This window comes from Lactuca saligna, chromosome 5 (genome assembly GCF_052625555.1).
Source record: "Lactuca saligna cultivar CGN05327 chromosome 5, ASM5262555v1, whole genome shotgun sequence".
Taxonomy (NCBI): domain Eukaryota; kingdom Viridiplantae; phylum Streptophyta; class Magnoliopsida; order Asterales; family Asteraceae; genus Lactuca; species Lactuca saligna.
Window position 1 is genome coordinate 150,216,717 of NC_136421.1, and position 72,089 is coordinate 150,288,805.

The window sequence follows — 72,089 nt, forward strand, 5'->3', positions numbered from 1 at the left end:
GAAGGGGAAGATATTGAATGAGAGATTTGGTACTTCGCCTGAAGGCAACGACGACGGGATGACGGTGGTTTAAGCTGGCAGAGATCGGCGATGCAGGTGGGTGTCGTTAGCAGAGTGTGTCGAGCCGTCGGTGTCGACCTCTTCGTTTGATCGGAATCCGGAAAGGGGAATTGATAAAAGAATGGTTTGGCGAAACATGAGTGGTGAAGACGGTAAGCACAAATGTGAAAGAGGTCGTATGGTACGAAAAGATGTCTTTGTGGGTATATCTGGATGAGAAGAAAGGGAAGCAAAACACTTACCACTAATAATAGCAATCACAAAGTGATTGGGCGGAAAAACGGTGGAGATAATACATGAAGAACACGTATCCACAAAGAATGAACAAATTGACATAAATTTCCCAAAAAAGAAAGGAATAGCAACATAAGCAGAATATAACAAAGTTAATATAAAAGGATCAATTTTGCCAAAATGTTGGATGTTCACTATTCCAAAGAGTAGTCTTTGATATATATATATATATATATATATATATATATATATATATATATATATATATATATATATATATATATATATATATATATATATATATATATATATATATATTAAAAAATACAATAGTAAACCAATACAATATTAAAAGATCTTTTTCAATACCTATCTTTTTAACTTTTTGGAAAAGTTAAAAGTTAAAAGTTAGTTTAAAAGCAATCCCAAACACCCTCATATCTATGAGGGTGTTTGGAATTGCTTTTAAAATAACTTTTGAGGGTGTTTGAGATTGCTTTTAAAATAATTTTTGACTTTTAACTTTTCTAAAAAGTTTTTTTTTGAACGACAAAGATGAAAACTACATTAAAGAAAGCCAGCAGGAAGCTGGATAAAACAGTACATACAGAACATTGAATTATAATGGAAATTTGCAATGACCTAAACTAGATAAACTAATGATGAACTAGAGATTTGTGTTGTGAACCAAAACTCATGACTAACTGGAATTCACAAAATGGGAACTACTATGTCTGAGGTATCTTCAACCTTTGAATGAGGCAACACCAATAGGGCGCAACGGGCAAAATATCAGTGCTTCAGTCCATAGGTCTAGAGCCGCCATGAAAGGAACCCCAATCAGCAATAAGCTCTAAGCTACTTCGTACTCGTATGGGAAAATAAGAGGCATCCAATCTTTGGGACATATTCGAGACCGTCTTCAAGAAGATTCTCCAAGTGGGCATATTCGGATATTAATGGGATTTATGCAACATAAACCAAGAAGTATCTAGATGTGAGGCCCTGCGAAAAGAAACATATCGAAAGAGAGAAAAAGACACACGACAACATAAAATTCACCCCCCACCCAAATTTATAACACCAAACACACGAAAGAAAATACGAAAAAAATGCCATAAAATTCACCCCACCCAAATTTATAACACCAAACACACGAAAGAAAACACGAAAAAATACCAAGCACAACTACGTTACTAAAGACATGGCTACCCAAAAGAAAGAAAAACTTTTCTAAAAAGTTAAAAAAAAAAATCCAAAGTATTTTTAATTATTAAAAATGATCTTTTATGACTTTTTATATAGAAAGAAAAAATAATGTTTCTAAAGTCATAAAATACTATTCTTTTTGAGATTTTTTAAAATAAAAATTAACTTTTACAAAAATGAGTTTTAACCTTAAAAAGTTTCCCATAAACCCCTATAAACTCCCCAAGCCTATCCCTAAATTCTCTCAGTCCATTGAAGTCTGACGACAAGGTTCTCACCATAGTCGTCGGCGCTACTGTTTGTGGTTGCTTCTGTTCATATTGTTCGTGATAGTCTCTGCTTTCGCTGTTACTCCGGGCGATATCTCTACCCAGTTAGATTTGTCTCATTTTACTCAGCCTAATCACGAAGGTGAGTAAAATCACCTTTAACTTGTTTTTAATCATTTGCTTGTTATCGCCATCTCCATTGGCTTGGAAAACACACAGTTCCACGAAAAAGCACAAGCAAACAGTTTATTTTGAAGATTAGGTATTCCAAGTAACCATCAGTTGGGGATTGTAGTAGATCGACCCTTGTTTGTGTTCCGTTTTAGGGTTTTATGATGTATTAAAACTCTATCTCTCTTGTAAATACATGAACAAGAGATAATTTGTGTACATTTCTGCATTCTTCCAATTTTGACTAAAAATTTTACAGCACAATGGAGAAGCCTGATGATCTGAAGTTTGAAGTTGGCCAACTTGCTGAATCCAAAACATTTGATGAAGGATTCCGAGGTGCTTGGTTTAGATGCAAGGTATGTGGACGTGATAATATCCATTTTCCAGCAAATATGGTAATAATTTAGATTTCCAAATCTAAACTCTAAAATTCCAATCAGATCAAGGATATAAACTTGAAAAAGAACCAGATTTTACCCGAGTACTTCGACTTTCCAGAGGAAGGTGAGTTGACTAACCTGATATCTATAAATCACTAATCACAATCTTTCATCTGTTCTAAAAATCATCACTTTCAATCAATTTGCAGCTATTGAATGGACAAAGATATACGAATTACCTCATTATGGAAGGAAGTCAAAGCAGATAAAGAAACAATTAATGGTGCGACCTCCATATCCTAAAATGTATCTCAAAAATGAAACGCCACCTGTCAATTCCATTACAGAAGTATGTGTTGTGATTGATGGTGAATGGAAAGTTGGGGATTTGATAGATTGGTGTAAAGATGATTGTTATTGGTCAGCAAGGATCATCAAAACATTAAGTGATGATGAGGTTCAGGTAATGAAATTTTATCATTTTTATTATCAGTTCATTACTTTCATCTCATAAATTATTATTTATTGTTATAAATTTGTAAATTATTATGCGTGTAGATTGAGTTGCCAATGCCTCCAGCTGGACAAGGGGGGATTTATAATGCATTTTGTAAGGATTTACGCCCATCATTAAACTGGACTCCATTAGAAGGCTGGACATTTCCTACCATGGTGCTTTTCTTTTTTCCTATACTTTGATTCATTTTTATCTTTTATTCTGTGTTGTTTAAAATTAATTTAAACTATGAAATTTCACATGCAGAGAGGTCAGGATTCATGTAGGGCACAACTTATTTTCCCATCACATCAAGGTAAAGTAAATTTTAATCTTGTATTACTATTTACATGCCAAATTCAGTACAACCTGTTCAAAAAATGATTTTTTTTTTTGTTCGAATTATAATTTTGATGGATTTTATTATAATTGTAAATCTTTTAGGTATGGATGTTGAGAGTAGGGAGGAAGAAGTTGCTTCACCTCAAAATGCATCTTCCACTTCTCGAATATCAGTAATTTCATTAGCAGCTCCAATTGAAGAAGAAGAAGAAGAAGAAGAAGAAGAAGCGTTGCAGAGTCACGAAGTGAAAATTTATGGTGATGACGTGGAAAAAGTGAGTTCTTCGGATAGTATTTCAACGATGCGTGTGGAGGAAAATAAAATAGATGATGATGATGTTTGGGATGATGTTGATCATAACATGATAGATTTAAATATAATGCATGAGGAGACATTAGAGGCGTCGATTCTTGACCTTGAAGAACTTGCTAATAGAATAAAATGGCTTAGGAGCATTCTTGATAACAGGAGATCAAATTCAGGATCATGGAAGTTTGAAGGAGAAAGTTGATTGTTTTTGAACTTTTGATGTTGTTTGCTGCTAAAGTACAAAGGTGAAGCAAGTTGGGTGTTGTGACTACTATTAGTGTGTGTATGGATTAAAAACTTGTTAATTGAGGGCTTTTGGTAATTAGTGAATGAAATTTCTCATTTTTACTGATGTGGTTTGTTTGATTGTGTCATCCATAAGTAAGGTTAAATAATCATTACGTGCATACAATTTTTTTCTTTCTATTTTTTATTTTTATAAAGCTATTTGATAATTATGCTATCAAAACGGTTTTGTGGTGAATTTAAATGTTCAATGTTATAAGTATTATATTTGATGCATAGAATTAGAATTTGGCGTTATATTATTTTGGTTAGTCGGGTAGTATTTGATGTTTCCAATCTAAACCTAAACTGTCCTAATTTGGTTATTTCTAATAACATAGTTGGGAATTTGGTTAGATTTCTATTTTATTACTAGGTGTGAGATTTGTATATTATATATTTTTATTAAAAATGAAAGTTATATATGAGAGTGTAAACATTATATAATTTTAATGAGATTTGTATATTATATATTTTTATTAAAAATGAAAGTTATATATGAGAGTGTAAACATTATATAATTTTAATGCCTATTTCGTTTTAAAGTTTAACAAAATATATTTTATTATATCTTAATTTTGACAATATAGTTTTATAATATTTTATTATTGTAATTATGTAACAAAAAAATCATAATAAATGTTTTTAGTGGTAGAAAAAAACAAACTATTTATTATTATGTTTATTTTATGGAGAAAAATATATTTACCTTAAATAATAAATGTTTCATTAGTTATAGTTTGATCTATATATTTAATATAATAAATATATATATATATATATATATATATATATATATATATATATATATATATATATATATATATATATAATAAATGTGTTAATTAGTGAAATTGATTAATTTTTTATTAAAAAAATAAAAATACTACATAATAACATGTGAAATTTAAGTAATTAAAAAAAATGACATAATGACATGTGATAAAATTTTTAAGAAAATGACAACCGAAAAAAAAAAAAAACATTTTCATTTATCGGTAAATTAAGTTATAACCCGTGGAAAGCATTGTAGGTATGTTCAGTTTTTTTTATTATATAGACAAAAATAAGATTAAATGTCAACATAGTAAAAAACAATGTATTTCAAATTGTAACTAAAGCCGGATGAATTTGATGAGTGAAAAAGAAAATATTTTAAATTACATTTTGAAACACTTCTTGGTATATATCATTTGATGTTTTATTGGTTAAATTACAATTTTTTTATCTAAAATCAATAACTACAATCATTATATGTTCATTTTTCTGGATAAAACAACATATAACTAACGGTGTGGGAAAATTGGTTCTTGTAAAAAAAATCAACATTTGATATCGATTGACATTGACTTTTATTTATGATCATAACAAAACACACACAAATGAAAATTGTCATCAATTTGAATGGAATTTTGACGTTCAAAGGTGTTAAAAACAATTTATAAAAAGAGTATGTATTATATAAAAGTGTATAGATAAATATATTATAAAGTCATTGTTATTGTATATTATTACTAATCATTTTGTATGTATAAAACTTTTTAAAAACTAAATGTTAATGATGCAACATTAATTTTGTAAACTAAAATTTAACAATAATAATTTATTGTGTTAAAAAAAGTTGTAATCGTATTTGTGATTGAAAGTAAACTAATATAACTTTTGGTATCATTTCTTATATATATATATATATATATATATATATATATATATATATATATATATATATATATATATATATATATATATATAAAAGAAATGAATCTTAGGAATAGTAAGCTTGTCATTTTTTTGGCAACTTTGCTTCTCATTATTTGGTCATTTTGACACTTTTGGTCCTTGCAATCAATAATTTTACACTTTCTAGAAACCTTTTAATATTTAAAATTTGGTCACAAAACTTTAATGGTTTGACAACTTTAACCCCTTTTCGAAAAAAGTGCTAATTCTTACCCCTTTAATTATTTAGCCATTTTGATACTTCTGGTCCTTGCAGTTAAAACTTTTATATTTTTTCATAAAAACATGAAAAAAAAAAATGGTCTGTGGCAAAGCCCAGACTTTTCATCTTTACACTTTCTACGCCTGTCATATTTATCGATTCGGAAACAACATTGAAAGCTTCTGGCATCCACGTAACGGGGGTAACCTTTATAGTTTAAAGATAAAAAAGTAATTACATAGTAAAAGGTTATTGGAAAAAAAAGTTATATGGACTTATGCTAGTACACTAACAAAGTATAGGGACTAAATTCAAACTTTAAATAAAAAGCATGAAATTGGATTAAAGAGATATACAAATTTTTAAATCAAAGATGGTTTACTAGTTACCCAAAAAAAATTGAAAATTTCTTATAGATACTTCTTAATTTTTCGAATATTTATTTTATTAGGATACGATGTTTTTTAAAATTTTAAATGAAAGATTTTTACAATTATCAAAAATATGTAAACTTGAATTTTGAATTTTGAATTCTTTATAAATACTTTCTGGAAAATAAAGATATAATAATAATAATAATAATAATAATAATAATAAAAGTTAGGAATTTCTTAAAATTGGAGTAAATTACATGAATGGTCCCTTTGGTTTGAGGTAATTTGCATGTTTGGTCCTTAACTTATTTTTTAAACTCGGAAAGTCCCCATTGTTTGTTTTTGTTACGCGCTTGGTCCCAACTGTTTGTTTTTTGTTACGCGTTTGGTTCTTATCTTACCTAAAAAGATTATTATTTAAATAGGGAAAAATGATGGGGTAGGTAAGGTAAGGTAAAATGAAGGTTGAGGTTGAGAGTGTGTTTATTTAAACAAATTAAAAAATCAAGGGAAAAATTGTCTTTTTAGGTAAGACAAGGACTAAGCACGTAACAAAAACAAACAGTAAAACCTTCCGTTAAAAAAATAAATTAAAGACCAAACATGCAAATTGTAGATAAGAACCATGTAATTTACTTTAAAAATTGCCTCAATTAGCCTACTTATAAATCCGACACGTGGCACATTTTGTTTATCAGATAAAGCAGTGGCGCTTGTAACACAAAATGAAATCGAGGGTTTTGTTAGAAGTTCTAAATTTCGAGATGGAGACTGGTTCAGAAGGAGAAAGCGATCGGAACATCAATGGTGAATCCGATAGATCTAAGAAACGTGAACGCCAGATGAAGACGCGCTCCCAACGGTATATGCTTGAAAAAACCTACGCCGGTATGTACTAAATCATCCCTTCATAATTCTATTGATATTTTGGTTTCCGATTCCACGTTTCGTGATTTCTGTGCGTATTTCTCTTCTATATTTGATAGATTCCTCGTTAATTTGTTGGGGTTCTGTAATAGATTCAATCGAACCACATATATTTTGTTATAACTTCAAAATTTGAAGCATTATGTTGACTCGCTTGTTGTTTCGATTTTAAGTTTTTGATTACATATATCCTCTGCAGTGGAGATGTATCCATTGAAGGACACAACAAAGAAACTGTCGGGAACTTTAGGGTTAACCGATCGCCAGGTGCAAAGGTGGTTTCACAACCGCCGGCTTAGAGATAATAAACGACGGACTGCAAAAAGGGCTGGACGTGGTGGAGTTGGGAGGAGTCACCATGGTTCATTCTCAGCTCGTCTTCAATGTAAAGACACGAACCAGACAATGGAGAAGCTTGGTGTTCTTAAGTTTGAAGTTGGTCAACTGGCTGAAACCAAAACTTTTGAGAAAGGGTATCGTTCTGCTTGGTTCAAATGCAAGGTATCTCTTCATTCAATTACTTAAATACTGTTGTCATTTTAGTGTAAATAATCTAGATGAAACTATGATTTATGATATATTACTTTTCCCTTCATCAGATTAAGGATATTAGCTTGAAGAAGAACAAGATTTTACCTGAGTACTATGATTTTCCAGATGAAAGTGAGTTGACTAACCTTATGACTTATGACTTATGACTTATGAATGGAAGTATGTTTCTATTTATATAATTAAATCTTTTCTATAAGTTTATCATAGAAGCATGGATTCTACTTCTTGTAATACTTTAATTTCATTTGCAGAGATTAAATGGGCAAATATGTACGAAACTCCTCCTTATGGTAGAAAGTCAAAGAATATTAAAAAACAACTGATGGTTCGACCTCAATATCCTCAAATATATCACAAAAATGAAATGCCACCTGTCAATTCGATTACAGAAGTATGTGTTATCATTGATGGTGTATGGAAGAGTGGGGATTTGGTAGATTGGTTTGAAGATGATTGTTATTGGTCTGCAAGTATTATCAAAATATTGAGTGATGAGAGGGTTAAGGTAATTGTTATAAAAAAAAAAAAGTTATATTTCTTTTTTTAATTATTATTATTATTATAATATGTTTTTCTTGTTTATAATTTTATATCTTGTGTAGATAGAGTTGCCAAAGCCTCCAGCTGGACAAGGGAATGTTTATGTAGCATTTTGTAAGGATCTACGCCCTTCCTTAGATTGGTCTCCAAGTAAAGGCTGGATTGTGCCTACCATGGTACTTTTCCTTTTTCCTATTATAGCAATGTACTTTGATTCATTTTATAAAATTTGAGAGAGATTAGGGTTTATGTTTAAAAGAATAATAATAACCTAATCAATTCAATTTTCAAGTCCCCAAGAATACTAATGATAGAGGTTACAAATCAAGAAAATAAATTCCATATGCCAAAGTAATACAATGTTATATGTAAATTATATATGACTATAATGTTTAAAAATTTTGATTTCATAAAAGAAAGTTGAATCGAATTTGAATTTCATCATTATGCTAAACATATCCTCATTGTTGATAAATTTCACATGCAGAGAGGTCGGACTTCATGTAATGCACAACTTATTTTCCCATCACCAAAAGGTAAAAAAGTAAATTGCATGCCAATAACACTTTCAATTATTTACATATCTCTACTTCATATATTAGTTTCATCCTACAACTTTAAATTGAGAACTTGTAGTGTTTTTACCAATGATGAGGGCATTTACGTCTTTTTTAAAAGACAGACAACAGGCCGAGAGTGAGTGAGTCCTTGTCCCACCTTTTTTAGTGGAACAAGAAACTATAATTTTTGTACCATTCAATACTTATAATTTTTGTTTCACTGACATCAGTCTTTGTCCCACTTTTAATAGTCAATGTCCCACTTTTTTGGGTAATACAAAAAGTTGTACTTTTTTGTCCTATTTGTAATGGTTTTTAAATGAAACCACATCTTTTGTTCTAATAATTAATGCCATATGTCTCGAAATACAAAATAAACATTATAATTTTCATGGATTTTATATTTTTATGGTAAAATGTAACATCTTTTAGGGATGGATATAGAGAGGGAGGAAATTGCTACGCCTCTAAATGCATCTTCAACATCCCGTACATCAGTAATTTCATTAGAGGATCCAATGGAGGATTTACCAAATAGTCAAGAGGTGAAAATAGATTGTGATGATGTGGAAAAGGTGAGTTCTTCAGATAGTATTTCAACTATGCATGTGGAAGAAAGTGAAAAGGAAGATGATATTTGGAAAGATGTAGATTACAACATTCTAGATTTAAATATCATGCATGAAAAGACATTAGAAGCATCGATTCTTGACCTTGAAGAACTTGCTAATAGAATAAAATGGCTTCGGGCCATTTTGGAGAACAATCAATCAGGGTCGGGATCTTGGATGTTTGCAGAACGTTCATCAACCCCAGTAACTTGATACAATTGTTAACTTAAATAATAGTTTTACTTTTGTTTTTGTGGAATTGTTTTTGATGGAAATGCCATATGATTAGTAAATTAGATGCATTGATCAAATTATGATATTTTTCATTTTACAAGAGCGGATTGGGATTTAGAGGATTTTTATCAAAGTGAAATAGTTAAAGGGATAACTTTACTTTGAAAACATTTGTAATAAGAAGCATGGTTACAAAAAAAATGGTTCCTTATTTCATTTTTACAAAGATTATGGATCTTACTTTAGAGAAGGAGATCTCACTCTAAGTCCATAAAACCTAGAAGTTTCAACCTCCAAACATTTTCAACCAACTCAAACACAAACCGAAGAGTCGCATCTTATCACAAAGATCATATTGTTATCGTGAAGTCTAGAAACAAGAACATGGAAAGTACAAACTGAAGAGTCGCATCTTATCACAAAGATCATATTGTTATTGTGAAGTCTAGAAACAAGAACATGGAAAGTGAAGAACCCAACTGTATCACAAAGGGATGAATATGCTGATTTTGATTTGAATGGATAAAAAAATGAGACTTGTTGCAATGATGTGCACATTTCGAGTTGAAGGGATGAAGTTGGAAGCGCTTTTGGCTTCATGCGACGCTTTGTCTTGAATTTTCGAATCTGATTTCTATTTTTTAAGGCGTAGAGTGGCAAACAGCACACTTAAAGTGAAAGTGTAGGATTGGAGGTTCATGTCGTATATCTTACTTCAAATTAGATCTCACTAAGACCATGATTAAAACATAATTTTGGGGTCTTAAGATGTACAATCGAGTCAATAACGATATTCAAACAAAATGGTTTAGATACAAAATTTAGTTTAAAATTTTGGAAAATTAAACATAAATATGGAAGTGGATGCAACACGTGAAAACTTGTAAAAGACGTTTATTGCGGAGAATATTGTCTTTAGAGTGGGTTTGATACGATGAAATGAAATCATAAATGAATGAAATAAATAATGTAATGTTATGACAAAATAATGGAATGATCGTCCCTCATATTTGCGTAACTTGAATTAACAGAATAAATCATTCAAAATTGTTCTTTGATATGTATAATTAAAAAACTAAATAAATTAAACTGAAAACAAAAAACAAGGTTGTAGTTTATAAATGAGTTTTGACTCAAATGACCATCAGACCCTCGATTTTAACTCAATTAAACCATTAAACATTTGAGCATGTTAATTTTTTTTAAACGGCAATTATTAAAAAGGAAGAACAAACAAAAGGCTAGCAAGGAGCTAGCAAAAACCAATTACAAGTTCATAGGGAATTGAAGCCAAACATTCCAATCCCTAGACATTTTACGGTTTCTAACACAATACCAATTAAACGAATACAATTTGACGGTATCAATAAGGGTATCTTTTCGATATTTTTTAGTGCGAAAGACCATCACATTTCTATAACCCCATATGACCCATAACGTAATCATAACAATTGCAAGAATCTTCTCTTTTTGCATCCCTTGCATCGATAAAGCATCCAACCAATCATAAACCTCTTGTAGCGAACCAAACAAAGGCATATGTAAATCCACCCATCCTGCAATTCGACTCCATATTTCTTTCGCTAACTCACATTTAAAAAACACATGATTTGAGTACTCCAAGTCCTTATCACACATAGTACATCTAGTAGAGGGAGTATCAACCCCTCTAATCTCCAAATTAACACGAGTAGATAACCTATCCAAAGCAATCCTCCAAACTAAAACATTCACTTTAATTGGCACAAACCTATTCCATTTATACAACACATGACCAATAGGAAGTAAAACATCATCTAAATGATTACGAAGTGATCCAACAGTAAAATAATCCAAGTTACCTAACTCCCATCTCCAAGCATCCTTGTTATTCGAACATTTTACATCCTGTAAATCCTCCATCAACAATTGTAGTTGTTCCGCCTCAATTCCTCCCCTCGTGTCCCTGCACCATTGCAAGACCCAATCTTCACCATTCCAGTAGTCACTCACCACCCCTTCTTTAGCCAACGAGAGCGCATAAAGTCAATCATATCTGATTTTAAGACTTAAACCATCCCTCCATTTATCCCACTAGAACCGAATATCCATACCATTACCAAGTTGTCTTCTCATCCAAGAATCACTAACATTACCAATACGATGAAGTTTGAAAATAGCATCAGTAATGTTCCTCCAAACTCCCATGCCACGCACCCAACTATCAACTCCAAAAGTCTAAAATTGACTACCATGACAAGCTTTTATAACTCTAACCCATAAAGTGTCAGGATTAGTGCAAAATCTCCATTTCCATCTGTACAAAAGAGCATTATTAAGTGATGCTAAAGAACCCACTCCCAAACCACCATTATCCTTCGAATTTAGAATTAAGTCCCATTTCACCCAACTTATCTTCTTCTCATTGGAATCAGCCCCCCCCCCCCCCCCCCCCCCCCCTTAGAAAAATTTTGCTCTAATTTGTTCCAACATTTTGACAATCTGACCTGGCATTTTAAACAAAGACATGTAATAAATACCCAAACTGCCCAACACAGACTTTAATAACGTTAACCGCCCACCAATTGAAAGCATTCGAAGCTTCCATCTAGACAACCTTTTCATGAACCGATCCACAATTACCCTCCACCCAGCAACTCGATTCATATTCTCACCAATAGGTAACCCTAAGTAAACAAAAGGTAAGGAAGCCGAACTACAACCTGTCAAATTCGATAAAGCCTCAGAAGTTTGGCTCTCAACACCGACCCCCACCAAATATGACTTAGAAAGATTTAATTGTAAACCTGACATCATATAAAAACACTTTATAATGCGAATCAAATTAGTAATATTTTCAGCATCCTACTCTCCCATAAATAAAACATCATCAGCATAAAATAAATGCGATACTTGCATCCCAAGATTACCCAATTTAGCAGCTCTAAACAAATCGCTCGCCACAGCATCTTCCAAAATGACATGCAACCCCTCCATAGCAATGATGAAAAGAAAAGGGGACAAAGGATCACCTTGTCTTAGCCCTCTCTCCAAACTGAACTCTTGTGTGGCTGAACCGTTAATTAAAACAGAAGATCTCGCTGACACCAAACAAGCCCGTATCCAATTACGCCATTTATCCGGAAAACCCAAAAAATACATCACTCGATCAAGGTACTCCCAACTAAGAGAATCGTACGCCTTTTCAAAATCCACTTTAAAAATCATTAACTTCCGCTTTTTCCTCTTATACCAATTGATAATTTCACTTACCATTAAAGGGCCATCAAGGATTTGCCTTCCTTTTATAAAAGCGGATTGTTTGGGACTAACAATTCCATCCACTACCTTTGCTAGCCTAATAGCTAGTAATTTGACAATAATTTTATATCGAACTCCAATAAGACTAATTGGATGATAATCCTTTACTAAAAGTGGATTATCGACCTTTGGAATTAGAGTTATAAAAGTTGAATTGCATCCTATAGGAATGAACCCATTATCGAAAAACTCCTGAACAAATCCAACCACATTGAATTTAATAATTTCCCAATACTTTTTAATAAAGTTGAAAGAAAATCCATCCGGTCCTCGGGCACGATCACTGCCACAGGACCAAACCGCCTCCCGAATCTCCACCTCTGTGACTTGACTTTGAATAAAATTAGCCTCAACATTACTCAACCTATTGTATCTATGACTTCTCTCTATAATCAGAATAATACCAAAAAACTTAAACTTGGTAGCATAGTAATCGAAGAAAATATTTTTGACACTTGATGGTTCATCGATCCAATCCCCATCTGACAACACCCCTCGAATTTGCATATGTTTACGCCTTCTTTTTAACATCCCGTGGAAAATTTTTGAGTTTTCATCACCTTCAATTCCCCATTTGATCTTCGCCTTTTGAACATAATCAAGTCCTTCCACAGTCTATATCGGACATCTTTTTTAGCACCTCCCGTCTTTCAATAAGCAAATCATCATTAACCAACCCATTATCAATCATATTGTCAATACCCTCTAAAGTGGCCGACAAACTCATCTTTATCTCCAAGCGTTCTTCCTTATTTGAGCATGTTAAATTAGACGATAATGTTTCAACTTTTATTTGTTTTGTCTATCCTGACCTCCTGCAACATTTTAGCTGGTTCGGAGCTTACGTGACATCCTATTTAGCTTAAGTAGATGTAAAACGACTTGATTTAGCCAATAAACTTATGATCATACTAAATTACACATTGAACTTTGAATTTATTTATTTATTTATTTATAATAAAACTAAACTCGGTTTTAAGTTTTTATAAGTTTTTTTTTAATTATTATTATTAGTCAAAACTAAACTAAACTTTATTGTAATTTATTTTATTAATTTTTCGGGAAATGTTTTAAAAATTTTAAATTTTATTATTTATTCTTGTTGAGATTAAGTTTGCACCAAAAATAATAATTTATATGTGAATCCCTTTATTATAATGTTATAATAAACAAGTTGTAAAAAAACTGTTGTAGAAAATTTAATGTCATTTAATTTGATATAAAAGAATGTTAATGAATGTGGCGAGTACATTCATTTTTTTAAGAATTTAAAAGTATAAATTGCGGTTATTATCATGGGTAATCATATTTAATATTTCTTTATTTTATATTAAGCGTGCAATTTAACTAAAATTGAGTAAACTAATATTTGAGCCCCCAATATTTTATATTTATAGTTTTCATCCAATTTTTTTTATATTATTATTTTATTTTATAAAGTTATAATTCTGTTTATACTTCAGTCTTTTTTGAAGTTATTATAACGTTTTTTTTTCTTTTCCAAAAAACAATATTTTTTAGCAAAAAAAATGAGAAATAGTAATATTATTTGAATTAAAATAAAAAAACATTAGAAAACCATAAATAACAAATTATAAAAAATAGAAAAACAACTCAAATGCCAAAATTGTAATATACTCTAATATATTCATACACTTTACGCTTTTTAAAAAATGTCAAAAAATTATCAAATTGATGGAAAATAAAACCAAAAAATACAAAAAAAAAAAATACTTAAAATCGAGTTTAGTTTTAATAGAAAAAAATTTAAATTCTAAATTTTTAGAGTTCATAGACTAATTTAGCGTGATCAGAAGTTTAGTAACTAAATCGAGTCATTTTATTGTCACTTAGGCCACGCAGGATGCTACATAAGCACAAGAACTCACTAACCGCGTGCACAAGGTCAGAATGGCCAAACGGAAAAATATTTTGACTTTAGGGGTCTAATTTAACGTAATTAGATGTTTAGTGGCTAAATCGAGTAAAAAAATTGAGAGTTCAATGATAATTTGAGTCAAAACTCATTTATGAAACAATTTCCAATTAAATAAATTGTATTATTTTATAGAAAACAAGCTAGCAAGAAGATAGACTTACATGAGTTTGGTATCAAACTTATGTAATTCTAGCTTATTGCTAGCTTGTTTTCTATAGAATTCTTGTTGTTAAAAAAAAGATTATTGGTGCATTATGGTGTATGTGAATAATAATTCATACTGATCGCGTTTCTTCTAATGATATAACATAGACAAATCTTTGTTAATGGTTCATGTGGTTTTCCTTAATATTAAGTTTAATCCCTTCTTTTGGTCTCATGAAAGGTTTTTGTGGTTTCAGTTTATATCGTTGTTGCTCCATGTTCCATCTAAAAAGACTTTTAAAGCATTTTTATTTTACTTTGTATTTTTTAAAACTAATTTTAACATAAAAAGGAAAAAGAAAATTCAAAACCCTATTAAACCTAACCCTCACCCCGTCTTATTCCCCTACCGATTTCAATCCCTTATGCCATTCCTTTTCATCGTTGGTGACAAGAAACATAATGAGTGGTTCCTGGGGATCAGGAGTACGTGCAATCAGAACTAAAATAGATTCCCTAGTGGGTTTGAAAGTCCTCTAAACTTGTGTGTGTATGCTAGACCTGTTCATCCGACGTTGACGACGATGGGGCGATGGTGATGAACAAGGCATGGTGTAACGATCGTTTCCGAGGTATAAAATTTATTTAATTCTTCAGTTTATTTTGGGCTACAATTGAATTGTTATTGTGAGTGGACCTTTATTTTGGGCCGAAGTGTAAGCAGCCCATAAGTCGTACGCGGAGCGTAACCCCCCTTATACGCTGGGCGTACTGCTTAAATGAATCACGGGGAGGCTGAGCGTACGCGCAGCGTACCTTATGGTACGCCCAGCGTACGCAACCAGGTGACAAACCCTAATTTTAGGGGTTGAGGCGTATTTAAACCCCATTATAGCCTCCCATTTGGCCTCCTCACTTATCATTCACTCCAGAGAAACCCTAGTCTGCCCCCTTTGCTCCTTGTTTGTGTGTGTTTGATCTTTGAGCTTATTTTTGTGAAGAAGGAGAAGAAGAGAAGTGGAAGAAGAAGAACTTGAGCACCTTGAGCTCATAGATCTGGGATCATCCTTTCTTTTCGCATTCAAAAGAGGTATAAAGCTTCCAACTTTCCTCTTGTAAGTTTAGATCTAGGAGTTTTTGGAAGTTTGGACCTTTTAGGTCCAAAGGAAGGACCTTTATCTCGCAACTTCGTTTTTGAGGCTTGGGATTGCTATCCTTGAAGCTCAAGTGTCCCCATAGCAGTAAAGTTTCGATCTTTGTGGCTTATATGGAACCATGCATGAGATCTAGTTAGTTTTATGGAAGTAGAATGTTATTTGTGGAAGTTTGAGCCTTTATGGGACTTGTAAGCCATCAAGTAAGCAACTTTATGGCTTAAGCCATGGAATAAGCTTAGGATCTGGATTTGTAGCTTCTGGATCGGATTATTAAGCACTTAATGAGGTGTTGGCTTAACAGAGCTGTACATTGGGCGTACAAGTAAGTACGTGTCGCGTACAAGCCAGCAACCAGTATGCTTAGCGTACCTTGGTGTACGCCCCTCGTACGCTGCCAGTTTGGGCTTCGAGTGTTGGGCCTCGGTGTGGGCTGGGTTTTAGGCTTAGGGTCCTTGGGCCTTTATGACCCATCAGAATTCAGTTACTAAGGACCAAGGATTTAGTATTGGGCTTGCGTAAGGCCCAATAAAAGGGTTCTAGGCCCAATATAGCAAATTGGGCCATTAGTGGGCCTATAGTGGGGCCATAGATGGACTTAGAAGGAATTGAGGATTTGGTCCATGTTGTGTCCCACACCATAGTAGGGGTAAAATGGTCATTTTACCCATAGAGGAATCCCTATTCTGATTTAGTATTTATTTCCCATGATAGCTGGGAAGCAGCCGGAGCAGCAGTCAGGGATTTCTCATTCAGGAGTTCATCAGTCAGCATCACGAGGTGAGTTTCCTTCCAGTAGGAACGGGTCTAAGGCTACAATGTCGGCCCGTTTAATTAGTAGTAGTTTCCGGACCTCGGTCCGATGCAGTAGTTAGAATGTTTGATGCCTTCGTGGCTCAGACAGTGTTTATGTGTTATGTGTTCCGGGCTACGACCCGATGCAGTATGCAATTTATGTGCTCATGCTAGTTGATATGTTTATGCTATGCTATGTTATGCTCAGATAGTTTCCGGACTTCGGTCCGATGCAGTTAGTCCCGAACTTCGGTTCGATGCAGAGGGCAAGGCCCTGCTTAGTTCCGGACTTCGGTCTGATGCAGTGGGCAAGGCCCAGTATGTGTTATATGTTATTGTATGGTATGTGGTAGTTTGGGGGGAGCTCACTAAGCTTTGTGCTTACAATTTCAGTTTGGTTTCAGGTACTTCCGCAAGTAAAGGGAGGGGCTCGGGTTGATGGCATCGCACACACCACAGCTTCAGTTTGTCTTGGGAGTTGCTTTAGTATTTTATAGATGTGATTTGATACAGTCTTGATACAGTTTTCTCATGATATTTGCTATGGTTTTGAGATATTGACGTATGGATTCTATTTTATGATATTGACATGATGTTTTCAGTAATTATTAAACAAAAATTTTTGGGTTGTATTTTTGGGATATTTCACATGGGTTCGATTTTGTCTGAAAAATGGTAATTTCTGATGGTGATTTGAAACTGTGGTGGTGTTGGAATGGAGGGATAAGGGTGGTCGATGGTTATTCCACACCCCTCAATCGAGTTGCAAGTGTGTAAATTGTAGCCTATCCCCTTCCTTAAACTTGATTTCTAGAAATCTCAAGGAAATTGAGACCCAGGGCAGTGTCTCTCTTTGAAAGATCTCTCTTTGGTTCCAAGTCACCACCCAGGGCGGTGTTCCTGGCGGTACCAAGCATCCCGAGCAGCGACAAACTTCAGTGGTTCCTGGGGTCCCCTTCATAATACTATTTTAAATAGATTTAATGATATTTGTACTAAACTAATGCCGAGAGTACTCAACACTAGTCTTATAATAACCGCATCGTCGATACCTTTCTAATGATATATATATATATATATATATATATATATATATATATATATATATATATATATATATATATATATATAACACTGCCCTGGGTACTCAACATTTGTGTATATATATATATATGTGTGTGTGTGTGTGTGTGTGTGTGTATATATATGATTTATACTTGATTTTAATACATAAATATGCTATTATAATTTGTAACTCGTTCATACGAACTCCATTTTTGACGTTCTTTATATCCATGCGTTGGTGTTTACAAGTACTACAACTTTCATTTAGACGCCGTCAGCTAATTCTCATTCTATCTCAAATTTACAAAACTGTATCGAATTTATTGCGCTCGAAGAGTAGGGACCAAGTTTCGTCCATATCTTTAACATACGAGCTTAACTCTCGACATTCTTTATATCCACGCGTAGGTAAAAACAATATCTAAAACTTTCATTTAGACTATGTTGGCTAATTCTCGACCGATCTTAAATTTAACAGTAGGAGGAGATTATACTGTTAAATATCCGCGTAAAATTCATAACTCTACATACAGACTCTGTTTTCGTCTGTCTTTTTACCGTTGAGTTCCTATTAGTGAGATATTCAACTCTCATTTAGGTCGCGTAGGCCAAAAACCGCTCAAACTAAAATTCGAGTTTCAGGTCGTGCACTGTTATGCCAAATCTTAGAAAATTCATAACTTCCTCATACGAAGTCAGATTTACACGTTCTTTTTTTTTATTTTTTTTTCCGTATGTTCTCGGTTTAATGTGTACTAAAAAATTTGTTTGGATCACTAAGGCTAAAAAGTCCTCTACCATAAATTCACTATTTGCGTCTCCCGGTGTCGTGTCGGTTTTGCCGTAAAACTTCGACGGCCCATAACTTCTTCGTTATAACTCGGATTTTGGCGTTCTTTATATGTGCGAAACCCTTGTAATATATACTACAACTTGGTTAAGATTAATCATTCTAAATAATCTTCCATCAAAAACTCGTTTTTGATGCTCATCGTCTCTAAATTGACTAGCCCGAAGTTGCGGGTGTTACACACGGTGTGGTATGCATGTGACCATGCTGTGGGATTTGTAAATTCATCCATCAATGACTTTTGTTGGCTCGATCCAACAATCCCGTTTCCAGCTCCACATTTTTGCTTTTTTTTTTTTTAATCCCGAAAATGTTTTTGTTGCTACAAACCATAATTTAAACATTATAAGTACCTTTTCTATTTAATTAAGAAAAAATGTAGCTAAAAATACCAAGATATTGCACAAAATATATCTTTAAATATAACAATATCAACTCACAAACTAAAGAAGAGCACAACCAACACTTGCAACACATAGTGGAACTGTTGAGAAAGGAAACGTTGTACGCTAAGTTCTCTAAATGAGATTCATGTATACCCTTCAAAAAAAGAAGCAATCAAGATTTTGGAAATAGCAAAACGCCAACCGAGGTATGCCAAATCTTAGTCCTTGCTGGCAACTACATGAGATTCAGTGAGAAGTCTCCAAGAAAACCAAACCCTTCACAACATTGACACAAGAAGAAACAAAGTTCAACTAAGAAGATAAGCAGGAAGCGATATTCCAGGAGTTGAAAAATATGTTGTGTAGTGCACCGATCCTATCACTTCTTTGAAGGAACTGAAGACCTTGTCGTATACTACGACGCATCTTATCAAGGATCGGGTCGCTTATTAATGCAAAGAGACATGGTGATTGCTTATGCGTCTCAAAAACTCAAGGTGCACAAGAACAACTACACTACCCATGACCTTGAGTTGGGAGCTATAGTTTTTGCCCTAAAAATTTGGAGACACTACTTGTACAATACGGAATGTACTATCTTTACAGATCACAAGAGTCTCCAGAGGCAACAAATATGAGTTGAACTATTGAATGATTACACAAGTGAAATTCTTTATCATCTCGACAAGGAAAATGTTGTAGTTAATTCCTTGAGCTACAATGAACGTGTGAAACCCCGATGGGTACGAGCGTTAACTATGACAATCCATTCCAACCTTACCGCGTAAATCCGAGAAGATCAATTCGAAGCTTTAAAGGAAAAAAACATTGCGAGTGAAGCATAGCGAAGAATGGATAAACAATGCTAAAGGATGAAGAAACACGATAATTCATGAATCGAATTTGGACACCTAAATTCGGTGATGCTAGAAGCTTAGTCGTGGAGGAAAATCACAGATCAAGATATTTCGTTCATCCAGGCTTTGGCAAAATGTACCTAGGCTTTGGCAAAATGTACCTTGATTTAAAGAAGTTGTATTAGTGGCCGAATATGAAAGCATAACTTGTCACTTATGTGAGCAAATGCCTGAATTTCTCTAAAGTCAAGGTTGAGCATCACAAGGCCTCGGGTTTGCTCCGTCAACTATAGGTACCCGAGTGGAAGTGAGAATAATTCATGATGGACTTCATCACTAAACTGCCCAAGACACCAAGTGATTTTGACATTATCTGGGTAGTACTCAACAGACTAATGAAGTTTTACCACTTCCCACCAAAACAAAGAAACAAATAGGGTGTACCGATTTCTATTATCTTTGAAAGAGATAATAGATATACCTCACGATTCTGGCAATCATTATAAAATCCTTGGGAGCTCGCTTGGATATGAGCACAACTTACATCCACAAAACGATGCTCGAAGCGAACGAACCATCCAAAAATTGGAGGATATGCTACGAGCTTGTGTGATAGATTTCAGAAATGTTGGGGATACTCATTTATTGTTAATTGAGTTTTCCTATAATAGTTATCACACCAACATAAACGATGCATTGTTTGAGGCTTTATATGGATGAAAATGTCGATCACCAATATGTTGGTCAGTGGTTGGAGATACTCAACTGGCCAAAAGGCATATAGATACAATGCGCACTGGGTCATAGATACTACATGAAACCGCGCGAAAAGATTGTGCAAATTAATGATCAATTAAAGGCGGCATGTGATCGTCAAAAGAGTTACGTTGACGTGAGATGTAAGCCTCTTTAATTCCAGGATGGAGACCTAGTAATGTTAAAAGTCTCACCCTGGAATTGAGTGATTTGATTTGGTAAATGAGGCAAGCTGAACCCACGACACATAAGACCTTTTGAAACTCTTGATAAAATTGGTCATGTTGCTTATCGACTAAAGCTGCCTCAAGAACTAAACAACGTGCATGATTTTTTCATGTGTCGAACCTTAAAAAGTATCTATCTGATGACATTTATGCCATTCCTCTTGATAAAATCCAAGTGAGTACGAAACTCCACTTTATTGAAGAACCAATGGTGATTATGGATCGAGAGATCAAATGCTTCAAACAAAGTCGTATCCCTATTGTGAAGGTACGTTGGAATTCTCAACGAGGACCATAATTCACCTAGGAATGCGAAAATCAAATGAAACAAAAGTACCCCAACTATATAAGGATCTCCCATCTACAAGTTGAATTTCAGGACGAAATTCTTTTAATAAAGGGAGAATGTAACAAATGGTAAAAATAGGTCAAAGTTCGCCGATCAAACCATTGTGAACCCTATTGTAATAGGATCTGTTGTAGAGTATTCCATGTTTTTGAATGCAATTGAAGTCATTATACTCATAATTGCATGTGAAATACTCTCCATGTCTCCGATTTATGTCGAACGCTAAAGAACAAAACATAGTTCACAAAAATAAGTACTATTTAATGTGTTAAAAATAAAATTTATGCATCGAGTATACTTAGGAGCAATTAATGATCACATTGGATAAAATATGTTAACACGAGATCGTTTATATAAAGAACATCGAAAACGGAGATTATACGAAGACGTTATATTTGTGGTTGTAAAATCAGTTATATAACTGATTTTCCTGGAAACGAACATCGTATCGCTTCGTTGGGATAACTACACATCTTGTTAAATGTTTTCGAACACCTTTTTAAACTCGGGCAATATGATATTAATTGAATTCATATTTGGAATATTTTTAGCTCGAAGGTATAATACTTTTGTAAAAACCGTCGTAATGAGAAAACTATAAAATAACTAAAATAGAACTTCGAACACATTTAAACTTAATATCGTTTATTGTTTGAGAATTTTGTTTACACTTTTGGACTCAACACACTCGGGACAATAGACATGCACATTCGTAAAGTTTTTACAAAGCTAGATTCGGGGCACGAAAATCGAGGCGATATATGGCTTGATGAGAGAGGTGGTGACATCACCACCATGACATGATCATATGGCTATAAGTTTAGCCGCCATATCCTCTTCAAAATCAACACTCCCTCTTTCTACTCTCTGTACCCCCCCTCCCTTCTCGGAAATTGTGCTGTCGGTGATGGCTTTTCTGGTCGCCGACGATTGACGCCGCCCTCTCTTTCGTCACATTCCTCCGCCTCACGAAGCACCCCAACCTGCTACCTTGTCCCGAGCCACCTACTGTCACCCCATCTCGTCAACAAGCTACTGCCAACAATGTAAAACTGTTGCGAAAATAGCCACGCGCTGCCGTGGCCGAGAAAGCTTCGTTTTTTCCGACGAGAAATTTCGGCAGTCCCGTTTGCCGTAAAATTTACATTTATGTGTTCCCGGCGAGCAAATTTGTAAGCATTTGGTGTCGGTTTTTCCAAAAAGTGTCTCGATTGAAAGTTGAGAAATCATGAAACAAGTCATGATTCCCAAAACGAACACTTATCACGTTTCAAGAGTAAGCTCTACGGCCCCTTTTATACTTTTTATGTTTTCGAGGGAGAATACATGTATTACTCATTTTTGCGTAACAACCATGTATTATTTTTTTGATTCGAATGAAAAAATAATACAAAGAGTGTGAATGAAAAAAAATACCATCTTAATTATCTATTGAATAACACAAAGATAATTAGATGAAAAAATAACACAATAATAGTCTTAATAGTCTTAATGAAAAAATAAAATTAGATAATCCGACTGAAAAAAAACAACACAAAAATAATCGGAACGAAAAAAATATCATTAAAATAATAATAAAAAACAACTAATGAATGGTCCAACAACTAATTTATACATAATAGTAAGAATTAAGAAAAACAAAAATAGTTTTGAAATTCAAAAAATATATTTTTAACAATTCTATAATAATATCATTATTATTATTTTAATTTTTATCATTCCCTTTTTGTAAATATCCAATTTATGAACTCCTCAAGCATATCCCTAAATTCTCTCAGTCCATTGAAGTTTGACGACAAGGTTCTCGCCATATTCGTCGGCGCTACTGTTTGTGATTGCTTCTGTTCATATTGTTCGTGATCGTCCCTGCTTTCGCTGTTACTCCGGCAGATATCTCTACCCAGTTAGATTTGTCTCATTTTACTCAGCCTAATCACGAAGGTGAATAAAATCACCTTTAACTTGTTTTTAATCATTTGCTTGTTATCGCCATCTCCATTGGCTTGGAAAACACACAGTTCCACGAAAAAGCACAAGCAAACAATTTATTTTCAAGGTTAGGTATTCCGGATAACCAGTAGTAGGGGCTTGTAGCAGATCGAACCTTGTTTGTGTTCCATTTTAGGGTTTTATGATGTATTAAAACTCTGTCTCTCTTGTAAATACATGAACAAGAAGATAATTTGTGTACATTTCTGTGTTCTTCCAATTTTGACTAAAAATTCTACAGCACAATGGAGAAGCCTGATGATCTGAAGTTTGAAGCTGGCCAACTTGCTGAATCCAAAACATTTGAAGATGGATTCCGTGGTGCTTGGTTTAGATGCAAGGTATGTGAATATGATAATATCCATTTTCCAGTAAATATGGTAATAATGCAGATTTCTAAATCTAAACTCTAAAATTCCCATCAGATCAAGGATATAAACTTGAACCAGATTTTGGCCGAGTACTTTGACTTTGTAGATAAAGGTGAGTTGACTAACCCGCTATATATGAACCACTAATCACAATCTTTTCATCTGTTCTAAAATCATCACTCTCAATCAATTTGCAGTTGTTATTGAATGGACAAAGATATACGAATTGCCTCATTATGGAAGGAAGTCAAAGCAGATAAAGAAACAATTAATGGTGCGACCTCCATATCCTAAAATGTATCTCAAAAATGAAACGCCACCTGTCAATTCCATTACAGAAGTATGTGTTGTGATTGATGGTGAATGGAAAGTTGGGGATTTGATAGATTGGAGTACAGATGATTGTTATTGGTCAGCAAGGATCATTAAAATATTGAGTGATGATGAGGTTCAGGTAATGAAATTTTATCATTTTTATTATCAGTTCATTACTTTCATCTCATAAATTATTATTTATTGTTATAAATTTGTAACTTATTATGTGTGTAGATTGAGTTGCCAATGCCTCCAGCTGGACAAGGGGGGATTTATGATGCATTTTGTAAGGATTTACGCCCATCATTAAACTGGACTCCATTAGAAGGCTGGACATTTCCTACCATGGTGCTTTTCTTTTTTCCTATTACAACATTCTACTTTGATTCATTTTTATAAATTTTGAGAAATTAGATATTTTCTAAGTAGAATCCTAGTAAATCTATACTTTATTTTGTGTTGTCTAAAATTAATTTAAACTTGTGCTCGCTGACATAAAATTTCACATGCAGAGAGGTCAAGCTTCATGCAGCGCACAGCTTATTTTCCCATCACAGCAAGGTAAAGTAAATTTTAATTTACTATTTACATTAATTTTATCGTTTGTTTTTCAAAATATCGGTATAAACTTATCATTTCTAACATAAAATGTATTTTGTATGCCTTTCAAAGAAGGAGTCTTTTTTACATAACCTTTTTTGGGTTGTTTTTGATGATTAGGATGACGAGGGCATTTTTGTCTTTTGAAAAGACAGACTAAACATTGGAGAGTGAATCCCTGTCCCATCTTTTTTAGGTGGACCTAATGACAACGTCGACAAAAAGTTGTACTTTTTGTCCTATTGATGTGAGTTCTTGTCCCACCTATTTGGGTGGGAGAAAAGAACTATAATTGCTGTCTCATTGACATCAGTTCCAGTCTTAGTCTTTAAAAACTAAATTTTATTGTTTGAATTATAATTTTTACGGATTTTATTACAACCCTAAAAATCTTTTAGGCATGGATAGTGAGAGTAGGGAGGATGAAGTTGCTTCACCTCAAAATGCATCTTCCACTTCTCGAATATCAGTAATTTCATTAGCAGCTCCAATCGAAGAAGAAGAAGCATTGCAGAGTCAAGAAGTGAAAACCGATGGTGATGATGTGGAAAAAGTGAGTTCTTCAGACAGTATTTCAACGATGCGTGTGGAAGAAAATAAAACAGACAGTATTTCAACGATGCGTGTGGAAGAAAATAAAACAGATGATGATGCTTGGGATGATGTTGATCACAACATGATAGATTTAAATATAATGCATGAGGAGACGTTAGAGGCGTCCATTCTTGACCTTGAAGAACTTGCAAATAGAATAAAATGGCTTAAGAGCATTCTTGATACCAGTCGATCAAATTCAGGATCATGGAAGTTTGAAGGAGAAAGTTGATTGTTTCTAAACTTTTGTTGTTGTTTGTTTCTAAAGTACCAAGGTGAAGCAAGTTGGGTGTTGTGACTACTATTAGTGTGTGTATGGCTTAAAAACTTGTTAATTGAGGTCTTTTGGTAATTTGTGAATGGAATTTCTCATTTTTACTAATGTGGTTTTATTTGATTGTTCCATCCATAAGTAAGGTTAAATAATCATTTCGGCCAAAAACAAAGAGAAATGAAACTGGATCATGTGTGTAACGCCGTGTTTTGAATCAATTCCTAGTATGAGGCTGTAGCTCGAAGGTTGGTCATTATAAGGATTATGGTTCCTAGGAAGGTAAAGATCTAGACCCATTTGGGTGCGTGTGATGTATTAGAAGTGATCCAGGTGTTTTGTTCGTGTTTTGAAACCTAAGGGTATTCCGGTAAAGTGGCAGTTTGGGCTTTTGTGGAAAATGGATTTTTGTTCGGAAGGTCTTAAGAACGGTTTGAGTTGATAGAAGTGTAAGGCTTCTCGCTACCTTTCCGTGGATATAAAAGTTGATCAAAAACGGACTTAGAACGAGGAAGTTATGATACTTTGAAGTTGTTGGCAGAATTGGTCCTTAAATGGTAATGTTTGGCAAGTAGGTGCCATGCATGCAAAGTGGCCAGCGCATGAGTACGCTCAGCGTAATCTGGGGTACGCCCAACGTAGTGCTGGTTAAGTGAATCGTGGGTGCGGGACACGTACACCCGGCGTACGTCCAGGATCTCCAAAACCCTAATTCTAAGGGTTGACTCACTATTTAAAGCACCTTAAGTTCGAGGGGGTACGCCTCTCTTTCATTCACAGAATCTTAAACCCTAAATTCGAGTGGTAGCTTCATCTAAGGGTATTGTGAGCTTTGTGGGTGCATTTTTGGTGGTTTTTGGCGAACTTCAAGAAGTAGGAGCTCATTACAAGGTGTTGGTGCAAAAGAGAAGTTTCAGAGATTTGGGATTGTTGCTTCACTTCAGGCCTTTGCAAGGTATAAAGTCATGAGCTTGATTAATCTCTTAGATCTCCTTTAGGATGAGTTTATGGACTCTTTTGGTCCCAAGAATGGATCTTTATGAGTCAAACACGTTTCTAGGTCCACCGTTGCCATCCTTAATGTCATATGAGTCCTTTATGCAGTAAAGTTTCAATCTTTGGGGCTCATTTGGGACCATGCATGAGATCTAGCCTTTTTCATGGAAGTTTGTTGTCACATTTCAAGTTTGGGCTCATTTGGTGGGTTGAAAGCCACTAAGTCATCAACTTTATGGATTAAGACGTTAAGGAGGACTAGGATCTATAATTGTAGCTTCTGGATTGGGGTATTAAGCACTTAATGGGAAAAGTGGCTTAACAGAGGAGTATGTTGGACGTACATGCAGGTACTCGCAGCGTACACCACATTCAGCCAGTACGCTCAGCATACCTAGGAGTACGCCCCGCGTACACATCAGTTTTGGGCCTTGGGTTGGGCTAAGCAGTGGACGTTAGACAGTTGGGCCTTAGTGGGCCATCAGAAGTCAGATGTTTTTGGCTAATGATATGTTTGGGCCTAGGGTAAGGCCCATTATAGGGATTAGGCCTAATTTAGCAAATTGGGCCATTAGTGGGCCACTAGTGGGCTTAGAAAGCCTACCTAGTGTTGGGCTTTTGTGTTGGGATTGAGCCTTAGTTTGGATCATACTAGGCCAGGGGTAGAATGATCATTTTACCCCATGCATGAATTAAGGATTATAGTATGGGACCTAATTGCTAATTGGGTATATTGGTTGGTAGTGATAACTCGGGAAGCTGGCGGGGCAGCAACTAAGGAATTCATGTGGGAAGCTTCTGCAGTGCGAGTTGAGTCTTCTCACCATACCAATGGGTCTAAGGTATCAATTTCGTCCCATTTATTTAGTTGTGACGATTATTGTGAATGTGCTATCGATACGTTATGTATTATGTATGTGACCATGTGGGGGTTCCCATGACAGTTAGTTATATGTGGTATGCTAGTTGAATGCATGGTATTTGATATGCTAGTTGTCTTTGTGGTGCTTGCATGGAAGACCCTAGAAGATTCCCGTGACAGTGGATTGTGACCATGTGGGGGTTCCCATGGCACATGGTATAAGACCATGGATGGTTTCCATGGCATCCCAGTACGTTTGTCCGTTTATTTTGCATAATTTGTATTTGGTAGTGTAGACCGCGTGGGGGTTCCTGTGACAATTAGCCAAGACCATGTGGGGGTTCCAGTGGCGGCTAGTCAAGACCACGTGGGGGTTTCCCGTGGCGTTTGGTGTAAGACCTTGGAAGGTTTCAACGACATCCTTATATGTCTATATGCATGGCTTATGTGATATATGTATATTTTTATAGCTAATATGGTATGTGTTATGTAGATTGTGTGTGGGGTATGCTCTGGGGGATTCACTAAGCTTCGTGTTTACAGTTTTGTTTATGGTTTCAGGTATCATCGATTTGGAAATGAAGAGTTCGGATTGATCGCAATGCACACACCTATGATTTCTGTAATGAAAATTTTTGGGATGAACTCTTATAAATGTTTTACTTAATGATGATTTGAAATGTTTGAAATAAATGGTATTAATGTTTTAGCTATATTAGAAATGAAATTTTTACCTTTGAAAATTGGGTCGTTACAAATTGGTATCAGAACCTTGGTTTGAAGGAATCGGACAGACTTTCAGGTGAGTCAACTCAAACTGAGGATCTGTAAAGTTTTCAAAAGAAAAATGTTTTTAAGTAAAGAATTTCTAAGACAAGAAAGGGTGTGGCGTATGCAATCGACCTAGCTCAAGTAAGTTTCCCAGAATACCCACATTTGTTATCTGTTATGATTTGATTTATGAATCTGAGAATCACATGCTAGTTAAGGCTAGGAGAGATGCCTTTATATGTTGTATGAGCTGGTAGACTTGCATGCTAGTGCCGAGTTGTTAGTGACAGATTGGCCTGATATGAGATGCTTGTAGTCTTGGAGTACTGGATGCCATGCTAGAAGGAGAATGATTCTCGGTATTGATAACTGTTAAGTGTATGTTTTAAAAATTGTATACAGTTAGGACTCGTTTCCTGTTCTTTGTACAATTTGCATGCATAAAGACAACCGACAGTGAGGATGTATGGACGTGGATATCGTGGGTTGTGGTATGTGGGCCGAATGTTTTATGATAGTTCTTGGATTAGAGTGCTACTGCACGAATGCTGCTTGCTTTGTGCTTTGTGGAACTCTTGAGTGATGGGAGTCAGCTACTAAGTGGATATGATGATATCTATGAGGTGGATGGCTGACATCATGGGGAGTTCTTCAGCTTCTGATGGCAGAGTGAGGTTGGGAGCCTAGGAAAGCATAGGATATGCTTTAGTGAGCTTAGTGGGGCATTTCAGTGAAGTTGGGAACTTAGGAGGTGCTACGGTAGAGATTGTCTTGTTGTTTAGAAAACGTTTAGTATACCGGCGGAGTAAGTGACTTAAAGGATTTAGGAGGATTACTGAGGAAAGTATGGGTAGGTGTGGAAGGTAGTATTGGGCCCATACTACTGAAAGCACAAGATCCATACTCGAATCGGTAAGAGTCTTGGAGAATCTGAGAAGCTTACGGGAAGGAGAATTCTTGGTTGTGATTGGACGTGGGGGATAGCTGCGGTGCAGAATGCGGATGAGAACGCATGGGTGGAACCAGGGTTTGGTCCCAACTCAAATGGTGAGCCAGTCAGCGGAATGACTGTCAATATTTGAGTTCGCCTTGGATCTCTTGTATCAGGCGGCAAGGATTGATAGTGCGATCTATTGCACTTTTGGAGTTTGAAATTATGTCTTGGGAATAGTTTGTAGCCGGTTTAGAGCAGAGGTTGCTCTAGTTACGGCGGTTCAGCCATTGACGATTAAGCTGGTGAGTGTGTCAGGGTGCGAGACCCTGAATGAATGATACAGATCCCAGAACCGAGGACGAAAGATTTATTAGGAGTACCTCAATGAGAGAGGTTCAGGTCGGGTTGATTAGTGGAGGATCTCGAGCGGAGACCTAAGAGTTCGGGGCAGCTTTTGAGAGGCCAGCAGGACAAATCCAGTGCAACGCTTGCGGAACTGCACGATGGAGTTTCTTTCCAAGGGTTTGGATTGTCATTGGGATCGGAATAAAGTGTTACATCATGTTCTTAGGTTGGTCGAGGTAACTCAGGAAGAGGTGGTCAGGATTCCTCCAGATGTTACGGATATGCTATCTTCGGCCATTCCCGGTGGATATCGGGAATTTGCACCGCTTTAGAATTGTGATAAGTTAGATCTTGGTTTGGTTCTCTGCTATTGTCTGGGTTAGTAATTCTTTTCAGATGCCATACAGTATGTCAATGAATCTTTGAGGAATCTTCAGACGGACGTATCTTGCGGAGTGGGATCTGCGTATACCATGATGAAGGTGGGAGGAGTCACCATGGTTCCTTCTCAGCTCGTCTTTAATGTAAAGACATGAACCAGACAATGGAGAAGCTTGGTGTTCTTAAGTTTGAAGTTGTTCAACTGGCTGAAACCAAAACATTTGAGAAATTGTATCATTCTGCTTAGTTCAAATGCAAGGTATCTCTTCATTCAATTACTTAATACTGTTGTCATTTTAGTGTAAATAATGTAAATGAAATTATGATTTATGATATATTATTTTTCCCTTCATCAGATTAAGGATATAAGCTGAAGAACAAGATTTTACCTGAGTACTATGATTTTCCAGATGAAGGTGAGTTGACTAATCTTATGATTTATGTTATGAATGGAAGTATGTTCCTATTTCTATCATTTAATCTTTTCTATAATTTTATCATAGAAGCATGGATTCTATTTCTAGTTATACTTTAATTTCATTTGCAGAGATTAAATGGGCAAATATATACGAAATTTCTCCTTATGGTAGAAAGTCAAAGAATATTAAAAAACAACTGATGGTTCGACCTCAATATCCTCAAATATATCACAAAAATGAAATGCCACCCGTGAATTCAATTTTAGAAGTATGTGTTATCATTGATGGTGTATGGAAGAGTGGGGATTTGGTAGATTGGTTTGAAGATGATTGTTATTGGTCGGCAAGTATTATCAAAATATTGAGTGATGAAAGGGTTAAGGTAATTGTTTAAAAAAAAAGTAATAACTTTTTTAATTATTATTATATGTTTTTCTTGTTTATAATTTTATATCTTGTGTAGATAGAATTGCCAAAGCCTCCAGCTGGACAAGGGAAGGTTTATGTAGCATTTTGTACGGATCTACACCCTTCCTTAGATTGGTCTCCAAGTAAAGGCTCGATAGTGCCTACCATGGTACTTTTCCTTTTTCCTATTATAGCAATGTACTTTGATTCATTTTATAAAATTTGAGAGATCAGGGTTTATGTTTAAAGGAATATTAACCTGATCATTTCAAGTCCCTGAAAATACTTCTTATAGAGGTTAAAATAAAAGAAAATAAATTGTGTATGCAGAAATAATACGATGTTTCCAAAGAAAATCCAATATTTTCCTTATAAGAGTTAGGTAGTCCTAAATTCCATGACCGAAATAAACAAGTATTTTTCCATACTTAAAGATATAAAAGTGATTATAAATCGGCATAAAATCATTTTTGATATAAAAGTGTACAAGTATTTTACCATACTTAAAGATATAAAAGTGATTTTAAATCGGCATAAAATCTTTTTTGATATAAAAGTGTACAAGTATTTTTCCATACTTAAAGTGATTTATGTGAGTTAAATCGACATAACTCGCTAATTTGAAAGTAGAACCCGTAAAACATATGATTCGTTAATACCACATGTGAGCTATTATAACCATGCTAAGACTCAGACGGCCTCGTAATACAATGTTCTTCAGGCGTCGCATGTTAAATGACACTTGTCACCTCAGACCTGCCGGTCTAGCTGTTGCAAGCAGCTCAGGTGCGGGCTTGTCAGACCCAATATAGATCTATACACAACTATCACGCTCTCCTTACAAGAGACTCTGGTTACAATTTACAGGACTTTTGACTTTGTTACCATGAAGGTAACACGAATGGAATGACTCACAAATTTATTCATTAACTGATTTACGTGAACTGAACTGAAAACCCTTGGTAAATAAGTTTGAAATGTAATTGATACATAAACAATACCTATTATAGTTTATCCAAAACGTTTGTAATGTAAAAGAACCTCTTTTATAAAAATACATTAGTTCCATGAGTCCATAAACTATTACTATTATGTAGTATATGAAAAACCCATTTGTTTTGAGAGTAAAACCTTTCTCATGTGGTAAAAATCCATAAACTATACTTATTATAGATTATTATATGTGTTTGAATGAATGAAGAATCCTTATCATGAATGACTAAATTTCAGTTTATGATGATAAACTAACAAGAAAATACATTCAATATTTATAACTTATCGTTAGACACTTTGCTCAACATAATACAAAGTGTTATGAAAGTTATAAGCTGTTAACTAGTTTTTAACCATTCTGCACTGTTTTAGAAAAATCATACGAAGTCGAAAACTGAATCCATAAATTCTGAGAGTTCATAAAATGTGTCTAGTTTATTCACAAATTTTGTTATGATTTTTTGGAAGTCTTTAACTTGTGTTAAAATGTTCATATTCACAGACTGGTCCGAATTCGTTTCTGAAATGATAGGCAGTTTTGTAAAAATCACCATAAATCGTAGAAAAACCGTATGGAGATGTGCAAGTAGTCATTTTAAAGGTATTAACCTGAACTATTTGCATATCAAACAGTTTTGAAAGATATTAAGTTTAAGATAGTCAAAACAGTCCGTGAATAAGACTCAACTTTTCTGATGAAAGCTATTGTTTGAGGTTAGTTGTGTTCTTGGTGTTTTAACTTGTATTCCCCCCCCCCTAAAACTTGAAGAAAACATGAAAAATGTATCGGTATGGACTAACCTTATGTGAGTTCAGTGGATGGATGTTAAAGGAGAGAAGTGTTCAACTCAAGAACACTTGAAGGATTGCTTGAAGATTCGAGAATCTAACATAATTATGATGGTGTTTGTGTAAGAAATCAATGATCTAAGTAAAAGGAAGTGTAATAAACATATGAAGGGTAATTATACTTACCAAGAGTGGAAGAAAGCATGATGATTAGCCTTGGAATCTCGAAATTTCGAGAGAGAATGAGTTTTTGCTTCTTGATGAAGTATGAGTGAATGAGAGGAGAGATAAGGGTTTTTCTACCCTTGAGTCAACGTGCTTGGCTGGAAAGAGGGGGAAAAGGACAATGAAATGACTAGGTATTATGGAAGGACAAGGGTTGGTCATTGAGTGGGCATGGGTGGTTGCTTGTGTCATACACTAAAGTAAAGTCAACACTCCACCCAAAATATCCTATCCACTAATCTTGGATAAGATTTACACTTAAAAAAGTGATTAATTATGAATTTAGGGGTTTTATATGTTAAAATATAATTTTGGGTGAAAATCTCACGTTAAAATTATGTAAAACGGGCTTAAAATGAACTTGTGATCGAAAACCAGAAGAAATGGCCTTTCTGCGAGGCTTCTCGCATGGGGGGGGGGGGGGGGGGGCGAAGGTGGTTAGGTTCGGTCCTTAGGAGACTGGGACCGAAGGCGAGGGTGAGTCAGGAAGTGAAATGGAGCGAAACCTATCAGAAGCGAAATGGACCGAAGGGTTTGGTTCGCATGCGAGGTTCGGGCCCTAAAGAAGGCTTCGGGTTCGGTCCTGGGGCTTCGGTTCTCAGCAGTTCGGTTCCTTAAGAGGACTTTCAGCCCTAAGAGGGTTCGCCCCTAAGGAGTGGGTTCCGGGTCCTTAAGGCTATTTTACCCGTTTTTACACCATTTTAAGTGATTTTTGACCCGGTTAAGGGTCGGGATGACCCGAATGATTACGAAAAGTTAAAGGAACATTTGAGAGAGATTTCACCTACTTAGAGAGATTTGGGATAGATTTCACATACTTGGAGAGATTTCTCATACTTAGAGAGATTTGGGAGAGATTTCACATACTTGGAGGGATTTCTCATACTTAGAGATATTTGGGAGAGGCTTTTTTGTGACCTTTTTGAGTGTTTGGCTTCGCAACGCAAGGTCCGTAAGCCCCATTAAGCCATGTTTAAGGATCTTACACACTCCCGATGAGTATGCAATATTGTTTTATCGGTTTGGTTCGTTACTTACCACAAATTTAGGTTAAGGAAATCTAGATATACAAACTTTTCAATTGATGATTTCTCATTAGAATAGCGATTTGTATAGTAATTACCTAACGTAAGCCCTAGTAGAAGGGTTAATTGAGTCGACCGGTTTGACTTGTTAACTTTAGGTTACTTTAACTTGACCGGAAATTGACGGTTGTCACAGATAACACTTGCAATTATCTACACATCTTTACTTCATATATTAGTTTCATTCTATAACTTTAAATTGGGAACTTGTAGTGTTTTTACTGATGATGAGGGCATTTAGTCTTTTTTAAAAGACAAACAAGAGGCTAAGAGTGAGTCCTTGTCCTACCTTTTTTGATGGAACAAGAAATTGTAATTTTTGTACCATTCAAAACTTATAATTTTTGTTTCACTGACATCAATCATTGTTCCACTTTTAATAGTCAGACAAAAAGTTGTAATTTTTGTCATTAGTCCCACTTTTTTGGGTGGGACAAAAAGTTGTGTTTTGTCCTATTGACATTAGTAGTACAGCGTGCCATGTCATGTCTGGTAATGATTTTTTAAATAAAACAACATCTTTTGTTCTAATAATTAATGCCATATGTCTCGAAATACAAATTAAACATTCTAATTTTCATGGATTATGTATTTTTATGGTAAGATGTAAAATCTTTTAGGCATGTATATTGAGAAGGAGGAAATTGCTACGCCTCTAAATGCATCTTCAACATCCCGTACATCAGTAATTTCATTAGAGGATCCACTAGAGGAATTACTGAATAGTCAAGAAGTGAAAATAGATGGTGATGATGTGGAAAAGGTGAGTTCTTCAAATAGTATTTCAACTATGCATGTGGAAGAAAGTGAAAAAGAAGATGATACTTGGAAAGATGTAGATTACAACATTATAGATTTAAATATCATGCATCAAAAAGACATTAGAAGCATAAATTCTTGACCTTGAAGAACTTGCTAATAGAATAAAATGGCTTAGGGCTACTTTGGATAACAATCAATCAAGGTCAGGATCTTGGATGTTTGTAGACAACATTCATCAACCAAAGTAACTTGATACAATAGTTGATTGTAAATAATAGTTTTACTTTTGTTTTTGTGGAATTGTTTTGATGGAAATGCCTATATGATTAGTAAATTAGATGCATTGATCAAATTATGATATTTTTCATTTTACAAGATTGGCTTGGGATTTAAAGGATTTTTATCAAAGTGAAATAGTTAAAGGGATAACTTTACTTTGAAAACATTTGTAATAAGAAGCATGGTTAAAAAAAATGGTTACTTATTTCATTTTTACAAAGATCATAGATCTTACTTTGGCAAAGGAGATTACACTCTTGGTCCATAAAACCTAGAAGTTTGAACTTGCAAACAATTGCAACTAACTGAAACACAAAATGAAGAGTTGCATCTTGTCACAAAGATCATATGATTATTGAAAAGTTGAGAAACAAGAACATGGAAAGTGAAGAACCCAACCGTATCACAAAGGGATGAATATGTCGATTTTGATTTGAATGGATCAAATTGTGAGACTTGTTGCAATGATGTGCACATTTCGAGTTGAAGGGACGAAGTTAGAAGCGCTTTTGGCTTCATGCGGAACTTTGCCTTGAAATTTCGAATCTGATTTCTTTGTTCTAGGGCGTAGAGTGGCAAACCGTTGACTTAAAGTGAAAGTGTAGGACCGGATCACAATAAGATCGAAGGTTCATGACGTAGATCTTACTTAAAATTAGAACTCTTTATAGACCATGATAAAAACTTAATTTTGGGATCTTAAGATCATACAATCGAGATCTTAAAATCGATAACGATAATCAAACAAAATGGTTTAGATATAAATTTTAATTTAAAATTTTGGAAAATAAAACATAGATATGGAAGGTGATGCAACAAGGGAAAACTTGTAAAAGACAAATCAATTATTGCTGATAATATTATACTCAGAGTGTGTTTGGTATGACAAAATGAAATCATAAATGAATGAAATAAATAATATAATGGGTTGATAAAATAATCGAATGATCGTCCGTCATGCTTGTTTAGCTCGAATGAAGAGAATAAATCACTCAAAAATGTCCTTTGATATGTATAATTAAAAAACTAAATATTAAACTGAGAAACAAAAACAAAGTTGTAGTTTATAAATGAGTTTTGACTCAAATGATCATTTAACTGTCGATTTTAATTCGATTAAACCACTAAACATTTGATTATGCTAAATTAGACCATAAAGTCTCAACTTTTGTTTGTTTTGTCTATTCTCTTTGCTCTGGTTCCAGCTTACGTGATATCCTACTTGGCTTAAGTAGGGATAAAACGACTCAATTTATTATTATTATTATTTTTTTTTTTTTGGGGGGGGGGGGGGGGGGAGGGGGGCGATTTACCGAAAGTATTATAAACTAAAATTAACGTTCTTACATACAAGAAAAAACCAAATTTGTTTTTACAAATAAACACAAAAATAACTAGAAAAAGAATTACAACTCAGCCCGACAACCTCTAAGGTCTTTGAATTCATCAATTACCGACTTCGAATCAATGTTTTCAGCAATTTCTCTTTCTATGTAAACCACCAAGTTGTTTGCGAGAAAGTCATCCGACATCGTATTACGAAGACGGTTCTTGAATATTTTCATTGCTGAAAATCCCCTCTCTGTTGTTGCGGTAGAAACTAGAAGTGTCAAGATTAACCGCACCACTCTATCATGCAAATAATACGTCTCACGTTTCTGAGTTTCCACAAGACCCTTGCATAATTCAGCTATAGTCGATACACCACTAAGCTTGGGATTCTTTGTCATATCAATATTAAAAATCTCCAATTGATATCTTAATTGGATTCTCTCTTGCTCTGTAAAATCTTCGGGATAATACTTCTCAACAAGACGACAAATTTGATAAACTTTAATCACTTTAGGGTGTTCTTTTGAAACTAAAGTAGAACTAAGACTTAATAACTCCATCGCCTGATCATTGAATCTACTATTCAACTCATGTAACTGTTTGTCCAATGTGGTTGTAAACAAATCCACTCGATAAAAATGTTCAAAAGTAACATGATGATCAGTTTTTCGAGGCCGGTATCGAGTAGAAGTATATGGAGCATTCATATCCGGCATATCTATTTGATGTTTTTCACAAAAAAAACTTTACTTGTGCAAGTAAAGAGTCCCATCCCTTGTTTCTGAATTCATTTACACTCTCCTTTGTTGCTGAAACTAACTCCATGGCATTAAGAATATCTTGAGATTTCTTTTGTAGAGCTTGAGAAAGTACATCAGTTTTCCCCATTATTTCCTTTATCAAGTGAAGAATAAACACAAAACTCAAATGATTTTAGGAAACAATAAGCTGCATCAGCATCTCCGCGTTGAGAATAAGTAGCAGATACGTCATCAATTATTCTATGGAGAACAACACGAGTACAATCAAACATGTTAAGCAAACTGCAAACCGAACGAAAATGAGAACCCCAACGTGTATCACCAGCTCTTCTTAATGTCCCAACTTGATTCAATCCTTTGCCTGATTCGATTTCACCTAGTTCCAATAATTGTTCAATCTCAGTTGCCTTCGCCTTTTGTAACTCATCATGACGCTTACTGGAAGCACAAACTACATTAATTAAAAAAAATTAAGTTTGTGAAAAATTGGTGTACAGGAATAATTTCCCTTGAAGCAGCTACCAAGGCTAGTTGTAATCTGTGAGCAAAGCAATGAACATAATATGCATAAGGACAATCCTTAAGAACAAGTGCCTGTAATCCGTTCCATTCCCCTCTCATATTACTAGCACCATCATAACCTTGGCCACGGATTTTACTAACATCAAACTCATAGTGCAAAAGTTGTCTCCACATATTTGTTTTTAGGGTTAATGATAAGGTATCCCTAACATGAACCAAATCCAAGAACCTTTCCCGTATGATCCCTTCTACATCAACAAATCTCAAAACTATCGCCATTTGCTCTTTTTTAGACTCATCCCGTGACTCATCAACCATGACACAAAAATATGAATCACCCACTTCACTACGAATATGCTTTCTAACTTTATTTGCAATAATACTAAGAATTTCTTTTTGAATTTCTCCATAAGTATATTTTGAATTATAAAGAGCTTTCTCTAATATAACATTTGCAACTTCATCATTATAAGATGCTAGAAGTTTTAGTAGTTGCAAAAAATTACCACGATTTTTGGAATTAGGAGATTCATCATGTCCTCGTAAAGCGCACGCTTGGAATGTCAACCAACGAACTGTGTCAATCGAAGCTTTTAATCGTAAACGATTCTTCAATATTTGCTCTTCATTTTGCTTCATTATGATATTTTCAATGTGTGCTTCTTGGTTCATCAAATTTTCAGCGAATGCAACAACATTTCTATGTTGTGAACAACCAATGTGCTTTAAGAACGCACAATTTTTCCCGTCATTAACTTTCTTCCAATTGTCAAATCCTTTAACAGTAAATGCATCATAACCATGGGACACACTTGGTTTATCGTTAAATATAAAACAAATAAAACAGTAGGATGCATGTGTTGTTGGAGAATATTCTAGCCAATTAGGGAAAATATTGAACCAAGAATATTGAAATCTACGAGGATGTTTCTTTGAACCTTTAGCATGATATTCTTTAAGATGTATTTGGAAAGGTCCTAAGCTCATATAAGCTCGTCTTACTTCTTCCCTTAAGTTAACCGGATATTCCCATATTTGTTTTCTTTTAGCGGGATCTCTTTCTAGTTGCTTAAGATCCGCTTGGACCACCTCATTAGGATTTGATTGTGTGGCTTCACTCCTATCATTCTCTTGTTGATTTTCATGTTCTTGTTGTTGTGGTTCACTTGTTGAAGCTTTGTGCCATTTAATCTCTTCATTTTTATCATGAATTGCATCATTATCAACCTTTCTTTTGAAGAAAGAATGAATGGTTTTCATATTTCACAAGATTGCATCTATAGAAATCAAAATCAAAAAAAGTTCATAAGAAAATAAGCAATGTGTAATTAGTTGATTCCTAAAACTCCAACAAAATTTAATTTATTATCTTCGTCGTTGGCATTGGCAAACAATATGTTGTTGGCATTGGCAAACAATATGTAGTCTTATTTCATAGGTTAACAGTTAACTAGAAAAAAGAACACCCATAACTTTCGAGCTTATAGTCTTGAAATCCACATATAATTAATAATCTAATAGAATGATCATAAATTCAATTATATCCAAGATTCCAAGTTAAACAATAAACAATAAAGTCATTTTAGAAAATAGACATATCAGGTCATATAATCATATCGGTTCATAAAATAGACTCCTAAAATTAGTTTGATTCCTAAAATTCCAACAGGAAAGAAGTTGAAGAACAGGCTGAGGACTGAATTGAAACTTGAAAGCTCAATTGCTCAAAGCTGAAAGCACACCTGAAACCTGAGGATGGGGAATTGGCCAATTGGGAATTGGGGATTGCAGCAGTTGAGCAATACAGCAGCAGCTGAGCAGCCAGCAGGTGGTGGCACCGTAGCAGCACCGCAGTCCGCAGTGGCGCAACACCCGGCACTCCGACAGGCGACGTCGTGACGAGTAGGCGAGTGGCGACAGGCAATGAACGGATTCGATTTGGCGGAGTGACTTGCGAGTTGCGATTGAACGAAGATTGAGGATGGGGCTGGGAAATTGGGGCGGAAAGCGGAAGCTGATTGACGATCTCTGGCTTGCAATCTTGGATCAGCTTCTTGGCAACACAAACATTGGATCAACTAATCAGGAGGGGCCACAGCCCAAAACTCATATTGCTGGGCTTATAATTCCGAAAATTGAACATATATATCAGATTTCTAGCCCAAAATTCAGGGGGGGCCACAACCTCTCCTGGCCCCATAAAAGGTGCGCCCTGTCAATTTAGCTAATAAACTTATAATCACACTAAATTTGACCTTGAACTTTGAATATATATATATATATATATATATATATATATATATATATATATATATATATATATATATATTATTTTAATAAAACTAAACTCGGTTTTAAGTTTTTATATGTTTTTTTTCTTTAGTCAAAACTAAACTAAACTTTATTTTATTTTATCTTTTTAATTTTTTGGGAAATGTTTATAATGTTTATATATTTTTATTTATTCTTGTTGAGATTAATTTTGCACAAAAAATAATAAATTAAGCAATCATCTATATGTTAATCCCTTTATTATAATGTTATAACAAACAATTTATATTGGTTGTAAAAAAATTGTTATAGAAAATTTAATGTCATTTAATTTGATATAAAAGAATGTTAATTAATGTGGCGAGTACATGTATTTTTTAAGAATTTGAAAGCATTTGCGGTTATTATCATGTATAATCATATTTAACATTTCGTTAAATTAAGCGTACCATTTAATTAAAATTGAGTAAACTAATATTTGAGCCTAATTTCCATCCAACTTTATTATTATTATTTTATTTTATGAATTTATAATTCTCTTTATACTTTAGTTTTTTATTGAAGTTTTTATATGGCTTTTTATTTTCTTTTCCAAAAAACCATATTTTTAGCGGAAAAAATGTTAAAAAAAAAAGAGAAATAATAATATTATTTGAATAAAAAATAACATTAGAAAAACCATAAATAACAAATTACAAAAAATTGAAAAACAACTCAAATAATATACTCTAATATATGCATACACTTTATACTTTTTGAAAAAGGTAAAAAAATTATCAAATTGATGGAAAATAAAACCAAAAAAATAGGAAAAATAAAACTAATGAAAAGTACTTAAAAAGCTGAGTTTAGTTTGAATAAAAAAAATTAAAATTTTACATTTTTTAGAGTTCATAGTAGCGTGGTTAGAAGTTTAATGTTTAAATCGAGTCGTTATACCGCCACTTAGGCCACATTGGATGCTACATAAGCACGAGAACTGACTAACCGGGTGCACGAGGTCGGAATGGCCAAAGTGAACAAAAGCTTAGACTTTAGGGTCTAATTTAGCGTAATCAGATGTTTAGTGGCTAAATCGAGTAAGAAAAATGAGAGTTCAATGATCATTTGAGTCAAAACTCATTATAAAACAATTTTCTATTAAATAAATTGCATAATTTTATAGAAAACAAGCTAGCAAGAAGATATAATTACATGAGCTTTGTATCAAACTCATGTAATTCTAGCTTCTTGGAAGCTTGTTTACTATAAAATTCTTGATGTTCAAAAAATAGAAAAAATTTGTTGGTGCATTTTGGTGTACGTGAATAACAATTCATACCAATCTCTTTTCTTCTAATGCTATAACATAGACAAATCTTTGTTAATGGTACCTATGGTTTCCTTAATATTAAGTTTAATCCATTTCTTTTGGTCTCATGAAAGGTTTATGTGGTTTTAGTTTATATCGTTGTCGCTCCATGTTCCATCTCAAAAGACTTTTATACCATTTTTATTTTTTATTTTTTTATTAACTAATTTTAACATACAAAAGGAGAAAGAAAATTAAAAACCATATTAAACCAAACCCACACCTCGTCTTATTCCCTATCGATTTCAACCCCTTATGCCATTCCTTTTCATTGTCGGTGACAAGAAATGAATTGAGTGTAGGTTGCAGAAAACGAACGGCTCATATGAAATTGGGTGCACATATGTGAAATTGAAACTAAAATAGATTCCTCAATGGGATTGAAAGTCCTCTAAACTTGTGTGCGTGTTAGCCCTTGTTCCTCCGACGGTGGGACGATGGTGATGAACAAGGCAAGGGTTCGATTGTGCTTGAAAGATGGTAATTTCTAATGGTGATTTGAAGTTGTGGTGGTGTTGGAATAGAGGGATAAGGGTGGTCGATGGTTATTCCTCACCCTTCAGTCGAGTTGCAGGCGTGTAAATTATAGCCTATCCCCTTCCTTAAACTCGACTTCTAGAAATCTCAAGGAAATCGAGACCCAGGGCGGTGTCTCTTTTCGAAAGAGATTGTTTCTTTTTGGTTCCAAGTTAGCCTGGGAGATGTTCTTGGCGGTACCAAGCATCAGTGGCGTAGCTACATTAAGTCAAAGGCGAGCCTTGGCCCATCCACAAAAAATTAATTTCTTATATATATATATATATATATATATATATATATATATATATATATATATATATATATATATATATAGTAGATTATAACATGTGTGATACACGGGTGAAGATAAAAATAATATTTTATCTACAATTGTAAACCAATATTTATATATATAATAATTGGTGTATATTGGTATGTTTATAATGATTATGTATAAATAATATTTAAAAAGGTTAGAATCATTAAATAATGTTAATTTATTCATGATAGCAAAGTAGTTGAAGTTTAGTAAAACAAAATAATTTGATTAAGGTTGCTTGATAATCTAAATAGTCAGTTGAGTCAGTTGATTCAAAAATGTACATTGTTATTGCATAAAGTTACAATACTATCAAATAAAAAGGACATATGTGAACGTGTGTTTGTGTGAAAAAGCAAAAAGGAAGAAAAAAAAAACTAATGCTAATAAGAATGAAACAACAAAAAGGAAAGGAAAAAAAAACTAATACTAATAAGAAATAGTAAAAACAGAAAAGTAGAGGGCTTTTTGTGGTTTCAATGATCATTTTGATTGTTTTGCACAATTTTGTCATTGTAACTTTTTCTTATTCTAATTTGGACCACTTAAATAACATATGTTGAATAAATAGCAACGTATTTTTATTGAATTAATTATAACATAAATGCTCCTGGGTTAGGTTATTTTGTTTTTACTAAGTATTGTGTGCCAGAATGCACAGATCTAGATAACGGATGAAATTAATCAATGAACATGATTTGAGAGTGTATGATATTATAATGAGGTAACATGTACCATATAAGCACACAATTTTTAGCAAAAGGGTATTTTAGACAACTAACTACATTTATAAAATGAAATTTTTGAATTTTTAAGGATGATTAATTCTCCTAATTTAAAAAAATCTGAATTTTTTTAATTAATTCAATTTCAATTTTTACCGATTGTATCCTATCAGAATATTTTTTGTTAGAATGACACTCTTTCAGAATTTTATTCTAATAGAATATTATTGAAGAAAAACAAAATTCATGAATAAGATGTTGAAAAATAATAAATATTCTAATTTATTCTTATACATCCGAACTTAAATACAAATTCATACATATTTTTACAGACTAAAAGTCTTATACATTTTAAATATAGTTATAAATATTCTAAAAGAATATCAACAAAAATGAATAACATTCTTAAAAAATAACAACATTCTGCTAGAATACTCTTGTTCTTCATGTTTTCTTCTTGAATTCTGAAAGAATATTGCTGTTTTTGGATGTTGAATCCTGAAATTCTGAAAGAATATTGTTGTTTTTCTTCATTCTTTGAGAATGAAGTATCACATATCTTACTTTTTCATAAGTTACCTAATCATTCCTGCATCATCCTAACATACATTAAATTCCAACAGAATATTTGAAGCATGAATATTTGAAAGAAACATATGTTCCTGCTTACATCACCACAAAAAATACACACCAACTTTTAGCTTTTGTTTTCTTCTTATTATCTACAAAACTCAGAAGTTTCTACTTTTTTTTATATAATTTTACTCAATTCAAATGGTTTAGAAAAACAAAACAACTAAAGCATTGTTGAAAATTGGAATCGATTCAGATATTCTGTTGGAATTTAATGTATTCAGATATTATCTAGTCAAATATTAGATAATAGAATATTGTAATCAATAAAGAAAATAAAGGAGTTAATAACAATAACAAAAAACATATCAAAAGGTTTAATGAAGAAAATAAAAGAAATACTCTTTCAGGCAATTAACAAATAAACATACCACATGTAAGAACCAAGTAAAAAAAAATAACCAAATTAGAATTATTTTTGTGTTCTTGAAGAACATCAAATTCTTTTTGAGGCATTTCTACAAACACCTGACGTGTAACATAGAAATTAAATTTTCTTTCGGTCCATTTCTACAACAAAGCTGTCAAATGTGAAAAAGTAAATGTGGGAACAGAAAAAGAAAAACAATTCAAACAAAAATTACAATCGGTAAATGCTTAGTTTAAAAATTCTACAAAAAGAAAAAGAAAAAAAATCATACCGTTAAGAATTAAAAGTGCTCATTAGCTTTTGAAATATAACAAAATCCATGGCTCCCAGTTGATTGATTGATACGAAGAACAAAATATGTGCTTTTGTGTGTTTCCCTTATGTTGGCGGTGGCGTGTGAATATGATGAGGAACGTGAAAGGAAGATCCCGATGAAAAGATCCAAATGAAACGTGAACCTGATGGCCTTCTTCGAGATTGATTGTAATTGTGTTACAAATATTACACCAAAACTCTGGTAATCAGTAGAAATCGTTTCAGAACTGTTTTGCTTTTCAAGATTTGGTGCTGAAGTTGCTGTCGCAGAAGGAGAATTGAGAGGAAAGGAGGAGTGAGACAGAAGGTTGCATCGTTTTGATATGAAGTTAGAGCTTCCATCGGGTTTAACTTTGATATACCATAATTAAAGGGATAGTAAATATATTAATTATCTACTATAATTAAATAAACAAAGATTACTATAATACTCTTAAATGATTTATTTAATTGTTTATTTTTTTTCTAAATTCCTATTGGTGCATTCATGCATACAATATTTGTCAAAAACATTTGAACCTATCTCAAATGCTCCCTGCTTAAGTAATTATACAATTAAAGTCCATTTTGACTATTTGGTAAATTTGATAATTATTAGTAGTAATGTACTTTTATTGAATGAATTATAATAGTAATTGTCCCTAGTTAAGTAATTATACTATTTTAGACTTTTTGGTAAATTTGGTAAAGGTGACCATTTTGACAAAAAAAATATATATTTAGTCATTTAGACCGGTTAAAAAGGAAGAAAAATAAAACTAATACGGATATGAGACGATAAAAACAGAAAAGTAAAGGGTTTTTAAAAGACAAAAATGGTCCTGTTAGGTAATTATACAATTAAATATTGTTTTTGACTTTTTGGTCAATTTGGTAATTATTAATAGCAATGTGCTTTTATTGATTAAATGATAACAGAAATAGTCCATGGTTTGGTAATTTTGGTAAAAAATAACCACTTAAATGACCTATGTTGAATAAATAACAATGTACTTTATGTAATGAGTCAAAGTAGAAAATAAATATTTTTTGGTGAAAACGACCATTTACGTGTAATCACATCCTACTTTTTTTACAACGAAAAAAATGATAAAAATAACTTTATAATGATATGAAAGACTTATAACGGATAACTATTTTTGGAAAAACGAAAATTTTGATCTTTTAGTGAACAAGGCCATTTGTACTTTTTTTGTCAATTAGCTGAAATTTATTCAGCTAAACTAAGCAACTGTTAACGACAATAACAAAAAAGAAGGTATTATGCCCATCAAAACGACTACATGCTACAATAGAATAGCAACAAATGAGAATTAACAACTAAAATACCAACAACAATGCAACATATAGATTATTATTTCTTGTATTTAACCCAAATCAAATAAAAGATTTAGCAACTTACTTTCATATGATAGCATAAATAGCAACATACTATTATTTCTTTCTATAAATAAGCAAACACACATACTCACATTCACCTACATATAGTTGGATAACCTTTTTTTTTCCAATAAACAAAATCTATATGAAAGCTCAACTTCATTCACCTACAGATAATCCAAATAAACTAATTGTGGGAGTCAGGATATCTATGACTTACAAAACACTAAATTGTTGTGATCCGAATAATTTAAATGAGAATAACAAACAATTGAATAATGAACCACTTCACTTTTTTTTATTTAATGGTTATTCCCCCCCTCCCCCCCCCCCCCCCTCTTAAAAAATGTTGTTACAGGTAAGTAATGGGTAGATAATGGGAGTTATTGGTGTGTGTGTGTATGTGTGTGTGTGTGGGGGGGGGGGTGTAATGCCCGTAGATTAGGGCTAGTCAATTTAGAGACGATAAGCATAAAAAAAGCAACTTTTTATAGAAGATTATTTAGAATGAATAATCTTAACTAAGTTGTATTATACGTCACAAGGTTTCCGTGCATATAAAGAACGCCGAAATTCGAGTTATAACGAAGAAGTTATGATCTGTCGAAGTTTCGCGACAGAACCGACACGACGTTGAATGACATAAAAAGTGAATTTATGTTAGATTGATATTTAGCCTTAGCGATCTAAACAAAAGTCGTAGAGTTTGTTAAACCATGAGCGTGCATAAAAAGAACGTCCGAATCTGACTTCGTATGAGGAAGTTATGATTTTTATAAGTTTCGACTTAGCGGTATGCAACCCGAATACTCGATTTGAGATCGAGCGGTTTTTAGTGGAAACAATCTAAATGAGAATCGAAGATCTTGTTGATAGTAGTCCAACGGTAAAAAGACAGACGAAAACGGATGTCGGATGAATAAGTTATGAATTTATAACGGAGTTTTCCTGTCTCGGCCTACTAAAAAATACTATAACAAAAATAAGTTCAAAATTAGCCGATGGAGTATAAACAAAAGTTGTAGAGTATAATCTCACCTACGCGTGGATATAAAGAACGTCAAAAACGGAGTTCGTATGCGAAAGTTATGATTTTTTGAAGATCGTGGCACACATACCAAAGCTTATCCGAAGATTACGCCCAGCGTACTCCAAAATTACGCCCAGCGTAAACCCAGACCCAACATCCTATAAATAGAAACCGACATCAGCCGATTCTTTTGCCTTTTTTCTTCCTTTCTCTCTAGTTTTTGCGTCGATTTGCGTGCCAATTATATCCCGAAGCCCCAGTATCATTCCCGAGCCCCAAAGCAAGTTCCGAAGTCCCGAAGATCCCGAGAAGTGAGATTCCCGAGCCGAAACCCTGCCCGCGAGGAGCCTGATTTTTGTGAAGATCTTCCAAATCTACCCAAGAATACTACTTCTACAAGTCGTAGTGTTATCCGATCATCTTCTGATCAAGTGAGTGTATAGTTACTTTCGTCTTACACATAGATATGAAGTATTTTATAAAATACGTGCTATGTGTATATATAGTGTTGTTTATATGTGTGAGTGTGTGGTTACTTTCTTCTAACACATAAATATGAAGTATTTGCTATGAAATACATGCTATGTGTTTATATACTGTTGTTTATTTGAGATAAGTGTGTAATAGATGTTTTATATGGTTTTTAAATGAGTTAAACTGTATATGTATTTTATATCTACTAATATGCTGGGTAGAACATGGGTAAATGAGATAGTTGGTATGTGATAAAATGATGAGGTATGTAAGATGATTAAGAATGATATTTGCAAATGCACCAAGTAGGAAATGTCATAATACTAGCAGATGCGCTTGAGAATAATATTGGTAGATGCATCAAATAGAGAATGTCATAATACTAGCAGATGCGCTTATAGGATAATCCTGGCAGATGCGCTTATAGGATAATGTCAGTAGATGCGCCCAAAAGAGAATGTCATAAACCCGGCAGTCGCGCCTCATAGTGTATGACGTAATCCTGGAAGAGGCGCTTAAAGGATGATGTTGGTAGATGCGCCTTATGTAGCAATGGATTTTGTGTCAATTCCTTAGGTCAATCCTTAGGAATGAATGAATGAATGATAGTTGAATTCTTAGGGTAAAACCTTGAGAAATAAAGAAGATAATGGGGATGGGTAATTGGGTTGATTGTCTGATGGTTAAATATAATAATTATATTATTGTGGGTCGAAAACTCTATATGCTCACCAGGCTCCCAAGCTTGACCCACTCAGTTTTCTTTGTATCACAGGTATCAATACGAAGACATATTTCACTGAGAGATTAAAAGAGATGTAAATCATTAGTGTAAATAAATGTAAGTTTTGTTTATGCATATGTGTCTGTATCGGAACATGACATCCCGAGATTTTGCTATATAATGAAAATACCTTTCTTTAAGAAATGCTTTGATAAATTCTTATCATATTTTGTTTTGGGGACAAATTCCGCAACAATTTTCTTTAAATGATTACTCTGATTTTAAAAACAAAACATAAACAAATCAGTATTTTTTGATCATGAAATTGGGGATGTCACAGGGGGGATCTTAAATATCAATAATAGCAGAACATTTATAAATAACAAAAATTTCCAAAAAAAAATTCTTATAAAGAATAACTTAGCCATTTTATTTTGAGAAAGGACCAAAATAGTTATGAAACATCAAAATGAGGATCAAATATGAAAGACAAAATCTATTGATACCAAAATAGCAAAAAGCAACTAAACTTAGGAACCAAAAATGTAATTCACTGTGTATACAATAAAATGTAACCCTAAACCAATTGAAAAGTGAAAATAAAAAATGGGAGAAAAATATTACTTTGTTCTTTGTTTCGGAGACCATTATTTGTGTTTTTTTCCTAAGCTTCTACATGCAAGGAGTCATATAGAACATTTACAAGAACATGCCTTCTTGGATGATCATGGAGTCATATAGCTCCAGAAGTATGGAAACAAAACATTTACATATGCATTGACATCATCTTATGTAAGCATATTCGTGAAACTATATGAAACAAATTCAAGTTTTTAATACTTTATTTAAATAATAACATAAATGCATGGAACATAAACCAAACAAAGAAATTAAAAAACAAAAAATCCGATTACCTGTTTCCTGTGATTTACTTTTAAAGACAAAAACTTCACACAAATTTTTATTGGAAAACTTACCTGAAATTTAGAGTACTCCATGGGTGTCAAGACGAACCCATATCAGTTTCTTAACTGATCTGTGTCTGTCAATAAGCCGATAAGAAATGGGAAATGAGAGAAGTGATGAAAAATTTTCAGTTCTATGAGTATGATAAAATAGTATTGGAAATTAAAATTAATTTGAAGCAATTAATTTACCTTCTTCTCGTGAGGCTTGCACGATTAATTTACCTTCTTTTCTTCAAGCTTGCTGGGACCAAAAATTTGAAGCCTCTTATTCCCTTCTTCTCTCGATAATCCATATCTGATGCATTTCAAACAAAAAATATGATCTGGACAGTCTGATCACACTACCAACTAAATATGATTTGCATGATGCTTTTGCATATAATTCCTAAATCAAACACATACATATTGAGATTTGAAAAGCAATTGGCTGACATGACTATGTTGAGGTAATCCTTTTCCCCACCCCTACGGATCTCCTTCTGCCGCTTGATACCTCTCTCCCCCTTTGTTTTACCATAGACACCCACATAAAGATTTCAATCACTCTCTCTATCTGCTCTTCATACCAATATGGTTTAAAACACCTAAAATATATGAAGTCAGGAAGACGTTCTATAGAATTGAATTAAATTTTGAGTTCCTGATTTTTTGTTGATGTGATAAATTATTGGTGATTAAATGCATCTTTCATATCAAACAGAAATTAATTAAAAGAAGAATTCAAATTTCTCCACAAAATCAGGAAAGTAGTTTATGGAATTACCTTATTTCAATCCTCGATTGCAAGGGCAAAGCTGGAAAAACACATTGATGTTTAGAGTGGGAAAATTATGGGAAAAGTGAATATGCCCTTAAGGGTATATAAGTTTAGATACCCAAACTCACTATACTACATCGTTTTGTATCATATAATATGTTCTAATTATCCAATGTTCTTATAATTTAATTTCTAACTTGATTTACTTCTAAGATTTTTATAATTTACACATTTATCTTCCTCTTACATAATTTCCATTTTCAACTACAATATATATAGCGTAGTAGGTGTTTGGCAAAAAGATGTGATGTAAGAAAATGATAATAGTGAAATGTCGAATATCTTGAAAGAAAATCAAGTTAGGGTTGTAGTTTAACAATATTATAATGAATATATCAAACAAAACGATGTATTATGGTGCGTTTGGGTACCTAAGCTTATATACCATTAAGGGTATATTCACTTTTCCTATATATATATATATATATATATATATATATATATATATATATATATATATATATATATATATATATATATATATATATATATATATATATATATATATATATATATATATATATATATATATATATATATATATATATATATGGCAAATGGTCCATCCTAATAACAAATATTAAATTACATATAATAGAATGCAACTACTTTTGACGAATACATATACCCATCTTTTCCGATTCAAGAGTTTATGATGCTCATATGCTCACTGTTTCTTTTTCCATTTGTTAATCGTTATTCATGAATCGTCGTCATCAGGTTACTTTATTAATATTTTTTTCCTATTATCCTAATTACTCAATTACATTATTATTATTTTTATTTAGATCATAGATTTATATTTTTATCGTAGGTTTCTAATTTTAGGTTATTATTTTTTTTTTGTCATGAATTAATTATATATATTATTATATTATATGTAAGTTTGTTTCGTATGAAAACATATAAAAACATAAGAATATGTTTGTAATTGGAATTTTTGTGATTCATTAATTTTTTCAGCAATGAGAACAAAACAAAAAAGATTAGATTTGCTTTTTACGCGTAAATTATTTGACCTATCCTAAAACAAAATCCTGGCTACATTACTACCAAAAATCCCGAGCAGCGGTTGGCTTAAGTGGTTCCTGGGGTCTCGGGACACTACTTTGTTTCCGTTGCGTAATGTATTTTTTTTTTCTATTAGGGTGCAACATCTATACAAATTAATGTCACTATTATTTTTTGGTGCCACTACTAAGTTTTTGCATCCACCATTGATCGAGAGCCTCTCCAAATCGATGTTGTCCACCCTCAGCTAGGGGTGAGCAAACCCAAACCAAGAAACTGAGAAACTGAAGCAAAACCGACGGTTAGGGTTTAAATTTTTTAAAAACTGAAAAATCAGGTTCGGTTTCGGTTTTCACATAGAAACCGACCCACTAAATCCATAAAACCGACCCATATCTAAACCCAAGAAACCGACCCATGTATATATTAAAAAAACAAAATATTTAATATTACAACCCTAAATGGCTTATTCTGTAAATCGAAATCAGGTCTCACTTTCTCACTTAGCACCTTTCTTAATATTTCTCATCTCCCTTCCCCCAATCGAAGCCAACGACGCAACACTCCAGTAGCAAGAGCTTCGACGAGCTTAACCCCGTTCCCAAACCGCCGACGCCACCCTTCATCCCTAAACATCCAAACCTGTTGAAATATTTGTTTGCTGAAATATTTGTTCATCCCCAAACAACCAAACTTGTCGAGATAGTTACAATAGGTACCTGGAACGAGTTTGATTCAGTAATCCAGTAGTTTCAAAACGCGATTCTAGGTTCAATTGATGAAATTAGTACACCGATTTTGGAATGGCAGGAAACTGCCGACTATTCTACAGCGACACTTAAAGACTCTTAATTCTTCTGATTCACTGTACCATCTTACACACCAATGTTCAATTTCTTATTCTGACTACTATAAATTTGTATATAATACTCAATTTGTTAACTCAAAGTTGATGGTTTCGTTTTGGAATTTGCTTATGAATTATAATGCTGAAATATTGGCTGTTTAATTATGAATTCTGTCATTCTGATGCTGAAATATTGTTCCTATATGACCTACAAACATAATTTTTTTGGTAATGCTAGAAATTGTTGATGTTGATTGCATTTTTTTCTATGTAAATGGAAAGGTCTCAAATAGATGCAGAAACTGTTGATGTTGATACTCCACAAACTGTTGATGTTGATCTTGATGTTGATGAAAGAGATGAAGAAGAAGTTGCAGATAATAAGGCTGGTGGTCATAGAGTATCTTGGGTATGGCAACATTTTGATCGAGAGGCCGTAAAGAAGGGTGCTAAGAAAGTGAAATGCCCATATTGTCCAACAATGATGTGTGCAAATTCAAGGAAAAATGTTACGAGTACAATGGGAAGTCATTTAAGACTCTATTGTCCAAAATCTCCTGTTTACGACCCTAAAGGTAAAGTTGGTGATACGAAAAAACAATCTGTGTTGAGTTTCAAAAAAGTGGGAGACTTGGGGGCTACTTCTTTGGAAGTTTATTCCTTCAGCCAAGAGAAATGTAGGAATTTCTTAGCCCGCATGTGTATTAAAGATAATCAACCTTTTTATACAGTTGAAGATGAAGGATTTAGTTGAAGACGGGGTTAATAAAACAGAGCTTGAGATTTATTTATCAGATGAGATGGAAAAGCGGGCGGAGGATTTCTAGATTTTGGGGTGGTGGAAATCTAATTCAACAAAGTTTCCTATACTTTCTGAAGTGGCGAAACTTGTTTTAGGAATGCCAATCTCTACAGTTGCATCAGAGTCGACATTCACTACTGGCGGGATGGTGATTGATGAAAGTAGAAGCTCCCTTACACATGTGACTGCCGAAGCTTTGATTTACGTACAAGATTGGATATGGGACACCCCAATTGATATCTAGTTTAAAAATATGACGACTTTATACATGGAAGAGACGCGAGAGAAGTTGGTGCCAATAGAAACCGGTAAATATTTTACTATTTTTATACATAGTTATAAGTTTGAAATTTTATATGTTTATAATTACATACTATTGTTTTGTGTTTGTAGAGGAATTGGGGTGTGGTCAAGGAAGTTGCATGGATGAGGATTTTACTTGAATTTTAAAGGTTTATAACTTATTAATTATAATTTTATACTTTTACACAAGTTTATTTCTCAATAATCATTGATCAATACTAATGTCTTTTGGTTTGCAGATGAATTGGGAATTGGTGAAGAGATTTACATGGATGTGGATTGAAGATTCATGTTTGCATGTTTTGGTTGTAATTGACTATTTGACTATTCTGGATTTTGTGTTTTAGTTTGATTGTGTGTTTGGTTGTAATTGTCTAATCGACAATTCCGGACTTTGTGTTTTACTTTGATTGTGTTTTGGTTGTTATAAACTATTTCGAACTTTGTTTGTAACTTGTAATAGACAATTTGGTTGTAAAACTCATGTTTTTTGAAGTATTTAACTTCAATTTGGTGCTTTTTGAATTATTTAACTTATTGCTCCATTTTTGGAAAATGGTTTAAAACCCAAAACCCATGGGTTTAAACCCAGACTCCATAAGTATATGCGTTGAACCCAAGAAACCAAGAAAGCACCCAAACCGATAACAGAACCCGAGAAACCGAACCGACAAGAAACCAATCCTATTAGGTTCTGAAAACCAGAAACCGACTATTTATGGATTAGGTTGCGTTGGGATCCCAAACCGACTCATGCACAACCTACTCAGCACCCATTGTCATCACAATTTGGTAAACGTTGACCTCCACGTGGTTTATCATAATTGCAAGGTGTAGCTTTTGATGTGGAAAACAACAATAAAAGAAAACATAAAAATGAAACATGATTCCGAACAACATAGTCAAATTGATAAATGTATTCTATATATCTATGTGAAAAAGAACAATAGTATAAAAGTCAAAAGAAGCTGATATACACAATTACAATATATATAGGGGTATCTTTCAGCCGTCTAATAATAAATTAAGGTAGTTAATTAAGGTAATTAACATTAATGTATACTAAATTCTTTGTCATTCATATATCAAAGTATCGTGAGGGAAGGGCGTGCATAACAATTCAAGTTTTTGGAAGGAAGCCAAACCCCAAAAATGGTAATTTATATACTAAGCAATATTTTTATTTTATTTTATAAATCTCCATATGTTTTTATATAATTAATCATGATTATCGGTTCACAATTAATATATTCGATATCTTTCCATAATATTACAAAAATAAGGATGAGAAGTAGTGACAAAATATAGAATTAAGATTTGGAGTTTAAATCACTTGATATACAATCAATATTTAAGAAGAAAAGGTAGTAATTAACCTCAAAGGAACACAAATTAACCAAGAAATGGCAGCTGCCACCATGTCTCTTAACTCCTGCTCCGTTCAACAACCGCGAGCCGCCGCCCAAAGACTTCACATGCTCCTCCACTTTACGGCCACCGTCGCCATCTTATACTACAGGATCACCAACTTAATCCATGGCGACGTACCCACCCTGCCATGGGTTCTCATGACGGTTTCCGAGTTTATCTTCTCCTTCATTTGGTTCTTAACTCAAGCCTTCCGGTGGCGTCCGGTGGCTCGAACCGTCGCCCTTCATAACCTCCCTGATGACGACCAGTTGCCGAAAGTTGACGTCTTCATATGCACGGCGGACCCCAGTAAGGAGCCGACGGTGGAGGTCATGAACACGGTGTTGTCCGCCATGGGACTTGATTACCCGTCGGAAAAACTGGCGGTGTATTTGTCAGACGACGGTGGTGCTCCGTCGACGGTTTATGCGATGAAAGAAGCATGCTCTTTTGCAAAGGAGTGGTTGCCGTTTTGTAGGAAATATGGTGTCAAGAGTAGGTGTCCAGAGTGGTTCTTTTCTAGCTATGGACATGACGAATTGCTTTTTAGAAGTCAGGAGTTTGAAGAAGATGAACACAACATGAAGGTAAATTAATATCCAAAAAATAAAATAATTATTTACTTTTTTACTCTTCATACAAACGTACAAAAATAATAACTTTATGTCACAATCGTAAACTTTGATGTGTTCAAAGTTTGTTGTTTTATTCATCTCGAGATTATAAAAATATTCATTTAGATAATTTGCTTCTTTTTTTATATAATAAAATCATTTAGCAGCTACTCTTTGCTGTTGTAAATTAATGTTGAACAATCTTTTAGCAACCAGTTCTTTGCAACCTGTACAAATAGAGTAGATCACGATGGAATCTCACAGGCTTCATTTTATACAACCTATCTCAAAATGAATAAATAAATAAAGTTATGTGAATATGTGATGATACTAAGTTTACAAATTCCATATATGCAGTTAGCGTACGAACAATTCAAAGAAAACGTAGAGCGAAAGACCCATGGTGCTTCTGCTGTTAATGATCGACCACCACATATTGAGGTATGGTTTTGGATTCATTTCAACAATAATTTTCAAAGATTTCCTAGGCTTCTTTGAACCCCTATCTATACTTGATTTCTTAATTTTATTTTTGCAAACTAATTAACCTCCTCTTTGCAAGATAATGCGAGAAAGAGACGTCGTCTAAAAAAGATTCTTCTTGTGAAATGATTAAGATCAAAGATAAGCAATAAACTATTTCATAACGACGGAAAATTGTGAGACTTGGTTACAAACAAAGGTTTCCTTTATGTTTTAACATTTTCACAATATTAGAACAAAACTGAAATTTGAAACTTAATTAGTGTTTAATAAATTATTTTAATATTGCCCACATAAACGTTATATCAAATTTTCTTTTAAATTTTGACAACAATGGAACAAAGAAAATACAAAATTGGACAACAATTGACTTATTTGAAAGTTGAGTGTTCAATCAAGGCCAAAATTAATTTAGGTTGGAATTCTTTTCGGTTGTTATACCCGAAGAAATTTATTTAAGATCTAACCAATGATAGTTTGATTTTTATGAAGATATCATTAAACTTTAAATTTTACAAAAACCACTACAATTTCAAATGTTTTCTATTTAACCATCCAAAGGTTTGTTTTTTTATTTAACAAAATTTAGCAAATTTTTTTATTCCGATCGTTTTTTGCAATTCATCACTGGTTTTTTTTAGAGAAACCAAACTCTTAATAGTTAAAGAAAATTAAATTCTTTGGATAGTTAAACAAAAAATTAAAGACAGACTACTATGTAGTGGCTTTTTTTTTTTTTTTTTTTTAGAATTGTCTTTACTAGTTGAAACAATACCTCTATGCAAAGTATAAAATATAATTATTATTTGTATTAGTTGAAACAACATTGATTCTTGATTGCTACCTTTCACTTTGTGTCAAAACGACGCGTGAAATATACACGTTATAATAACCGACATGTCATCTGTTGATCTTTAGAAATGAAGTAGATACACCTTCCTTCTGCTTACAAGCTTACAAGATGTCAAACACTCAACTTTATAGATTACATCGAAAAGTTTACCTTAAAAATATAGTGGCAAAAATTCTCTACTTTTCTTATAAGAACTTGAAATTTATAACGTTTGTGTTTCACTTTATATCAACTTCAGATAATAAATGACAACCGAAAGGAAAATGAAATTCAAATGCCTCTTCTTGTATACGTATCTCGGGAAAGAAGACCATCTCTTCCTCATCGTTTCAAAGCAGGAGCTCTAAACACACTTGTACGTTGATGAACTTCAATCTAGGTTCTTTTATGTTAATAGTCACATAATAATCCAATATCTCATTTCATCATATACGTTTTTTTTTTTTTTTTTTTTTTTTTTTTTTTTTTTTTTTTTTTTTGCAGCTTCGTGTTTCAGGACTATTGAGCAATGCTCCATATATGCTCGTGTTAGATTGTGACATGTATTGCAATGAACCAACATCTGCAAAACAAGCAATGTGTTTCCATCTTGATTCTAAGCTTTCTAGTTCGCTTGCTTTTGTCCAATACCCACAAATTTTCTATAATGTTAGCCAAAAAGATATATACGATGGACAAGCAAGATCCGCATACAAGGTGATTCACTTTGTGTTCGTTTATTTTTCTTTGATTTTTTCATGCAAATCATTCATATTTGCATGTTAGATGTACAAATTAGTTTGTAGCCGGATGATTGATTGATAGGATTTTGATGTTTTAGACGAAATATCAAGGGATGGATGGCATTGGAGGCACAATTTGTTCAGGAACAGGTTACTACTTGAAGAAGAAAGCGTTGTATGGTTCTCCGAATAAAGAAGGTAATTTTTGAGTTTAGACTTTAGAGCATGCATCATACACATATTCAGTTTCAAAAAGTTGTATAAATAATGGATATCATCAAAATTTTAATTAACCCACTTTAAATTAATCATGGCATGGGCCCAATCAATTCACACAAAATTGTCTCAATTTTCATTCACTCCCCTTGATCCTAGTTAGTTAAGAGTTAAAAGTTTTAAGTTCTAATTATATCTTTAAGTTATTTTATATTTTTATTTACATCAATATACTAACATGATTTATTACAGGTAGATAATAGGTTATATGCAATTTTTTTTAGGAATAACGTTAAAATGATCTTATTAATTCGTTCAAAATGATACAAATATTAGTTGTGAGATCTATGTAATACATGAGTTAATTTAAGAAAAAAAGAGTTAAATATAAAGATTAAAATATTTGAAAATTTTGAATTTATAAGAAAATAAAAAAAATAAATGAATTATTATGATTGAAATGTTTTTTATCTTTTAAATTTAAACAAACAATTTATATAAATAAACAAAAAAAACTAATAAGCTTTAATTTGAGAATTTTAAATTTAAAATGTAAGTTCATTAATAAAATTGATATCAATTTATTACTATATTTATTGCAACTAATATATTAAAATATAATTTTGAATTTAACAAAATAAAAAAACTCATAAAATGATATGTGAAAAGAAAATTAATTCAAAATAACTAAAAAAAATAACATTTGACAAATTAAATGAGAGGGTGACGTGCGATAAAAAACCATTCATTTATTAGAGTAGATTAGATATTGTTAATTGTAATTTTCTTTTTCATTTAAAAATCTAGTTAAACATGATTTATGAGTTAATTAAAAGTAACTACAAATTATTACGAAATATCTTTAATATTAGACAAGTTACATTTTTATTTCTACAATGCTGAATATAGATGACATTTACTTTATATTTATTATAGAAAAAGAAAATATTCAATTTATTTTTCTAACTTGTATATATTTTTGATGATATTTGTTTTTTTTAACAATTTCCATTTATTATTATTATTATTATTATTATTATTATTATTATTATTATTATTATTATTGAACAACAAACAAGAAAATTCTATAAAAGTAAAAGCTAACGAGATGCTATAGTTACAAACGGTTTAGACAAACATATTGTATAGGACCATTACAGCACGTAGACCACATAAAGTCATAAACTAGCATATTTTTTCGTCCATTTTTTTAACCAAAAGAGAGCTAAAAGTTGCACCTCACAAATGAGACCATGCATGCTCTTAACATTATTTAAAAAAACAATCTCATTTAGATAGCTCCATATCATCGATACTGTGAGAGAGATTGATAACGTTTATGATTTTACCTTCATTCAAATCAACAATTGTACTTGAAAACAATCTTATGAATTATACTAGTATTAGAATAAAAAATTAATCATCCTGATATAATTAAGTTTTAAATTAATTTTAAATTTAAAACAAACATTTTATTAAATTAAAGAAATTATATTCATAACACAGACTTAAAACGAATATGACACTTGTATATTAAATATAATACCAGCATTGCAATATATATGTCAATTGGTCTTGTTTATTTACATATGTTACTATGTCTCAAATTATATATTAAAAAATATTATAATTCTAAATAAGTTTAAAACATAAAAATTATAGTTGGTTACATTTAAAATGTCATTCTTTACTTTAATATATTAAAAATTTATAACATTCAAATTAACCTGAAAAATCAAATTGTAAAAGAATAACACCTAACATGAAACAACATTACAAATGCTTAATGAAAATCGAATTTGTGTTTTACTATTTACTAACATATATAAGATAATGTTAAAATAAGCTTTCTGTTGGCCGGACCGGGACACTTAATAATAAGTATGGATGTTCAAAAATATTCATATCTAAAATTCTGAATCCGAATTATTTGAAAAAATTGGATATCCAAAATTTCGGATATCTGATCTTTCAGAATCGAAATTGGATAGCGTTTTTCTGATTTTATGGATAATTCGGATATCCGATATCCGAAAATTTTGATTTTAGTTTATACATTATTTGTTATTTTAATTGCATATGTCTTATGATATAAATGATAGTAACTAAAACATAGACATAATACCTTTAATTAAATACTTATATTACTTCATATGCCTTTCTAATATAAAAATATGTTTTTCTAATTTAAAAACTTCATATGCCTTTCTAATTTGAACAAAATTTTAATTTTTGAATATCCGATTTTGGTATCCGAATCTGTATCTGAAATTTCAGATACAGAATCGGATATCAATAATCAACTATCCGAAATTTTGGATACCAGATTATGAACACCCATAATAATAATAAGAATTGAACTTTATATGATATTGGAAAATTAAATAGTAGAATGAATCTGTAATTTAATTTTAATTTTTATAGATGAACATCACCTGCATCCACAAGAAAGCTATGGAGAGTCTACCAAATTCATCGATTCATTAAAAGCAATCAACGAGGACACACAAACAGACTTATTTACTGCCGCCATTGTAGCAGAGGCCACAAAGCTTGCTTCTTGTTCCTATGAAGATAACACAAAATGGGGTAAACAGATTGGTTACTCCTATAATTCATTACTTGAGAGTAGTTTCACAGGGTATTTGCTACATACAAAAGGATGGAAATCTGTGTATTTATATCCGAGCAGACCATGTTTCTTAGGTTGCACCACCATAGACATGAAAGATGCTATGGTTCAACTCATGAAATGGTCATCTGGATTGCTTCAAGTTGGTCTTTCCAGCTTCAATCCTCTCATTTATGGAGCCTCCAGAATGTCATTCCTTCAAAGCATGTGTTACGCCTACTTCATGTACTCTCCGTTTTTGTCAATAGCATTTCTGATTTATGGCACCATATCACCATTGTGCCTTCTTAATGGCGTCTCATTGTATCCCATGGTAAAAATCTATCAAAATTCCAGTTACATAATGTTGCTTGTTACACATTACATGATAGGATGGAACAAGATTCGACTAGACTAGCCTAAACTAGAAGGACTAGGCAAGCTTTGTACGAATGATCATATAACCCTACAATAATGATAGGGATGCTCATAATTTTTTAATAAAACATGTCCTATTTTCTGTGGGACCTAAGATACTAGACTATAAGGCTATATTTGATGATGATGAGAGCATTTGAGCCTTTACAAAAATGACAATTATGAGTGAGTCCATGTCCCTACTTTTTGGATGAGACAAAAAATTGCACTTCTTATCTCATTTACATCATTCCTAGTTCATTCTAGTTAACTAATTATCATATTTCAAACACAATAGAAGGTTGATATATCATGTAATGTCATGTGTAACAAACAAACATGGCTTCCATTAATGTTTTACTTTTGGAATGACTTGTTATGTTGTGTTTCAGGCTTCGGATCCGTGGTTCAAAGTTTTTGCGATAGTGTATGTATCCTCACTTTTGCAACATTTGTACGAAGTGGTATCAACTGATGGCTCAATTGTGACATGGTGGAATGAACAAAGGATATTTTTCATAAAATGCATAAGTGCTTTGCTATTTGGTTGTGCTGATATGATGATGAAGTCGCTTGGTGTTGCAAAAGCTAATTTTAGATTGACAAACAAAGTGGTCGATAAAGAGAAGCTTGAAAAATATGAGCAGGGTACTTTTGATTTTGAAGGTGCGAAGATGTTTATGATACCATTAACATTCATGGTGTTGTTGAATGTTGTATGCTTTGTTGGTGGCATGAAGAGAGTAATAAGTGATGGTAATCTTGACAAGATGTTTGGGCAAATTTTCTTATCGTGGACAACTCTATTGTTTAGTTATCCAATCCTCAAGGGGCTCGTACCAAGCAAGCATACAAGTAAGAAGATTAAAACTTAACGAATTAACGATACTTATTCGAAATCTTATTCTATGTGGACAGTCTTGGAATTGAAAGATATAGGGAATGTACTTTGATGAAATAATCGATATCATCATGTATACTCTTGTGTATAATATATGGCATTTGATGCTAGATAAATTTGTATGATATCACTACATAATCCAACATAATTTATCTTTGGCAAAAGAATGTCGATTTTGAAACAAATAGTGATATATTACTTAGATGACATATTTTATTAGAAAGAGGACACGTGATAGTAAAAGGAAAATAAAGAAGCTACTCGAATATATATGAATGAGATTTTGATGAAGTAATTGATGTCTTTTTATCTAGTTATCTAATTTTATATTATTGTACATAAATATAATATATGGTACTTCATGTTAGATATATTATGTATAATACCAAAAAATAATCATACATTACTAACAATTAAAGACTCCCTTTTGGTAAATCATGTCAATTTTTGAACGACTACATCAATGTTTTATATTCAAATTTGTTGGAACCTATTGACAAAACAAAAGATTATAAGACAAACTCAAATAGAAAGGATAAATTGTTCACATGTTACAACGTAATATGCAACTAGTGTGTGAGCTCTTAGTAAACCACGAGTCACTTTCGAAACTGATAAAAAATTATGGATAAGGGCAACCAATAGTAAATGTATACAATCATAACTACTACATAGCCTACACTTAAAAGAAAAATAAAAAACTTCCCATAAATGACATTAAACACAAACCACCCATCCCCACAGCTGTATAAGAAACACATCCGATGACACTCCATCGCTACAACACAACATCATCTTCTACATCAACCCCAAAAACCGATAAAATAAAAATAAAATGAAACCCGATTGATTCCATCAGCCCAGTAACATTTTTTTTTCAAGAATTAAATCAATGTTTGATAAAAATAAAACACAAACAACTCATTCTATATGGAACCAAAATAGTTGTAGGCACAACTTACATTTTTCTTTTAATGTATTATAGCAACCTACTTTCACGTATTCCCATCCCGTGTTTCTGGTTCTCTTCGCAAAATCTTGTGGACCACATGTCTAAAAAAATACAACACCAAATCATATATCTATATATATCATGTATAGATAAAATGTGTGTGTGTGTGTGTGTGTATATATATATATATATATATATATATATATATATATATATATATATATATATATATGTATATATGTATGTATGTGTGTGTGTGTGTAAAAAGTTACCTTTTTGGACCAGCCATAAACATCAATGCTTGCGACATAAAATGGGTCCAAAAAACTGAAGTGCATTGCTATTATGGGTAACTAAATTAAGTATAGTATCTATATTGGTAAAAGATGTGGAGTAGAAATTAGACTACATGTTAGCATAAAATGGTAACTTACAATTATATAGGTAACATAACCATGTTTTGACAACTTACAATAATACAATTAACAACATTATGTTAACAGATAACCAATCTTATGGTGTGATAAGATTATATAAAATAACAATTCATAGAAACTCACACACACATAGGTTTTACGCTTTTGAACTTCTCCTAATTAAAATTTTCTTCTTAATACTAACAGTTTTACTAAAACAGAAGTATTAACTTTATAAATCCACCTCTCTCAGCAAAATCAAAATGTACACAGGTCCTTAGAGCATGTTTATGTGATCTTTACTGCCTTGGTATGCCGACTATTACATAATTCACATGTAAATAGTTTTATCCAAGTTCATCTCCTTATGTCTTGCGTGAATTGGAGAATACATTCGTCTGAGATTCTATAGCTTTCTGCAATATACATAAAAAAAACTCTCTTTATTCGCACATTGGATGTTTTCGCTTCTAATTGTCATCGCTAGTCTGAGTGGATGGTTGGAAAATATAGAGATAATAGAAATTTTTCTATAAAAAGTTCATTAAGTTATATCACATTTATGTTGCATCATCACATCATACCCTCTTAGCTTTTCAGTCTGTCACCTGTCGTACTAATGATTTGTAGATCTCAAATTCTCTAGTTCAACCTCTAATTATTGTGATTTCATTTCTTTTATGTAGCACCCTCTTCAATTAACGAAATACACTTAATTGTTGTTATTCGTAATTTTTTTTCCAAATGGAACTACAACCACTTTTATCATTAATTACCGATGATGCAACAAATCTCTTTTATATAACTAGATCAAATCTTTACCCTCTGACCTTCTATTTGTTGGGGCTTTGATACAAAATATAAATTTGTTTTTCACAAAAACCGGTAAGGGAAGACTTTAAAAATAACAAGTTTATTTTTAGTTCATAACAAAACCAAACCATCATGGATCAATTTATAGAGGTTAGAATGAAATAAAAACAAGCATATGATGTTTTAGAGATAACATTTGAAGCCTTTGAACCCACTTGGTTTTGGGGTGTTGATGAAGATGTAAAGATCAAAGAACTTGATCTTCTCGACAAGTATCCACCATCTAGGTTAAGGCACTTGGAATGCTAGTTCCTTCTTGTATAAAGTACTTCTTAAGCCTTTAAGTGCTTAACTAAAATAAGCACTAAAAGAGAAGCACTTTAAGCCACCAAAAAGACTTGAATAATCTTCAAAAGAATGAGGGCTCCAAGCCCTTTCATGCCTATGGTTTTAAGAGAGAAAAAGAGAAGAAGAAGAAGAAGTATTTCACTTATCAAAAAATGCAAGCCTCATGCATTTCTTATATAATCCATTCAAAGTAAGGCTTTTATTTATTAAAATACTCTAAAGTATTTCTAGCCTTTAGAAGCATGAGAGACAAAGCACGGAGGTTGAAAAACAACCCTTATATTTTAATATTTTTGGCCATACCTCTTGAAAAGAGAAGGATTCTTTATTTTTTATAAACTCCAAGTTTATAAATATAAACTTTGTCTTTAGATAAAAGACAAAAGAATCCAACTAGTCCAAAATATTATGCATAACTTATTAATTCATACCATATGAAATAATAACTATTTATACTCTCTTATAATTATTATTTTCATAAAACAATAATTATTCCATAATTATAATACAAAAATCGATATTATTTATTAATAATAACATTAATAATAAATATACAAAATGTGCCAACTTGATAAAGGTGTGACCCTATAGGATCATATATTATTAGCAATATCACTCCATAATGATTCTCAGGCATATAGATTTAACAATCTCCCACTTGCACAAGATTCATTATAGATTGACATAGACAATAACTGATGTCTATCAACGGGCTAATGCCCCTAATAATAGAAGAAGGGTGCCATCTCATCAACAACCAATTCCAGGAGCTCTAAGCTACAATTGTTACTAAAGGTGTGGTATCAATTAGTCCTTTGTCTCAGATATCATACTGAACATGAGATATGGATTATCATGAATCTCATTTACTGTCCAACTTTAACTAAGGCCTTATATGTCTTGCTCTCAATGAATAAGAGGGAAAAATTGCATCTCGACTACATACGCCCATCATTGTAGTTCATGGTATACCCAACAATGGCCCATTTGACTGCCCTTTTACAGAACAATGTCAAACCATGTCAAAGCACAAAAATTCCTACATTTCAAGTCCCAAATATGCATCTTAGGTCTAAGAGTACAAAGATACAACCTTGATCAAAACATCACTCTTGACTACGATCCATAAAGTGGTTTTGATGCGGGTCAAGTCCAATACTTATCCTCCTAATCAAGTATCTATGAAGTTAGTAGCAACTCTTGTTGTTCTCATCTCCATGAGAATCCACCACGCTAATCATATTAGTCTTACCTCATTGATGTACTTAAAACTATGAACGATTATGGACATTTAGAATAACCTAGTTATTCAGGTATTTAAACATGCTAATATAGAACACACTAACTATTCAATGAATGACTCATATATAATATCTCAACCCATTACAATATATGTTGTCTTTATTGTTCCAATATCCAAATACTAAATTTCAATCAATACATCTACATATATCGACAAGACCCTATAGCACCCACTTGACTTTCATGCTTCAGCTAATGTTGGGGCTTTTTTAAGTAGATTTATCAAACTTGATTTCTGTAAACTTTGCGAATACAATCACTTTTAGTTTTATATATAACTCATATATAAAGAAAAACTATTGGCAATGAATTAGATGCTTGAATATGACTTAGATACCAATACTTACTTAATAGGATTACTCATAGTCATAATGAACTATACATTAAGCATCTTTGTACATGGTTCTCCAAACAATGAGGTACTCTAACTTTGATGTGTAAGTGTAATTAAAATCTACGTGGAACCACTATCCATGTAACTATTTCTTCATTCATAATGAGGTCACTCCCGATTGTGACTGAGAGTCATCTCAATCTATTTGAAAATTTAGCACATGTGTAACAACTTTAAACATAGTTTTCTTTCAAATACTTCATAGACTAGGGATATTTCTCTAGTTCTCGCAAGTACTTTAGAATATTCCTGTAAGTCACACAATGAATTGTTGTTATATTATACTGGCATCAGTTGACATGCTCTAAGCATACGACATATTTGGCCTTTATGCATAACCATGACACATATGATTAATCTAATTGCATCAGCATACGGAATACAATCATATTATCTCGTTCAAAAAATTTGCACTAGGACTTTGCTCAAAATCTTATCATGTGGTTTTTGACAAGATAACTCTCTGAGAGTCCTTTATCTTAAGCTGTTTAAGAGCCTTGACAATTAATGCAATTTTACTTAATCCTTTAAGTTGCCATGATCTATCTATATAGATCCTTATTCCATGAATTAACATGTCGACTAAATATAACATTAGGAATGTTACTACGCTCCCACTAGCTTTGTAGAAAACACAAGGGTCATCTGGATTCATAATTAAATCACACCATGTAATTAACTTATAAGAAAAAATAATCGTACTTTGAGATGTTAGATTAAATCTTGGAAAGATTTTCTTTCATGTATGTTTTCTCCTCTGAAAATTCACTTACTCTTTATAGTCAAACTATATCGAGGAATATTAATCAAGCCCATACTTGATAATCATACATGAATGCATCTCTATGTGTTTTATTAGTTTTTGATCAACTATTGAGCAGACTCAACAATAGTTGAAAACCTGCTAGTTCTAAACTATAATGCATTTATCTTATGGATCTTTAGCTATTAAAGTTCCAAATTTCTCCCACTTAGAAAAAGAAATTTCTAAGCACTTGTCTAATGGAATGACAATTAGTGGGATTAGTAAAAATTTCATCCTAAACAATCATTTAGGATAGTTTACATATAGATATCTGAAGTATCATCTAAGTCAGACTTCTCTAACTTGGTAAGGTCTAAAACAGTGAAAAGTACATCTCGCAAGGTCAAAATACTGAAGACAGACCACAGATGATACCAAATGAAAGGTACATCTTGAAAGGTCAAACAGAGATAACAGACCCCAGACGGTATCAAACGAAAGATACATCTTGTAAGGTCAAACAGAGATAACAGACCCCAGACGGTATCAAATGAAAGATACATCTGGCAAGGTCAAAACAGTGTGACTCTGAAAAAGGTGACATCAGCATACAATGTAAATCGCTGACAAAATACTGTTACCTTAAAGCCATGAATTATAAGGCAACCCAGGATACTCGTAACCATACTGACTAGAGTACTAGACGCCCTACAAGCATCTATATAATGTGACATTTGTCACCCCTTGGCTTGGTAGGCCGTGGACTGTAGCTAGTAATCAGGGTGCGGGGTTGTCAATCCCGTATAGGCCTATACACACAATGTCCGCTCTCCCTACAGGAGACTCTGGTTACCAACTAGACGATGGAGAAAGGCCGCGTCCTGAAGATGCATCCCAAATAGAGGATAGTGTGTTACTAGGAGGGAGTAGGTTTCTTATGTAAGTGTAGACTAGAGGTATAGACTCTTAACTGAATTGACTGAAGAAAACTTGTATGTCTATGCTCGTATACGTAATATATATCTAATGAATCGAATGACCTTCAGATGGACATCCGATCCCACCAGACCACATCTCAACGAAGAAAAGGAAATAGGGCGGACAAGCCTTCCTAAGTCCTTCAATCATTATTTATATGCATCTATACCAGCATAAACATACATCTAACTACACTTGAGTGTGTATCATACGGTGAAGTATAAGTGTACAGTGGAACATCTGAGTCGTGAAGTATAAGTGTACAGTGGAACATCCGAGTCGTGAAGTGTACGTGTACAGTGTGGGATAATCGAACCATGAAGTATGAGCGTACCAAGTATAAGTGTATCACGAAGCAGAGACGACAATAAGTGATGTAAGAATGTCTATCAAGTATAAGTGGAGTAAATTCGTTATCCAGTATAAGTGAAGTAGAAATCGTATCACTAAGTAAGAGCGTGAATAAGTATAAGCATCATCAAGTATAAGCGACTATAGGTATAAGTGAAAGTGTTACCGAGTCAGAGTATAAAATAAGTATAAGTGAAGCAGCAGTATTTTATAAGTAAAAGTATACGTCGAAAAGGGAAATCTTTAATGAAAAATCTTTATGTACAGAGAAAATCATAAATTGTATTCCTTCGTAAAATATGTTTAAAACCTTAGAGGATCTTTCATAAACCAGTTTAGAATGAATTTGAATAAATCAGTATAAGTAAAAGTTATGAAACAGGTAAAAGTCATTTTAGTGTCCCACTCGGTAAAACAGTGTAAAGTGGTAAAATCTAGTGCATGCGGGTTATCAATCATATGCGATTGACATGATAACTGGCATGTTTAACTTGTATTCCCCCCCTATAAAACATTTAAAATCATTTAAAAGGTTCATTCAGGGGTATGAACTCACCTGGTGTAAGTAGGTCCGACGAAAGTGCCGATTGGGCGTTCGGGGTCACGCAAGGACTTGAACACACACACGGACCTATTTTAACATATGATAACATATGTTCACATACAATTAGCATATAATATACTAATTAAATAATTATACACACTCAAAGGAGTGGAAAACACTTTTGGTTGAGTGTTTGGGGTCCCGGGTAGCATTTACAGGTGCTAAGAGTCTCTTATCAGTTGTGGGACTTTGCTATACTCACATATCAAGTGTGTAAATGGATTTAAAACACCAACATGGACCAAACAAGGAGTTTACGGCCCAACCTAAGGGAGTTTACGGCCGTAAACTCCCAAGGTCCTTTTCTTGGGTGTTTGATGCTTCTAGCTTGTTCATTGAATTATTCTAAGCATTTTTCCTAAAGGGCATGAGTGGATTTGAGGTTCCTAAGGGCCTTATAATGGAGTTTATGGCCTAAGAACAACTCCTAAAGGAGTTTACGGCTGTAAACTCTAAATCATTGAGTTTGGTGATGTTTCAAGCCCCTAATGCCTTTCTAGTGATTTCTAATGAAGTTTGATGCTATTTTGGGTGATTAAAACCAACATTTGAGGGGGGTTTTGGGGAGTTTACGGCCTAGATAAATGCTTGGGCCATAAACTCCAAGAAATCCCTCATTTTCCTTGTGTTTAAGCCCTTACATCCTTCCTAACATTTTATAGAGATAGCCTATGGTCATTTGGGGGACAAAAACTAACTTTTGGGCATGATTTAGGGTGTTTACGGCCTTGACCTTTGTCTGGGCTGTAAACTCCTTTCTTTAAATCATTTTGGAGTGTTTCAAGTGTCTAAACTCAAGAGGATAAGTCCCTAAATTATGTAATAAGCCCTAGGATGAGTTTGGTGCACATTTGGGACATTTTGACATGATTTTGAGGAGTTTACGGCCTAAGCTTGTGCTTGGGCCGTAAACTCTTGTTTGAGTCCTAAAATCATGCCTTTTAATGTTTAAACACTCCTAGGCTATATCCCCTAATTATTCCTAAGCTTATGGAGAAGTTTAGAGGCATGTTTGGCACCATTTTAGGGGTTTACGGCCCTAGAGTGTTCCTGGGCCGTAAACTCCTTATTCCATGCCTTCTTGGATGAGTTTTGGGCTATAAACATAAATCACTATGTTTAGAATAAGCTAGGGTAAGCGGACTTACAATTTGGAAGCGTTTGGTTGTGGTTTCGGGGAGAAAATGGGTCTAGAGAGAGAGAGTATAGAGAGAGAGTGTAAAAAGTCTTCAATAGACTCCACTCACCCTTATATAGGGTTTTGAGTCGGGGTACAGTGTAATTCTACCCGATACTGCCGTTAAACAGGGCTTTTGGTCGCACCCGATTTAGTGGTCGTAATAATAAAACTTGACACTTTCCAAATGAATGAAAATGTGTGTCCTGTGTTTTATTTCCTTTTTCACGACTTAACGACATGCAAACATACACAATTGAAATGTTTATTAAATTTGACGGCTTCTTATTAACGGAACTTTTGAACAGTGGAAAATTCCGTTAACGGTAACGGAGAAATGTAACGGGACAACTTGGGTTGTCACATCATCCCCCCGTTAGAGGGAATTTCGTCCCGAAATTCAGATCTAGGCAAGGAAGTAGGTATGAATGGCCAAGTAGAGGTAAGAGAGTACTTCCTATGTGGTTGTCCTTGCATCCCCGAGTGATCTCTGGTCTGTGTTTATCATTTCAACAGACCCTCGCGTACGGGATGCGGATTCCGTCTCGTGTAGCTAGTGGGTTCCAACTGGTGTATCTACAAGCTTAGGGTTCTCGATGGATTCTATCAAGATGAGTGAGGTACGAAGAGTGTTGTCGGGAATTCACGTATCAAGTCTAAGAAGTGAGTCAATCGAATGTGAACCTTGTGGTATATCCGAAAGTAGTAGCGGCCTGAAAAGGGTCGGACCATGTCTCCATAAGGATTCTCGGATGGTCCTAAGCTCTCGGAAAGGAGTAGAGCTTTTCAGTACAAAGAACATAGTGTACTTCTATGGCAAGATAAACACTGGCGTGATCTCCATTACGAAGTTCCTAACGTTCTCGCTTGTACTGGATGTGTAGTCCTTCAGGTTAGTCCTTAGGAAGCTCAGGTGGTCTTCGGTTTCGTGTTTTCTTTCAACTGGCTGATAGAGGCTTTCTAGATCGTCGAGTGGGTTGCGTGACTATGGTTATCGGTTTGCTATAGAGTGTCTATCTCGCGCTTGTGCAAAATGAACCTGCACTAACGAAGCTTGAGATACGGAAACCCTGAGGATCGAGGAGTTAGGGTTTCACTAGATGAACGTTGGACTATCTCGGGAGGTGGTTCTACTATCTCTGCGTGAGATAGTATTCGTGGAACACCTAACAGTCCAATGAATCTCCAAGACTGTGGTTTATTCTAGCATGGAAAGTGCATGCTCTTGCATAACCCTTCGACTAACACCAGGGCTGGTGTCAAGTCTATAATCTCTTCGGGATCAGGGTCACGAGGCTTAACGCAACTACGTTCGCACTTTACCAAGTATTCTTGGCTGCGAAGGTTATCCTATGGTTCTCGGCATTCTAGTGTCCTCTTCGGAGAATGTATTCCATCGTCTACAGGGCGACGACGATTTCCTCCATGCAATAGGGTAGAGGATGATAGGCACCACTTGTCTATAACGAGGTGGACGAAGTGCCTGAGTAGTGTGGGCATATACTGCAACTACTCATCTGAAGGTTCTAGGTTTTTATGGTCTAGGTAGAATCTAGTGAGTATAGAATCTTCTCACTCGGAACTCTTAAGAGTTCAACCCGTAGTGATTTTCTTTTGCCTCGATTTCCTATTTTATGGAATAGGGTGAAAGTACTTTGCTAAGAGGTTCGTGGTAGAGCTCATACCAAGCCTAACCGCAAATACCGCGTGTATGCGAGTAGTATACAATTGAGGTCAGCGGGACGTTCAGCTGTGCGAATCCACCCCAAACCCACAACCCAACGAGGAATAGGGAATAGGGAGGAAACACACACCTTAAATCTTTTTGATCTCAATTATATGCCACCCTTATGCATATACCTGGTTATAACGGTCAGTATCATGAGTTCTATCTTCTGGGTTCACGAACCTGATGTGCGAGGTGCGAAGGGTTTGCCGAGGGAATCTACGGAGTATGCTTCGGTTGGTTGTTGTCTTCTGGAGTATCTTGTAGTGTGTTTCACTTCGGTGTTCATCTGACTACGAGGGGTCGGTCAACAGTGTATGGTACCCTCCTGTGGGTACTTCGAAAGGTTTGAGATAAGAGGGATGATTTTTACGGGTCGTATTAGGTTGGTTTATTTGTGTTAGGTTCAGGTTCGGAAGAACCTTTATTTGTCGATATGGCTATTGAGAAAGTTCTTTTTACACAGCACTTAAGGATTTACACACGGTTGCACGAAATCAAACCATGATCAATAGAGTCGTCGAAGTTGGCACACTCCGACATGATATGAAGTGAAGATCGATAGAGTCATGTGCCGAACAGGCACACCAGTTCTAGGCGTCTCGGGTTTCGTCCTACGTATCACTACCGTGGATACTTGGACCGATAGAGTCGACGCGGAACTATAGAGAGTTCTAAGTGTTTCCGAATAGAGTATCTTTTCATGAACGGGTTCTCACAAGACATTTCTATAATCGCCTCACATATACTGGTCATGTATATTTAAGGTGGGGAGGACTGTTGACTGAGCGACCCCGCCCTAAATCCACAACCAAACGAGGAACAGGAGATGAGGCGGCACTCGCTCACTCTAGGTCTGTCCATCTTAAATATACATGGCCGTAATGTATATGTTTAGCCACTATAGTTTTACCTAATGAATTTTTAAATTTTATAACAGTGCTGCGACTTTCGCCTTACTGGAAAGAATTTGCATTTGAATTAGTCTTTTATTGTTCTTAGGTTAGTTATCTGAGATCGAGAGTCGTACCAAAAATCTACCGAGTTCCTTGACGTTTCTCCCTAAGCAGTAGTGTCAGGCTCCTTCTGTGTCTTTGTCTTTTCCTTCGGTTGGACAGTCATTCTTGAAGTGTCCAAACTCGCCACATAGGCGGCAAACCTGTGTGGCCGCCGCATTGGTGATTGATGCAATACGTTCCACCGGAGTTCTGCATACACGAGCAGTATGCCCCTTCATGTGGCACCTAGCACAATAGAGTTCTCGGCAGTCACCATGATGATGGTAGCTGCACCTGCTGCAGTGGGGAAGGTCTCCTAGATACGGTCTTCTTGGAGTCGGGAGGGAAGGTTTGACAGGGGTACAGATTGCCTCAGCTCGTTTCCCTTCGGAAGGTCCTTGAGCCGAGGTACTTCCCTCCTCTATCTTGAGTTTTCTCTTTAGTGGGTTCGGCTGAGGTTCTTGGGTGGCTGAGTATGGAAGTGTGGGTTGATGCTGTCCATTGTCAGGATTGGAATTTCCAACGGGCACCTTGCTAACATTGGCGTTGTTAGCATTCAGGTGAGCCATGACATCTGCTACGGCTACTGAAACTGCAGCTTGGAACGTAGCTTCATCAAATAGAAGAGTAGGTTTCTTGCTTGTGGATTGGTTACGCTTCTTCGGTGGCATGGTTTTTCCTACACGGAAAGGAATACAAGGTAATGAGAGACGATGGTTAACCCTGGACGTTTCTGTCCTGAACGTATTAGGCATAATATTTTTCCCGTGCCTCGGGTATTGGTTGTCTGAGTGTCGACCTACATCCCTATGATGTAGTCCTGGTAATCGAAGTGGGTGTATGAATATCGGTAAAAGGCCATAAGATGCGAGTC

General features: G+C 33.8%; 5 protein-coding genes and 1 pseudogene across 6 annotated transcripts; 4 read left to right on the forward strand and 2 right to left on the reverse strand.

The window, feature by feature from the left end:
- The first annotated feature begins 1,754 nt into the window (after window positions 1–1,754).
- On the forward strand, window positions 1,755–3,826 carry LOC144998927 (uncharacterized). The gene is made up of 7 exons (XM_078958659.1): window positions 1,755–1,914; window positions 2,203–2,302; window positions 2,387–2,450; window positions 2,536–2,789; window positions 2,885–2,998; window positions 3,090–3,138; window positions 3,267–3,826. Exons 2-7 carry the CDS (start codon window positions 2,207–2,209, stop codon window positions 3,674–3,676), a joined length of 987 nt encoding a protein of 328 aa, XP_078814785.1. The 5' UTR covers window positions 1,755–1,914; window positions 2,203–2,206; the 3' UTR covers window positions 3,677–3,826.
- Window positions 3,827–6,789: 2,963 nt separating this feature from the next.
- LOC144997850 (uncharacterized) lies at window positions 6,790–9,558 on the forward strand. Of its 2 annotated transcripts, none has more exons than XM_078957711.1 (7): window positions 6,790–6,963; window positions 7,202–7,503; window positions 7,602–7,665; window positions 7,806–8,059; window positions 8,157–8,270; window positions 8,582–8,630; window positions 9,087–9,558. In XM_078957711.1, the coding sequence occupies exons 1-7, from the start codon at window positions 6,801–6,803 to the stop codon at window positions 9,476–9,478; spliced, it is 1,338 nt and encodes a 445-aa protein (XP_078813837.1). In that variant the 5' UTR covers window positions 6,790–6,800; the 3' UTR covers window positions 9,479–9,558. The 2 variants fall into 2 exon arrangements, with proteins under 2 accessions (XP_078813837.1, XP_078813838.1); XM_078957712.1 differs by having other exon boundaries at window positions 9,099–9,558.
- A 1,207-nt stretch (window positions 9,559–10,765) lies between these two features.
- LOC145045838 (uncharacterized) lies at window positions 10,766–13,526 on the reverse strand. The gene is made up of 4 exons (XM_078994144.1): window positions 13,440–13,526; window positions 12,409–13,384; window positions 12,039–12,285; window positions 10,766–11,444 (listed from the first exon to the last, which is right to left on the reverse strand). The coding sequence occupies exons 1-4, from the start codon at window positions 13,524–13,526 to the stop codon at window positions 10,766–10,768; spliced, it is 1,989 nt and encodes a 662-aa protein (XP_078850270.1).
- A 9,530-nt stretch (window positions 13,527–23,056) lies between these two features.
- On the forward strand, window positions 23,057–25,572 carry LOC144997793 (uncharacterized). Its single transcript, XM_078957660.1, has 7 exons — window positions 23,057–23,262; window positions 23,552–23,651; window positions 23,736–23,793; window positions 23,879–24,135; window positions 24,231–24,344; window positions 24,509–24,557; window positions 24,995–25,572. The coding sequence occupies exons 2-7, from the start codon at window positions 23,556–23,558 to the stop codon at window positions 25,420–25,422; spliced, it is 1,002 nt and encodes a 333-aa protein (XP_078813786.1). The 5' UTR covers window positions 23,057–23,262; window positions 23,552–23,555; the 3' UTR covers window positions 25,423–25,572.
- Window positions 25,573–36,116: 10,544 nt separating this feature from the next.
- Window positions 36,117–38,585, reverse strand: LOC145045839 (uncharacterized; annotated as a pseudogene).
- Window positions 38,586–53,465: 14,880 nt separating this feature from the next.
- On the forward strand, window positions 53,466–60,565 carry LOC145044912 (quillaic acid 3-O-glycosyltransferase CSL1-like). Its single transcript, XM_078993268.1, has 7 exons — window positions 53,466–54,181; window positions 54,566–54,649; window positions 55,783–55,899; window positions 56,028–56,240; window positions 56,365–56,464; window positions 58,907–59,427; window positions 59,903–60,565. Exons 1-7 carry the CDS (start codon window positions 53,588–53,590, stop codon window positions 60,383–60,385), a joined length of 2,112 nt encoding a protein of 703 aa, XP_078849394.1. The 5' UTR covers window positions 53,466–53,587; the 3' UTR covers window positions 60,386–60,565.
- The last annotated feature ends 11,524 nt before the right edge of the window (window positions 60,566–72,089 follow it).

Excerpts from the sequence above, each read along its gene's own strand:
- LOC144998927 (XM_078958659.1), top strand. The coding sequence starts at position 2,207 with ATGGAGAAGCCTGATGATCTGAAGTTTGAAGTTGGCCAACTTGCTGAA. Across the intron at positions 2,303-2,386 it reads GTGCTTGGTTTAGATGCAAG|ATCAAGGATATAAACTTGAA; the intron begins GTATGTGGACGT and ends AATTCCAATCAG. Across the intron at positions 2,451-2,535 it reads CTTCGACTTTCCAGAGGAAG|CTATTGAATGGACAAAGATA; the intron begins GTGAGTTGACTA and ends ATCAATTTGCAG.
- LOC144997850 (XM_078957711.1), top strand. The coding sequence starts at position 6,801 with ATGAAATCGAGGGTTTTGTTAGAAGTTCTAAATTTCGAGATGGAGACT. Across the intron at positions 7,666-7,805 it reads CTATGATTTTCCAGATGAAA|AGATTAAATGGGCAAATATG; the intron begins GTGAGTTGACTA and ends TTTCATTTGCAG. Across the intron at positions 8,631-9,086 it reads TATTTTCCCATCACCAAAAG|GGATGGATATAGAGAGGGAG; the intron begins GTAAAAAAGTAA and ends AACATCTTTTAG.
- LOC145045838 (XM_078994144.1), bottom strand. The coding sequence starts at position 13,526 with ATGAGTTTGTCGGCCACTTTAGAGGGTATTGACAATATGATTGATAAT. Across the intron at positions 12,286-12,408 it reads GTTTAGAGCTGCTAAATTGG|GTTTACAATTAAATCTTTCT; the intron begins GTAATCTTGGGA and ends ATATGATGTCAG. Across the intron at positions 11,445-12,038 it reads GGGCGGTTAACGTTATTAAA|GGACACGAGGGGAGGAATTG; the intron begins GTCTGTGTTGGG and ends GCAATGGTGCAG.
- LOC144997793 (XM_078957660.1), top strand. The coding sequence starts at position 23,556 with ATGGAGAAGCCTGATGATCTGAAGTTTGAAGCTGGCCAACTTGCTGAA. Across the intron at positions 23,652-23,735 it reads GTGCTTGGTTTAGATGCAAG|ATCAAGGATATAAACTTGAA; the intron begins GTATGTGAATAT and ends AATTCCCATCAG. Across the intron at positions 23,794-23,878 it reads CTTTGACTTTGTAGATAAAG|TTGTTATTGAATGGACAAAG; the intron begins GTGAGTTGACTA and ends ATCAATTTGCAG.
- LOC145044912 (XM_078993268.1), top strand. The coding sequence starts at position 53,588 with ATGGCAGCTGCCACCATGTCTCTTAACTCCTGCTCCGTTCAACAACCG. Across the intron at positions 54,650-55,782 it reads ATCGACCACCACATATTGAG|ATAATAAATGACAACCGAAA; the intron begins GTATGGTTTTGG and ends TATCAACTTCAG. Across the intron at positions 55,900-56,027 it reads CAGGAGCTCTAAACACACTT|CTTCGTGTTTCAGGACTATT; the intron begins GTACGTTGATGA and ends TTTTTTTTGCAG.